Consider the following 52,429-nt stretch of genomic DNA (forward strand, 5'->3'; position numbering starts at 1 on the left):
GAGATCAGATAAGGTATAAAAACCTAAGTCCTGAACATAATGAAGTATGGTTATGTCACTACCCCTATAAGCATGTATAATCAGGTAAGTACTAACATGAAGTGCATAACAAATAACAAAACAAGCATGTAACAGGTATCGGATAGTGACCAACCGATACAAATAAGAAACATAATCATTACTATTTGTTAAAAATATTACTATGCATATCAAATGACAAATCTAAAAAAATAAGTCAAAGTATCCACCTCCAATAAGAGGATCGTATCCAGTCCAAATCCGACGTCGAGATACTTGTCTCGCGTCAAAGTCCTATGTCACCAATATAAACATATTTTATTTAGCTAAATTCATATGAAATAGCTAAATAGAATCTCTAACACTAAATTAGGGCAAACCCCTAATCATACCATTAGATTAATTCCAAACCTAATCCACTTACACATAAACAACTTAAACTTTAAATAAATTTTTATACTATTCATTTCTTATCCTTTCCTTGCTTCAATTAAGTGTACGCTACAACAAGAGAAATGATTTCTCTACACCTTACCTTAATTCACAGCCGCTGTTACTACACCGTTAGGGTTTGTTTTGCTACTGGAAATACCAGGAAACACCACAGCTCTTTCCGGACACCTCTTCATTGCTTGGATCCAAAAGGAAGCACCCAATCAACACAATACCGAGATAAGATACACAAATCACCACTAGTAAGCGTACCTACCTCCAAGATCACCACGACCAGAGAGGAAAAAGAAAGAATCAGTCACCGTGCTAGGGCACAAAGGAGGTCGGGAGATGATGGAGAGAAATCGGCTGGCGACTGGTTCGCGTGAGGGCGGACAGTGCCTGCGATCGGGAGACAGTCGTGGCGTCAGGAGCGGGGCGTCGACTAAAGAGACAGAGAAGAAGGTCGGCGTTGAGCAGAGATCCGACGAAGAAGCACTAGCGACGGCGGAATCGGGAGAAAGGCCGACGGTCGGCGTCGCTAGGGTACGACTCAAGAAAAGTGCGCTAGATGTGTGCCGCCACTAAGGTACACACGCGGATGGTGGATCCGTGGAGTCAGAGGCGCCTGCGGTTAGGGGGTCAGCGTCGGCACAAGAAGAGAAGAAGATGAAGATCCTCGGCTGGATCGGGAGAGAAAAGGGAAAGGGAACAGAGATCGGTAGTGGCGAGGAAGAGGAAGCGAAACAGAGGGGATCTGCGATGACTTTACTTGCGAGGCGTGCGGCGGTTTTGTGGCACCGGTTGGGAGTGGTTAGGGCAAAAGATCAGAGGCTCGGCGCAAAGGAGAAGGCAAGGGGACGGCGTCGGGTGAGGGTCGGGAGGAAACGAAGGAAAGAATAAAAGAAAAAGAAAAAGAAAAAGGAAAGGAATTAAAAAAAATAAGCATTTTCTCGTTAAAACGAAGTAGCCTAAATATACTTTCCCGGGACCTAATTTTATCCCCATAAACTCGTTCATACGGTCTCCGTAAAATTCTTGAAAATTTTCTAAAAATTTAAAAAATTTCCTTATCATTATTCATCATTTTTTTCTGTATTTTACACAGATCCTCCTCATCCCCGAAGGATTCAGACAGCTGATTAAGTGGACTACGGAATTGAGTAAATTTGACATCAAGTATCTAGCCCGAACGGTGATCAAGGCACAAGCCTTGGGCGATTTTGTGACAAAAGTACAGAACGTCAAATCAGAAGCAACTTTAAAAAGATCTATATGGACGAGTCGTCCACTCGGCAAGGTAGCGGCGTGGGCATACTTCTGATATCACCACGTGAAGATCGAATGCAATTGTCTTTTCAGCTAGACTCAAAGCCACGAACAACGAGGCAAAGAGAGAATCATTGATAGTCGGCCTGTAAGCAGCAAAGCATGTGGGAGCTACGTGGGTGTTGATCCACTCCGACTCTCAATTGGGGGTGTAGCAGCTCCCAGGGACTTTTGAAATAAATAATGTTAGGCTATGACTATATGTGGAAGCATTTGAGAAATTGAACGTTGGATTTCAAGAAGTCATTATCCAAAAGATCCCCCGAGCAGAGAACCAATACACGGGTGAACTGGTAATGTTAGCAAGTTCCTTGACTCTGTTGGTGTTAAATAAATCGATCGAGTAGGTGATGTTGATGACCCACATCGATAGGCCAACCATGGGAGTTGCCGACGACTGGAGGGCGCCTCTAATTGAGTACCTCCGATCAAGGAACAAGACGATCGACCGAGAACAGGCTCGACTACTAAAAGAGGGTCGGACAGTTCACATTCATTAGAGATCACCTGTACAAGAGAGTCTACTCAAGACCCCTGCTCAAATGTGTCGGATCATAAGATGTCCAGTACATTCTAAAAGAAGTTCACCAGGGCTCTTGCAGAAGTCACCCGGGTGGACCATCGTTGGCGAGAAAAATTCCTATTAGCAGGGTATTTCTAGCCCATTCTATAAGCCAACACCGTGTTGATAATGGTGACATGTCTGTCTTGTTAAAAGTATCAGAACATCTCACATAGGCCGACCAAGGAGCTAAAGGCATCTGTGGTGTTTTTGCCCGTTCGACCAATGTGGCATGGACATTGTAGGGTTATTTCCAATGGTGACCGGACAAAGGAAACTCCTCCTCATAGCGGTAGACTTTCTCCTTGGGTAAAAGCTGAGCCACTAGCTAAAATAATCGAATAAATGGTTATAAAGTTTCTGTGACAGAATATCATTTGTCGGTTTAGCGTTCCTCACAAACTTGTCTTCCACAATGGGAGGCAATTTCAAGGGCAAAGGCTTAGAGAGTGATGCGCCAGCTATAATATTATGTAGGCCTTCACCTCAGTGGCTTATCCCCAAAGCAATAGACTGATAGAGGTTACTAATAGAGAAATACTTCATGGGCTCAAGACACGACTCAACCACATCAGAGAGAGTTGGGCGGATGAATTATTAAGCGTGCTGTGGGCCTACCATACCACATCCTGAGAAGTGATCGGCATAACCCCGTTCCACCTAGTATATAGAGGGGAAGCTGTAGTGCAGGGCGAGATGAAGGATGAAACAAAGTTATAATAGATGGGTGATGCACCGGTCATTCTAGGTCAGCAATTTCATCTGAAAAAGAGTCAAACCGGTTGGCGACGCCAGCAAATTGGAGGCCCCATAGGAAGGACCCTCCAAGGTGATCCAGAGGCTCGGCTCAGGGTCCTATTATTTACAAAATGAGAATGGAAGGAAGCTCGACCGACCATAAAGCACGAACCATCTGCAACCATGTCGAACTGGGTAGTAAGTTTGTAACTAAAAATTAAGTAACTTGTAAAATGACCATTCTATGAATGCAAGAAGTTTTGAATGAAGATTACTATGTGTCAAAGACTCTCGACCTGAGCGGGAGAGTTATAAGCAAGCGTTGCTCTTGCACATGAAGATAAATAGTTATGGGATCTAGACCAGGTACGTCAAAGACTCTCGACCCGAACGGACGAGTTATATGTGAGCGTGGCCTCGCGCATGGAGATAAATTGTCACGGGATCCAGACCAAGCGCGTTAAAGACTCTCGATCCGAGTGGACGAATTATAAGCAAGTGTTGCTTTTGCACATGAAGATAATTTGCCACAGAATATAGACTGGGCGCGTCAAACACTCTCGACCCGAGCATGCGAATTATAAGAAAGTGTTGCTCTCGCACATGAAGGTAAATTTCCACAGGATCCAAATCGAGCTCATCAAAGACTCTCGACTCGAGCGGGTGAGTTATAAGCAAGTGTTGCTCTCCCGCATGGAGTTAAATTGCCACTGGATTTAGACCGGGCGTGTCAAAGACTTTTGACCCGATCAAGCGAGTTATAATTGAGCAGTGCTCTCACGTTTAAAGATTAATAGTAATGAGGTCCAAACTGAGCGCGTTAAATACTCTCGACCTGATTGGGCGAGTTATAAGCGAGCGATGCTCTCGCGTTTGAAGATTAATAGACACGTGGTCCAGACCAGATGCGTCAAAAACTCTCAACCCGATCGTGCGAGTTATAAGCGAGTGATGCTCTCACGTTTGAAGATTAATAGCCACGAGATCCAGACTGGGCGCGCCAAAAATTCTCGACCCGATCGTGCGAGTTATAAGCGAGCGATGCTCTCACTTTTGAAGATTAATAGCCACGGGGTCCAGACTGAGCGTGTTAAAGATTCTCGACCCGATCAGGCGAGTTATACGCGAGCATTGCTCTCGCACTGGAAGATTAGTAGCCATGGGGTCTAGACGGGGCGTATAACAACCTCTCGACTCGAGTGGGTGACCTATAAGTGAGTGTTTCTCTTGCGATTAAAGACTCTCGACATGAGTGGACGAGATATAGATAAACAGGATGTTCAACCTAAGTTGAGAGGATCAACTAAATGCTTTAGCAAATATTTACTTAGAAGAGCGAGTGTGCAAGAGTTTATACTTAGGAGATTTCTACAAACTATACTTGCGAAGGGTTACGAAATTATTGAACGGAAACTAGATAGCCATAGAGCACCGAGCAGGGACGCAATGAAGAATACTTAGAATTAACATTTAATAAAACCCTATAGCTAAAGTACAAAAGCACCGAATGGGCGCATTCATTAACACTTGGAAATTTTTACAAAGCACAAGAGGGATGTACAAAAAGCTACTTAGAGAATTGAATAGAATGCTATTCGAGGTAGTCGAGGGCATTGTCTGGAAGCGACTCAGTGAGCTTCCCCCTGTTTATAAATTTACTGGTCAGATCTGGAGAGAGATAGTCATCGTCCTTCAACTGCTGAAGGGTTCCATCGATGTCGCAATTAAAGAGACGGAGAGTTCGGTTGGTGAGCTTCTCGTTGAAAGGGTCATAACGGAGATAATTCACCTTGAAAACTTCCAACCGCCTGGGTTCCTTCTCTTGCTACTTATTGAAAGCCATTCAAAATGCCTCCAACTTAGTCTTTAATGAAGACAGCTTGGCATCTTTTGCATCAAGCTGGAGCTTGGTCGCCGCTTGCTCCGAAGCTCAGTAGTCCCGTTTGGCCACCAAAGAAGCTTTTGCCTCCTTGAGATTTTGGGCCAAAATCTGAGTCTATTTGTTTTTGATGTCCAACTCTTCGATAACTCGGAGTTTTTTGGCATTGACAAAGTTTATTTTAGACTTAAAAGAATGAGCTTGTTGGGTAAGCTAGTTGAGCTAGAGGGCTTGCTCATGATTTTTATTCTTCTCGACATCGAGCACTCATTCGGAGCCTAGCAGCTGCTCGAAACTCCGGTCCAAATCTTCTTTTAGTCGAGTCACCTCTACATTTACTTGATCGATAAGGGCATGGGGGGCTTCTTATCGCCCGGTCAGAGCACGTAGTTGTTGCAGCTCATACTCCAAGAATGTCAGTCTTTGGCACATAGCTAGACTTTTAACCCAAAACTACAGTAAGAACATGTTAATAAGCGTCGATTGAGGAATACAAAAGTAGCACTTAATAAAAAATATATATACCCCGGTGGGCTTCTAAGTGAAGTCGTCCGCGAGCTCTCCAGGCCGAATAGTCACCGCGTGGGTCCTTGCATTGGCCCAGACTTAGGTCAGCGGACATTGAATCTTAATTTGGTGCTCAGGGGAGCGCGACTCGGTGTCATTAGGGTGACACCACTTGTCGATCGATGGACGGATGATGGCTATTATGTGCCTACGGCCACTAGGATCTGACGGCTCAAAAGTGGCCGAACCCTTTGACTTGGGCATCGGGGAGGAGCGGATGGGAGACACCTGGACGACTGGAGTGGTATATATGCGACTGGATGTGCGCATATGGTCCCAACCGGCAACGCAAACAACGAGGGTGTCTGATTGAAGGATGGAGGAGTGGGAACAACGACCCCCCGTCTTTAGGGAAGCAGAAAATGAAGTCTCGCCCCATTCGGAAGGAGGGTGAGAGGTTGTAGGTGCATAGGCCTACAAAGCGGAAGTGACAAAGCGGGAAGAGACACCCATTCGATGCCTCTTGCGGTGGATTAATGGCTCACCTGAGGTGGCCAACTTTGAAGGCACCGCGATTGGCGCCATGGATGGTCGCTCAAGGAGGGGAGAGTTTGCCTGTGGCGGCAACATCATCGCTTACCGCCATCCAGCTTCCTTTTGTGTTGCTAGTCGGCACATAACCTCCTCCCACCTCGCCGGTCGGATCGTCGGAATGTTCGACCGGTAGCAAACCACAACTTAATTTCCAGCACGACGGCACCCTTGGCGTTGATTTCCGCATCGACGAGGCTACTTTTGTCGCTCAGTCATGCCCTTACATGATTTGGGCTATAAAAAAGGAAGAGAAATTAGTTAGATTCAAAGATAATGGAAGAAAAAGGGCATACCTAGGGGATAGGCAGTCATGTTCGGATTGAGCTCAGTCCAAATACGTATAAGATACTCCCCAATAGAAGTCGGTGTATGTGATACTTTTGACCGGATAAACTAAAGGTTACTTAGAGGTAGTTTGATTGACTTCAATATCTTCCAAGCGAAAGAGGCTTCATCAATTTGATCTGTCAGCCGATTGAAAAGTTGGACCGGATGGGAAAGCGAACAAAAAAAATGCTCCCTCTAGTGCTTATTAGAAGATGACATTTTATCAAAATAGACAGTGCCTACTCGGGTTTGAAATAAAAAGGTACCCGACTCGGATAACTTAGGGTAATAAAAATAATGAAACACACAAGGTTCTAAAGGAATTATGTACAGACGGAATAACACGACCACCCCATACAACAACCTAAAAGAATTGGGCACTAGCCAGTACAAAGAGATGTGAAAATATCTACACACTTCTAAGAATAAGGGATTAGTGGAAAATCGGAGTTTGGTGTAAAACGGGTCCTTAAAGAAAGTGAGAAAGCTATTGTGTGACAAATGGGGATAGTTGTAAACAGAAGGGATGACGATTGGTAATCAGCAAGGAAATGATAGGTAAGCTTCATCTGGTCGACTTTGTCGCTATTGAATTTAAAGACTGTGGAGGTATACTAGAGCTTGGGGACGGGCAGAGGAGGATGAGGAGACTCAGCCATGAAGAACAGAGGGGGAAGAGGAACAAAAGATTCGAAGAAAGAAAGGGAGAGAAGCTTACTATAAAGGAAATCGTTGGCGAAGAAGGAGGAGACGATGGCGAGCGTGAGGAAGACGGTGAAGGGAATAGATAAAATCGGGGGCTTAAAAATGTGGAGAGCGACCATTCTCAGCTGTTCAATCAAGGGCTTTGGAAAAGGGGAGTTTATCATGACCATTGATTCCAAAAAGGCAACGGTCACATCATTCCCAAACCACCGTCTGTCACATCACCTCTGCAGCAACATACGGGCATGCCACGTGGCATTCTTCTATAGGGAGCATTAATGATTAAGCTGAGAGCATGATTACCGGGCATGCCGAGCGTGCCCAACATTAATGGAAGGAGATTTGAGTGGTTTATGAAAATTTAATATGACATCAGTGGCAATTAAAAATGACTACTGTCGGGTGTAAGAGTTCAGCCGTAAATTAGAAAATTGACTAAGTGTCTTCACTTTAGTAGCCGAATGACAAGTATAAAATTGAATGTCTTCGGTTCAGCAGTAAAACGATGACTATAACACCAAATGTCTTCACTTCAATAATCGAACGATGGCTATAAAACTGAATGGCTTCGCTTCAGCAGTCGAACAACGGCTATAACATCGAATGTCTTCACTTCAGCAGTCGAACAACGACTATAACACCAAATGTCTTCGCTTCAGCAGCCAAACAACGGCTATAACACCGAATGTCTTCAGTTCAGCAACCGAACAACGACTATAAAACTGAATATCTTCGCTTCAACAACAGAATGATGGCTATATAACTGAATGTCTTCGCTTCAGCAGCCGAACGATAGTTATAAAACCAAATGTCTTCGCTTCAGCAACCGAATGATGACTATACAACCGAATGTCTTCGCTTTAGCAACCGAACGACAATTATAAGCCCCAGGACATCGTTTACAAGAGAGAAAATTCTAGGTTGCATCAACTGTTTAGTCAGTCAGACTTATAGCCTTTTTCGACTAGACTTGAATGGGAGACTTGTGATCTGTTAATAATGAGGGGCCCCACCAAAGGTCAGTCAAAGTAAGAAAGATCGATTGACGTGAAAGATAAAGTCAAGTGGAGTATCTAGGTTGGCCCAGCGGACCCGATACGATCAAGCGAATGGTACCAGTTCTTGAAGACAATATGTCGGTCTTATTGGTTGCTACTCGGAATATCGTATCGGTTCCTATGTACAAAAATTTTGTACAAGTTCTGAACCATTCCTAACAACCTATTATGTTCTTTAGAAATTAAATTTGAAATCGCAAACAGAACTTAACATTATTGATTCCAAATTCAACTTATCTGTTCTTAGTGGTTAAGGGGGCGTTTGGTTCTTTCCTAGGAATAGGAATCGGAATCGGAATCATTGTATTGTGGAATGAGAATGGGTATGAGCGTGAATATCACTCTTAAAAGTAATGTTTGGTTAGTTGTATATCTTTTATCGGAATAAATTAAAGTTTCCTTTTTTACCCTTAAAGAAAAATAAGAGAAAAAAATTAGATGTGAGAGAAAGATGAATGTAAGAGAAAAATATGATGAAAGAGAATGATGAGAGAGAAAGTGTGATAAGAAAGAATGATGAGAGAGAAAGTGTGATGAGAGAAAATGAAAAAAGAGAGTGTGATTGGAGAGAGCATGATGAGAGAAAATATGATGTGAGAGAAAGTATGATAGGAGAGGATGAAGAGAGAGAACATATAGTGAGAAAAAATGAGGAGAGAGAGTGTGAGGAGAGAGATAGTATGGTGAGAGAAAAAGAAAACAATGAATACGATGAGAGAGATTGAGGAGAGAGAAATTATGATGAGAGAGAAAGTGTGTTGAGGAAAAAAAAAGTAAGTATGATAAGAGAGATTGAGGAGAGAGAAAGTATGATGAGAGAGAAAGTGTGTTGAGGAAAAAAGGAGGAAGTGTGATAAGAGAGATTGAGGAGAGAGAAAGAATGATGAGAGAGAAAGTGTGATGAAAAAAAGAGTGTGATGGGAGAGATTGAGGAGAGAGAAAGTGTGATGAGAGAGAAAGTGTGATGAGAAACAAAAGAAGGAAGAGAGTGCGATGGAAGAGATTGAGGAGAGAGAAAGTATGATGAGAGAGAAAATATAATGAGAAAAAAAGAGGAAAGATAGTGTGATATGAGAGATTAAGGAGAGAGAAAGTGTGTGATAAAATGATGAGAGAGAAACTATGATGAGAGAGAAAAATATAATGAGAGAGAATAAGGAGAGATAAGTGATATGAAAGAAAAAATAAATAAATAAATTTTGATATTTGATATTAATGGAGAAAATTTTAGTTTTAAGTCAAGGGTATTTTTGGAATAAGGGAATATTTTGATTGATGAAAATAGGGTAATGACTCATTGAAGGGGAGGTACATGGGAATGAGTCATTACCCAATTTCAAGGATTCATTCCCTTATTTGTATTCCTATTCCTATAATCCAAACATTAATAATGGGAATCAATGATTCTCATTCCCATTCCCCACTCCTATTACCCTAAACCAAACGCCCCTTAAGACTTGGATCGCAAATGATGCTTAACATTATTGATCCAAATCCACCCATGTTATAAACTCAATTAAATAATAATTTCAGAGATCAGCTTCCAGATTAAACATGGCAAGACACTAGACCTTCTTGGGTATGGGAGCATCCACCACTTCCTAGACAAAGCCTTTCAACGAAATTCAATATTTAATTTCCTTATAGTAACCCTAGGTTTAACCAAAAGGAACAATTGAATCACAAGTTCGAAAAATAAAAGAAACACAAAATCGAAAACATAAATTCGATAACCTAGATTTATTAGCTTCTTGTGTTTTGTATTTCAAGATCTAAATAAAAAGATGAACTAGTTATGATGCGAAAACTAACAACTAATTATACCTTTTATAGCTTATAGACCTCACGATCTTCTGCTGTATTCCTCTTCTTATCTCGGACGTCGTATGGGCGACGATCTACCGAGATGAGAATCCACCCAAGATTCCTTATTCTTCAAGCAAGTTTCGGCCAATCAACAAACTCCTTGAGACGAAGAACTTTGACCACCAACCAAGCTCCAAGGGATGCAAAGAAACAATGTCTCATATCTCTTCTTCTTCTCCAAACAAAATCCGACCACCAAGATCTCTCTAAGAAGATGATGTCGCTGACCACTTAAGAAGAAGAATAGGGGAAGAGGAAGAAGAGAGGGTCGGTCACCACAAGGAAGAGAGGAATAATAGAAGATAGATTGTTATAAGGTGAGACACCTCTACCCTCTCTTTTATATTCCTTGGTCTTGGCAGATAAGGAAAGTTTTAATTAAAACATCCTTAATTTCCTTGCCAATGAAAAGGAAAATTTAATTAAAAATTCATTTTATTTATTAATGTGGCTGGCCATATCAAATCCTCTAAGGAATGAAAGTTTTAAACACAAAATTAAAACTTCCTAATTTGTTTCCGGACATTTTAAAATAAAAATTTCTCTTTTAAAAATTCTCATCATGGTTGGTTATAAAAGGAAACTTTTATAAATTAAAATCTCTCTATTAAAACATGTGGATGATTACAATAAGAAAAGTTTTCTCTAAAATTAAAATCTTCCTTTCAATTTACAAATAAGGAAAGATATCAAACTTTTCTCTTAATCTTTTGTAGAAACTATAAAAAGAAAGATTTAATTTTAAAACTCTCTTTTAAAATCATCAGGATGGTTACAAAAAGGGAAAGTTTTATCAAAAATTAATATCTTCCTTTTAACTACAAATAAGGAAAGTTATCAAATCTTTCTCTTAATCCTTTGTAGAAAGCTATAATAGGAAATATTTAAATTTTAAACTCTCTTTTAAAATCATGAGAATGGTTACAAAAAATGAAAGTTTTATAAAAAATTAAATTTTTTTAAACTACAAATAAGGAAGGATATCAAATCTTTCTCTTAATCTTTTGTAGAAAGCTATAAAAAGAAAATTTTAAATTTTAAACTCTCTTTTAAAACTATGGCTTCCACATAAGGAAAGATTTAAATTTTAAACTCCCTTTTTATTTTATTTTGGCTGGCTACCTAAGCTTGGGTTCAAGCTAGGGTCGGCCATAACTTGACCCATCATGCCTTTGTTTGGCCGGCCCTAGCATGGGCTCCAAGCTAGGCTTGGCCGACCACCTTAAGGTGGGTAAGAAGTTGGGTATAAGTGGATATAAGATTTTATAAATAAGAGGCTACGACAGGGACCAAGAGGAGGAATTTGTTTTGGTCTCCTGATGAACTTGAGCTTCCCATGTTCGCCCCGAACACCCAACTCGAGTTGATCACTAATATCTCATTCCACTAAAGAGTTATTATTGAAGTATCACACCAATCCCATATTATTATATGAGCTCCTTCTTATCATGAGTGTGTTAGTCTCCCTGTGTTTAAGATATAGAATGTCCACTAATTAAATGAGTTACTGACAACTTACTTAATTAATATCTAGCTCCAAGAGTAGTACCACTCATCTTCATTGTCATGCCAAATTAAGTCCACCTGCAGGGTTTACATGACAATCCTTATGAGCTCCTCAAGTGGGCATCATCAACCTAGATTACTATGACACAGTTTCATTCTATAATCAACAACACACCATATAAATAATATCATTTCCCAACTTATCGGGTCTATTGATTTAACGAACTAAACCGCACCATTTGATAAATTAAATAAATGAATATTGAGTATATGTGTTTGTTATTATATCATGATTAAGAGCACACACCTCCATAATAACAAAGGTTTTGTTCTTTTATACAGTCAGTATAAAAAGAACTTACCTTAAATGGTCCTGCTCAATACACTCAGAGTGTACTAGCGTAATTTTATAGTCAAGATAAACTAATACCAAATTATACTACGACTATTCCAATGATTTATTCCTATCCATCTTAGTCGTGAGTTACTGTTTATAATTTATAAATAACTGATAGCCTGATTTTCTGTGTGTGACACCACACACTATATTATCTATAATATAAATAATTGAACAACTACACTTAGCATATAAATATATATATATTTAACCAATGTGATTCTTTATTTCAAAATAAATGTTTACAAAAAGTTAGACTTTTAGTATACACTCTAACATGTCTCCCCCTGACTGGGAAAATGACCCTTCAATACCAAAGAAAGCTAAGCAGCAGCGAGTTCCACTAACCGAGCTAGGCGTCCGGTCAAAACGTATTAACCGAGAACAGTCATGAAGCAAGGAAAGAGGCGAGCCGACTGGCCCTGATGATATCGTTGAGTGACAGTAGCCCAACTGAGCAAACTCCAACTGGCTGCACATAACCCCATCAAGTATCTTCTCATATCCTTCTGGGAGTTTGTACCACTGATAGCACATATATGAAAAGAGGTGAACTAGAAACTGATTACCTACCTCGAACCTCGAGGCCCCTTTTTATAAGTATCGTCACCGTTCGGTTGATATATCCTCAGGTTCGGTTGACTGAATACGCTCCCTTCCTTCTTCGCTGAGATCTGATCTTCGAGCATTTATGATCTTTAATGTATCGGTTGATCGATAACCTTGTTTGATCGACTGAATGATGCTCTTTCCCTGTTCGTCAAGATCTTTCATTAATGCTCCTTTAATTCGATGATTGTTCGATCGACCGATCCCTTGGTTTGGTCGATCAATCGAGCTAGCTTTCATCTCTGCTTGATCGATTTGATTTGTGCCACATTTGTGTGGTTCGGTCAATTGATCAGTCACTTTACCAAACCCTGCTTTGACTAAACTCTGGCTGGATCAACTTGGTTCGGTCGACCAATAAACTTCAGTTCCTGCAAAACAGAGTTAGAACGTCAGCTCCTACAAAATAAAGTTAGCACAGTAATATATGAATAATAGTAAGATGCATGAGTAGTAATAGACAATAAGACTGTCTTGATCTCAACTTGGATATCTTCCTGATTTTTTTAGTTGGATCAGTGACTTATGGTTTGTTTTTTTTCCGGAACACAACCTCACTATCGCTCCCTTCAGTTGCTTACCTCAACCTACCTGCCAAACATTGGTCCTACAGACCTATTTGGACTTTATCGCTTAACATTGGATCAGCTCACCATGACTTTCCCTCAATCTACAGTCCTCCAGACCTATCGAGCTTCCCTACCAAGTGTCAGGTCCTCTCGACCCACTTGGACTTTCTGCCTGGCTTCCACGATCTGCTAAGACTTTATCCAGGTTGAGTAAACAACTTGCACACTTAGTCAACTTGTTAGATCACAACAAGACTTAACTTGTGTAGGATCGATGACGTGCTAGAGGGGGGAGGGGGGAAATAGCACTCGTGGCTAATTCGTTTGTTTCGAAAAACTCAGAATGATGCAGCAGAATAAAGAAAAGAAACCAACACAATCGCTAATAAGTTTCTTTTACTTGGTTCGGAGTCTGTGACGACTCATACTCCAAGGTCCGCGATCATTGATTGCTTACATTGGACAATCACTATAGATTCGAATAAGGATTACAGATATTAAGTACAATTGCAATATAATAAAGTTACTGACAACAATAGAAATAAAAGTCATTCGTTGATTGTCGGAGTAGCATAGGAGAGAGTAGCAGTTGTTTGTTCTTGATCTTGGAATTATTGTGTTGTCGAAGCAACTGATCAAGCCCTCTTTTTATAGCCAACCTAGACCTATTCCAGATCCACTGATCTCGGGATTAGGTTTGACTCATCACTGATCGGTCGACTGATCCCCTGGTTCGGTCAATCGATCCCCTGGTACGGTCGACCAATCCCCTGGTTCGGTCAACCAATCCCCTGTTTCGGTCGACCAATCCCACTTGGATCAGCCCCGCTTCCCGTCCAGATTTTACCGCTTTGGATAAGCCTTCGTTCGGTCGATCAATCCTGCCGTTGGGTCGACTGATCAACCGATCATCTCTGTCCCGATCAACCCGGCCTGATCCAGTCGTCACTTATCCTTGGTTCGGTCGACTGAACCTGAGGATCGATCGACCATCGCCTGGTCGAACCCGGTCCACTCGTTGGAACTCTAATCTTACTGCTTGGAGGTTCGGTCGACCGATCTCGATAGAATCTAACCTTACACAAAGTGTTAGTCTCCTGCAAAATAGAGTTAGCACATAGCAGATAATATGTAAATAGATAACTTTGATAGCCTTAGGACTGTTTAGTTATGACTTCAGATTTGCTAGGTTAAACCGACGTCTACTGTTTCCTCAACGGGGAATGCATCCTCACCTACTCCTCTTATGAGAGATTACCTATTGCTAGACCGGTCTTTTAGACCGACTGGACTTTCCGCCTAGGGTTACCATCTCCTAGGACCTAGGGTTATCTTCCCCTAGGGTTTTTCCATAACCTAGGGTTACCACCCCCTAGGACCTAGGGTTACCACCCCCTAGGACCTAGGGTTACCACCCCCTAGGACCTAGGGTTACCACCCCCTAAGATCTAGGTTACCTCCCTCTAGGATTTTCCACCTGCCTAGAATTCACTAGGACTTTTGCCTAAGACAACTTAGGACTTTTCTACAAGCTCAATCAATCTTGTTAGATTACAAGATAATTTAACTTTGGACCATTTGACATAATCAAAACTCAGGTTCGATCGTTCGATGCTTCCCACACCAACAACTTGAATCTTTGACAACATCAAAACTCAGGTTTGATTTTGATGCACCTTGCACCAACATTCTCGATGCAGGAGGTTAAGCATTTTTTTTCGAAATCCTCGGAGAGATCAGAGCCGTCAAACAAGCAAGCTGGGCAGTGCGGGGGTGACAATAAGCTGTTCGCCACGAAGCTTCGTTTAGCATGTGGAGGAGCGGTAGCCGGAGGTGGCAGTGATGGGCGACAATAATGGGCAGCGGGCGGTGGCAATGGGTGGTGAGCGGTGCCGGATCAACAACGGGACTGTGTGGAGGTGGCAGCAGGCAGCAGAAGCAGCCCAACATTCCTTCACGCATGTAGATCGCTACGAAGCTTCCTGTGGCGGCCGGAGATGGCAGCAGTGATAGTGGGCGGTGGAGGTAGTGGTAGCGGTGACGACGAGTAGCAGCGGTGGTCAGGCGGTGGATAGTAGTGGCAGCGCGATAGCCGGAGGTGGTAGCAGGGGCAGTCGGCAAGCTGCAATAGGCAACACGGCAAGAGGGCGACAATAGCTGAGGAAGATGACGATCTTTATTTTTTAACTTTGGGCGGTGGGTAGCAGCGACATTGCGACGACTAGAGGTGGCAGTAGGGGTGGTGGTGGGCGGCAAGCTACGACAAGTAGCGATGGCGGCCGCAGTTGAGGAAGATGACGATTTTTTTTTTAATTTAGTTATTTGATTAAAACTTTAGCTAGTTAGGGTTTTTCCATAACCTAGGGTTACCACCCCCTAGGACCTAGGGTTACCACCCCTTAAGATCTAGGTTACCTCCCTCTAGGGTTTTCCACCTGCCTAGAATTCACTAGGACTTTTGCCTAAGATAACTTAGGACTTTTCTGCAAGCTCAATCAATCTTGTTAGATTACAAGACAATTTAACTTTGGACCCTTTGACATAATCAAAACTCAGGTTCGATCGTTCGATGTTTCCCGCACTAACAACTTGAATCTTTGACAACATCAAAACTCAGGTTTGATTTTGATGCACCTTGTACCAACATTCTCGATGCAGGAGGTTAAGCATTTTTTTTCGAAATCCTCGGAGAGATCAGAGCCGTCAAACAAGCAAGCTGGGCAGTGCGGAGGTGACAATAAGCAGATCGCCGCGAAGCTTCGTTTAGCATGTGGAGGAGCAGTAGCCGGAGGTGGCAGCGATGGGCGACAATAATGGGCAGCGGGCGGTGGCAATGGGTGGTGAGCGGTGCCGGATCAACAACGGGACTGTGTGGAGGTGGCAGCAGGCAACAGAAGCAGCCCAACATTCCTTCACGCATGTAGATCGCTACGAAGCTTCCTGTGGCGGCCGGAGATGGCAGCAGTGATAGTGGGCGGTGGAGGTAGTGGTAGCGGCGACGACGAGTAACAGCGGTGGTCAGGCGATGGGTAGCAGTGGCAGCGCGATAGCCGGAGGTGGCAGCAGGGGCAGTCGGCAAGCTGCAATAGGCAGCACGGCAAGAGGGCGACAATAGCTGAGGAAGATGACGATCTTTATTTTTTAACTTTGGGCGGTGGGTAGCAGCGGCAGCGCGACGACTAGAGGTGGCAGTAGGGGTGGTGGTGGGCGGCAAGCTACGGCAGGTAGCGATGGCGACAACAGTTGAGGAAGATAGACGATTTTTTTTTTTATTTAGTTATTTGATTAAAACTTTAGTTAGTTAAATCAATCTAACTTTCAATTATAGTTGAGATAAATTAAATTGACACTAATAAAATTATCTAAAAACATTTAAAATAATAAAAATATATATCCAATTTCATTTATTTATATATATCAATATTAATAATAATATTATCATTATTAAAAAAAAGTAATACTGTAAAATAACATATTAGATTATGTATTAAAATCTCCAAATAAATAACGTTTATTACATTATCTAAGAACCAAATATTTTTTAGTTATATTTATTCCTTATAATTTTAACTATATAATTATCTAATAATCTCATAATTAAAATATATACGATATCTTAACTAAATCTATCCTAAAAATTATGTACGGACTAGTTGGACAACATATCACATAGGTATAAATATTTTTGGCAAAAGTCAAAAGAACATCTTATTTTTTCTTTTTCTTTTTAAAATCATCGTGTCTTTACTGTATTTTTTTAATTAAAAGGACTGCCCTTATTACTGTTTAATCGTGATAAATCCTCTTATCCCAATACTCTTCCTTTTGTTATTTTACATCTAAATCATGAATTAATCGGGTGTATTATAATAATTATAGTTTTATAGTTATTATAATATCATAATAGCAATGAATTAATAATTATTATAATATATATTTAATATATTTAAAAATATTTATATTATAGGAGATATGATTTTATAATTATTATAATATAAATTTAATCAGTAGCTACGATTTAATTAATAACTCTTATAATAAATATAGAATTTAGATGGAAAATAATAATGGAAAGTGAGCTTTGATTAAAAAGTAAAGTGAGCCCCTTTTTATGTTTTGAAGAAAAAAATGTCTTTTTTATTTTTACACATTATTTTTTACCATTTACATTTTTAAAAGAATAGTAAAAATTCTTGGTATTTATTCTAAAAATTAGAGGAGAGGGCAACTTTATACAAATCGACCGCTATCTCCGGAAAGCCTCTCGCTCCCCCCGAACCCTAGCCGAAGTCACCTACATCAGACATGGCCCCGAAGCGCGCCGCCACTGCCAAACCGGAGTCTTCCACTTCTGGTTCCGACGATGAGTCCGCTTCCGGCACCGGTTCTTCCTCCTCTGAGGAAGAAGAACCTCAGCGAAAGGAAGAGGTGCGTCCCCCGTCGCCTTCTCATAAGAAAAATCCAGTTGTGCCCCCTGTTCCATCCAGCGACGAGGAAGAGGAAGATGGAAGTGACGAGGAAGAGGAGGGAGATGGAAGCGAAGAGGAAGAGGAAGACGATTCTGGAGACGAAGATCCCAAGTCCAGTGGTCTTCAGACGACTAAAGGACCGCCGCCCCCTCCACGGGAGACGCTGCCCAAACCCACTTCTGATGAGTCATCGGATGGCTCCGGCTCTGATTCTGAATCATCCGATGAGTCGCCGCCTACTGTCCCGGCCCCTCGTCCTTCTCGTGCCGCTGAACCGTCCATTAAGCCCATAACAACCAAGCCTATGGATGCCCCCTCCAACCCAGTCAATCAGGTTAGCCCTTCTCCGTCACTGGATCAAGGATCCCTCAAAAGGAAGCGCGAATCTGTGGGGAGCCCCCAGTCGGGACAGAAGCGCCAATCTTTTCAAAGACTGTGGGGCTTAGATGATGAATTGATCTTGCTTAATGGTCTGGCAGAGTTCCGCAGTAAGAATGGTTATGCTCCTTCCTCCAACCACGAGATGGAAGTTATCCGTGAGCTCATTAAAGATTCATTCCGGTTGGTGGTAAGTGATAGTCAGCTTAATGACAAGATCAGAAGGCTTAAAAAAAAGTTTCAGACAAATGCCGCCCGTGCCAAGAATGGTGTAGACCCAGTACTTTCCAATGCCCACGAGCAGGAGGCATACGCCATCTCTAAGAAAGTGTGGGGGAGTGAGAAGTTCACCTCTGTGAATGGGAATGATAATGTTAGCGCTAATTCTGAAAGTGAGGGCAATGAAGAAGAAAGGGGGAATGAGATCGGTCAGAAATCAAAGGATGATGCAAATTACGCCGTGAATGGGGGTATTGTGAAGGCTCACTATCCATTCTTATGGGAGACAGCCAACAAAATGGCAGATGAGCTTCCATGTGGGGTGGGCATCAAGATGGCTCTAGAGATGTTGGATAATGCTAAAGCAAAAGCATTGGAGGACAAGTTAGAAAAATTGATAATGAGTAAGACAAGAATGCACATGCGAAGAATTAATCTGAGTAAAGAGACAGTGAAGTTGCTTCTTGATTCTGTAGCCAAATCAGAATGAATTACTTCAAAATTGGGGTGCTGCCCCATGGCTTTAACGTTCAGTAGAGTATATTATTTTCAATACTTTAATTTTATTTTTCATGTGCAACTGTTCGATGGGGAAAACTAGAAACTTTGATAGCTAGCAAAAAATTTAGAATTCAACCCCTTTATGCTGCAAGAAATGTATGCCTGCCTTAGGTTTTTGAAAGTTATTTAACCTACAAACTCATGGTTAACTAGCTTTGGTTGTATTCTATTTTAGCTATTGCATCTCTTTTGAAATGATGATCATTCTTAGCTTTTGTTATATATACTGCATCATTGTTTAGAAAGATCATTCTTTGCTTTTTCTTGTGCAAGTGTTCATGATGGGGCAAACTAGAAACTCTGATAGCTAGCAAAAAGTTTAGAATTTGACCCATTTATGTCACAAGAACTCTTGTATGTCAGCCTCAGGTTTTTTAATGTTATTTAACCTACAAACTCATGTTTAACTAGGTTTTGTTTCGATCTATTTTAGCTATTGCTTCTCTTTAGAAATGATGATCATTCTTTGCTTTTGTTATATATATTGCATCACTGTTTACTCCTGTTCAATTAAACTAATATTTTTATCTTAATACATGTATGAATCTTCATATATTTGCTTGTTGATTTGATTCAATACACGCAATAGTTCTTTGTTGTTTTGTATTGTAATGATTTTTCACCTTTTTATTTATTCCAATAGGATAAATTAAAGGTTATTATTTGTCGTTTAATCCATATGAGTTGCTGGTGTTTGATATTAAATGTCTAAGAATATGCTTCTTGAATTTCCAAATATTTATTAATGGCCATAAAGTAATTTCTTTGTTGCTGTTAAGCTTTCATTACCTTCTTCTTATGAGTTTACTTATTCTTAGTTTATGGAACTCTAACCAATGACTAATGCTATTATCACAAACCCAAAGGCATGCTGCACAGGCTAAGCCTGGCTTGACGAACGAGCTTGTTAGATCAGTTTCTACAAGACTTGTCTTAGACAATTGCCTTGTCTAGTCTAAACCATAACAAAAGGATATAACCTATGGAATCTATGTGCCTTTTTTTTGTCTTTAGATACTTCCATTGCCTAATATTATTTCCCATTCCACTATATTCGAGTACCATAGTGTATATTAATCATGAAGCACTAGCTTATTGAGTGAGTCAAGGTTACTTTATTTTCTCGACCTGCTCAACCTTCTTGCTGTTGTTGATGTGATGAAGTAGTTCGTCGTTCCATCTATTTAACTTGTTCAATCGATTACGTTTGTTTGCTTATCTTGGATCAGTGCGGTGATCCGTTTTGGAGGCGGAATAGTTTCGCTGTTCAAGACTTGTGGTTTGCGATGAATTAGTTCGTCATTCAATCTGTTTGACTCGTCCAATCCACTTGACCTGCCTGTTAATCTATTATATTATGTTTGTCAAGTTTGATTCGACTCAGTTAAAGTAGCTCTCTAACATGGTTTACTCATCTTGGATAGGGCCGAGCAAAAGTTCAATTGAATCGGATTAATCGATAGAAAAGTTTGGTTTGCTAATTCAGAAAATCTGTGATTATTTCGGTTAAATTGGTTTAGTTGTGGTGTTAAAAAAATTGAATTTGGTTAAATCGATTAAATTAAATTTGGTTATGATTGAGCAGGAGGAATAAAGACTTTAAAATTTTTTATTCTGTAATTCGTGATTTTCTTTTGAATTTCAATTTAACCGTTATTTTTATTTTCGATCAACTTTACTTCCATGATCGAGTTTATTTTAACACGATTAAAGTAGCTGGATTAGGTTTAATTGTCTTGGACCATTTCGCTAGTGTCCTTGTCTCTCTCCTTTCGGGCGAACGAGGACGGCACAACAAACTAACGCTGACCTCGGAAGGGTTTCTTTTATATATCTCAGATGTCATGGATCTTTTTGTAAGTTCCCACTGGAGGGAGGTCGGTTCTTCATCCGTTAATGGAAAACTATTTTTAATGATATTCTACATTCGAATCTAAGAATAGCCTTTGGGGTAATGTACAGAAAATGATTTTTGATGTGAAGAGAAGAGTTGTGGTATAATGACTTTGTATTGAAAAAAATATTTATCTTGCAACTTTACATTACATGACTTTTTTACTATTCAATAAAAATTCCTAGATCATACATCATTAATCAGATAAATGAACTTATTCTACATTGATGCATGAATTACAAAATTCATTTTTCACTTTGTTCATGTACATCAAATATTTATAATTTATGTATTCAAATTTAATTCAACTTCTAGTATGGAACATAGCACAAAGTACGATTATCCATCGGCCTAAGCTTCCTAGCAGAGCAACCGTGTTAAAGTCTTAGTTGAGTATTTAAGTGAAGCATGACTCTCATGAGCGGGAAGCGGCTTGTGAAGGTCGACTATCGATGTCTAATAACGTGAATATTCTTCAAATTTATTCTGATGATCGATAAAATTTTTTTTGTAGGATCAGATCGATCACTTCTAAAATTGATCGACTTGAAAAGTCGAATACTTAGATTATCAAATAATAATAATAACAACTATAGTTAATTATGACTATAATATAATGATGACTAGTGTTATTTAGTTAAAATAGGATATTACTTGGGTACATTTTACAAGAATTATGATTCATAACTCCTGCCACGTGTTGACTCGAGTGTGAATTGAAAATTCAGGGCGAACAATTTTGCGATAAAGGATAACGTTTGAAGGTAAAGTGAAAACTATCCTTAAATTTTTTTTTGCGAGGGCTTAACCGTAAAACGCCTTCTCGAGTCATAGCCATGTGGAAAAGCAAGCTAAGGCACTAAGCGAGGAAGGCCGAGCACCAATCCTTCCTCTTTCTCCTTGTTCGATCCCGACGGTTCTTCTCAAGGAGCTGGAATCTTCGCTGAGAGACGCGGAATCGAAGAGGACTGCTCGATAGTTCGTAGGCGCATTCGGATCATTTCGTGGTACTGTGTTGTTCCCGTCAGTGACTCTGATCAGGTGAGCGATTTAGAAGCCTCGTATCATTTCGCGGTACTGTGTTGTTCCCGTCAGTGACTTTGATCAGGTGAGCGATTTAGAAGCCTCGTCGATGATGTGCTTAGCGTTTGGTTTGCATCGTACGGAGCGGAAGGGTTGAGTGCTTGTAGTCGTTGCGGCTGAAGGCATGGCGGCGGCGGCAGATCAGGGGAGGACAGGCAACGCCGAGAGGGTCATCGAGCAGGTAAGGGTTTAGGATAATTTGCGTGGAGCACTGTTCTTTCACTTTGTTCGGTCGCAAAAATTGAATTTGGGGTGAGATGTTACGCTGATTAGTGTATTATTCACTGTAGTTTTTGTTGCCAACGCTGCATTTGCTTCACTGTAAATCAGTAGCATAAGATTGTGGTTGTCACTTGGACTTCACTGTTTTGTTTCAGGTTCGAAAGATTAGTAAGCTTTGTAAGAGCTTATTGAGTGCATTGCCCTTTACTAGAATCTATGTTAAAACCAATGCTCAGATTTTAGTGCTTAATTCAATAACCAAAGTCCTAGCTCCTCAGACCTTCTTGTGATTGTTTGCTTCATTTTGTCTCAGCTAAAATAGGTACTCCTTAACATAGTTCAGTTTAACAAACTAAACCAACATTGTTTCAAGCATTAAACTGAAATCATTCAGTATTGTGTACCAGGAAGTTCTTCAAAAACACTAAATGGGGTTTTTTGTTTATGCTCATTGTATGATGGCATGTTATGAAGTAAAAAAAATTGAGTTAAGCAGAGATGACCTGCAAACTTCATCAGGACACTGCCATGAGCAAGACAAGGCGTGAGTTTGAAATAGAAGGAGCAAATAAATATATAAAATAGGGTTTTGCAAGCCAGTGGCAAGATTTGTTAAGGTAATTATGATGTAATCATGATATGAAACATCCACAGCAACCAAAATCTTATGTGCTTGTTTGCAATATTTTTTGCATAGAAGTTTTTTTAAAAGTTGAAGGTGAATCATAGTAGTAATATCCAAGGCTCTTAGGACATTATGAACTTTGCTGGTTTATTAATTGCACAACATGGTCTAGAGAAGAATAAAATGAATGCTTACTAGAATGGAATACAAATTCAAAGGCCCAAATGATTATTTTAAAGTTTGAACCAAAAGGAACTAGCTGCCTGTAACTGTAGCATTTGTCCCTTCTAATTAGAGTCTTTTGAAGTTATTCTTGTTGGAAAAATAACTAAAAAGTTTGCGAAAGCTTTTGCCTATGATTAGCAATGTCTGCCCACGGTAATTTGTTGTCATTCTACTCTTCTGAACAAAGGAAATACTAATCAATCAAACAAATTAGTTCCTTGATCAAGAGACATCAACCTTCATTGCTAAGTAGCTATCGATCTGATATTCTCATTTTGGATGATTGACTGATTGATGATTGATCAATAGTCAATTACTGTCATTTGGTTAATTCGATGACTGAATTGGATGTCTTGGAGGCTCAATTGATTTGGCTGGATCTTGAAACTAAATTGATATCAATTTGGGGGATTTAGTTGTTGATTCGGGGGATAAATTATCACTGACACAACAGCTCTGAAAGACTATCAAAATTGAATAGCAAATGCATGCTAAACTCACACTGTATCAGTTAGTAAAGTGCTCCATTCTGTTTATCCTGGCACCTGATGAATTTGTCATTTACCGACACATTTCCCTTGGAATGTTCCATATTATCCATTGTGGACTATTACAATTTACAACCAATTTTAATAGTTTTGTCTGGATTTTTGTGCACCATGGCTCTCCAATTTCAAGATGATCAAAGTGTTTATCATTTATGGACACTTCCAATTTCCAACTAATTTTAATGGTTTTGTCTGTTTTTTTGTGCATCAAGGCCTCTCCAATTTCTGGATGATCAAATTGTTTTACTGTTGAAAGGATAGAAGATGAATGACACAGTTCTTACAGGATATAATATTTATTATATAAAATTAGCCCCATGAAATATATATGTATATATGCACTTGGTGCATAGCATCCAAATATTTCTTGCTGATATATCTTTTGAAAAGCGTCTAAACTACTTTTGTTCCTCTTTTCAACTTTAAATGGTCTTTAGATCTGGCTGACTTCCTATTCAGGCATAGGAAGCTATCGGCCTCTACCATACTATTTGCCTATTCTGATTGAACTTTAACTGGCTGACCAGCTAAGGAAGTTGGCCACGGGCCCATTCTACACAACATTAGAATCCTAGATTTCTCTTCCAGCTGACTTGAGTTCTGCTAACTCATAGACATGCCCATCATTTCAGCATTATTTATCACCACTCTTTTGATCAGGTAATGTACATTTACGCATCATGGTGTAATATTGGGAATATTTTTCAAGCTAATGAATTTGTGATGGCTGAATTGTGTGTGCCTACATTTTTCTTATAACCTTTCATAGAAATATATGAGCTTCTTCCTGAGCTATGCCTTTATATGGCTATGGTTTGAGAGTAAATGGACTTGTCTTGCACTAAAAAAATTAGGATTTTCCTCCATTTCTGACAGGCTATAACTGCATTGAAGAAGGGAGCATACTTGCTAAAGTATGGACGCAGAGGAAAGCCAAAATTTTGCCCATTCCGATTGTCCAATGTAAGCTCTATACCCACCTATGCACAACCAATCAGTTTTTGACATTTCCAATATGCTAACATATTGTCTAGTTGCACATTAAGATATCCTTCCTCTCTTTCTGTGCTTCTTGGACAAAAATACTTGTCAAACAGTTGTAGTTTAGCTGTAAAGAATACAAATGATTTATCACTGCCCAATTAATTTTGTTTAAAGTTTGATATAACTTTTTGTCTATCCAGAGTTAGGATAAACAATCAAGGTTTCATGCTGTATAATAATTATTGCTATTATCTTCTTTGTGCAAGCAATTAGACTTGAAATGTCATGTTTCATTCTTGTTTGGTTGTAGTCCAGGATTGAAAGCGTGAGGATGAAATCTGATTCACGGACAATTAAATTGGAGAATGGATCATACGGACTGGTGAATATAGCAACAGACAGAAAATTTAAGCCTTCAGAAATTATGCCTACAAATAGAAAACAAGAAATATGACATACAAAAATGTGAGTATGGAAAATGAGTAAGTTGTCACGATCACAACTAATCATCCAAAAAAATATTGTGAATAAATTGACATGATTTACTCACATTTCTTAGTACTAAAAGAAACTTGAGGATTATAGTTTTGAAAAAGAGTGGTGGAAATTACAAAAGTATCAACATTGTGAAAAATTGATGGAATCATGTGCTCGACTGGGAAAATATTTCAGTTTGTAAGAAATAAACAGATGAAGATAAGTGATCCTGTCAGAGCGTTGAGTCGATAGACGCTGGGGGCATGGCGCTCTCCGCTGTCTCCGACGGGTGATGTGGATCTCCGACGAACCTGCAAAGAAGCCGAACCGGGAAGGGGTTCCCGGCAACGACCTTCCGACGCTCAAGTCAGGTGAAGAAGAAAAGAGGCAGAGTAACTGTGGCTACAGTGATGAGAATTCTGCATACCTCCGTCGAAGTTTGGGGTCCTTATATAGGACCCCGGGGAGGCGCGAGCACGCTTCTCGATGCGTGCTTGTTTCCCCAAACATACCTCCAAATGAGTGTGTCAGAAAAGCACGTCTGACACCCTTCCGCAATCGTTCAAGCATATCCCTGACGTGACAGTGGAAACTTTCACCGTACGATACTCTGTCCGGTCTGGCCGCCGACCATGCTGTTTGTCGGCGGCAGGCGTCTCGAGGATGATGTTTACTAGCTGTCCCTTTCGTCTTTTTGTGTCCCTTGTCTGTTCCGGGGCCAGGCGGTCTTGCCGCTCGGCGCTCCTATCCCTCGAGTACGTGTATGTATTGGACCGAGCGGGAAGATCCTCGGTCCTATGCTCGGCTAGGATCGCACCTCACTGATCCGTGCTTCGACTGAGCGGCCTGTCCGCTCGGCCCATAAGCTCCTTTACCTTAAGCGTCGGAAGCTCGACCTGTGGCCGAGCTATATTCCGATCGGCCTGGAGGACATCCTGCCGACCGGTCAGATGTTCTGTCTGCTCGGTAGGACCTTGGGGCCGCCCCTATTGACTTTTGACCTCCACGTGTCGTTGACCGCTGTCGACGTGGATGCCCCGTCCTTACCACCGGATCAATAAAGATGCTGTACAAACTAATTAACCAACAAATGAAAGTTTTTTGAAGATTAACAATCCACAACTGACAGTCATTCTACTTTTCAGATGGAATGGCCTGCAACTAACTAGATTACCAACATCAGACATGTATATTCAGTATCATTTAGTTGGATAGTTGTTTACTTCACTACTCTCTACCCTCATTAATGTGTTGAAGTGGGGCAAACCCCAATTCATCCCAAAATTATTACTCACTTTGGGAGAGATGCCCCTACTAGAAGCACAACCATAATACACACTTGGTCCTGTGGGATTGTGAGGTGGAACACCCTCTATTTTGGTGGGCATGGACCATGCTCAATTTCGCCTTTTACATCCCATCACGAGAGTTGAGGTTATAGGAATAAGTAGACCTAGGATTTGCCCACATGCGACCATCTTGCTCAGTAATTCTTCGAGGTTCTAAGCACATCAAGGTTGCTCTCATGTAGCCATCAAGCTTAGATATAACAACTGAGGCTTTAATAGCATGTGGAAGTAGGGATGTAACAATCCATGAAACACTTTGGAGGAGACACCTCTTACTATAACTAGGATGTACACACTTAAGCCTTACGACACTATTATTGGGATCACAAGTGTCTCTGATACTATTGGATGAGGTTAGAGATTGCTTTAACACCACTTGCTAGATTTTGATGCCTCAAAGCACAAACTTGTAGATCCAAATCCTGTACTGCTAGAATGTGAAATAAACTCTGCCATAAGTCTACATGATAAAACCATCATAGTACAAACTTGTAGATCCAAATTCTGTACTGCTAGTGCTTACTGCACAGAATCTTCCATGTGGGATTTGCATTTTATATGCTTATATTGTGGAGAGATCCATGTCCCTGGGTCCTAGAAGTATCTTCATTGGAACTCAAGGGCTCACAAGACTGCCTAAAACCCTTCATCTTAAATTGTGAGAGAAAGTAAACCCTTGAGTTTATGTTTGTGAGCTTTTTGTGATAACTTTATTTCACAACCAAGTAGTTTTGGTCTCTCTCTCTTCCCCTCATTCTTTGGCATGGGGCGGAAGTTGCTGCAATGAGGCCGCCGGGTCGAAACTTAGTGGCAACGGGGGAATAAATCCCCTATCCCTGTATCCCACCCGGTCCGTCCCATGTTAGCTCGGGTGCTGCGATTTACCTCCCTCATAATGACCGTGGGTCTGGTCGGTGGGGGCCCTGGGGGCGAGGGTTTCGCCTTTTGCTGCAATGGCTGATATTTTTCCCTCAGTTGGGAGGACACCCTGATGGAAGACTCATACCTTTCTCCCTCACAAAATAATCATATTAATAGCATTTTCAATCATATTTAACATGTATTATTCAATACTATTAAGTTGTCAACTATACTTATCGGGTATTATTCATTATGATTCTCTGCGCAAATCTGTGATTTGTAGGATGAGTCCCTGCTAATATGGTTCTCAGGTAAAGAGGAGAAACACCTCAAACTAAGCCATGTGACGAGAATCATTCCTGGACAACGCACTGTAAGTTTCTTTCTCTGATATGAATAGCATTGAGCAATAGAAAGCTCCATTTAACACCTATAGGCTTTTGCCTCTTTGGAGAGAAAATAGGAAAAATCAAGTGACACCCAGTAAATATAGTAATACTAAAATATAAACTTACTGTAAGTCCGTTGGCATATATATTTAGGATTTTTTTATGTACAACCCTCAGTCAAATACTGAGAAACGGTGCCATAAGATTTTCTCTTGCTGCTTGTTAAAGTCTAAAAACTCTTTTTAAGATTTTAATTACAACTCTTAGTTTCAATTTTTCCAAGGGAGTTCTGATCATTATTAGATAATTGCCGTGCAAACAGTTGAGAACTAACAAGCTTATACTTTGCAGTCCTAGGCCTCTGTCAATTCCTAAAATTGAGATAAAATGAACTAAAAGAGTAAGTGAATATATGCAGTGATATCATGTTAGCTTGATTCCTAAGAAGAAAACGCCCATCTTGCATCGTGGCTTTTTCAATCAATGGGAATGAAACATGTTTAGGCATGTACATTTCAATAATATTCTATGCTAATAGTCTAATTTTCTCATTTATGGTTTCAAGATAACCTTAGGTATCCCCTCTACCTATATACAAGTATTATTACTGACTAGAATATTATAAGTATTCCCCTTACACATTACATATTTACACATGGGCCCATGGCACCTAGTGGGCTTATAGCACTTCCTCAAGTTATTATACATTGTAGAGACCAGCTTGTTACAAATCTATTTAACATCAGCTCTTGACCCTCTTAATCATTCAGTCATCTTCTAGCTAATCGTTAGAAGTAACAAAGATCTAATAATTTCATTAAATTGCAGCTTCACTCTGATGAAGTGACAATCAATCTCTGCATGCTCTTTGTTTTCTTATAAAACACAAAATTTGAGACTACATGAATGAGAAACTTTATGCATCCCACAATACTTCCCAGGAGGAAAAGAAATTTTTTTTCAAGTGCCATCAAACTGTAAAACATTTATATTGTCCACGGTCCACCGTAACCACTAACCTTGTAGAATATTAAAGTGACTCTTAACATATTTCTAAAAATTGACTGAGAAGATAAAGCAGAAACAAATGATTTAGGTGACAACAAGACATAGAATACAAAACAAAAAAGAAGATGTGAGAATCGTGTCATAAATAGGTCATGTCATTTGGATTAAAAAAGAATATAAAAGAAAAAAATATATAATTTTAAAAAATATTATTATAAAGTGTAAGATTGACTAATTTTATAAGGTTCACTTTAAAAGTTAAATTATATGACATGAAAGTTACTGATATTTATAAAATAAACTATTTTTATAACAAGTCACTTCATACCAACCCATTTATATATTTTGGTAATGTCGTATCTGTTAGGACCGAAGGAATTTTAGATATTTCCAAAATGATATAATATTGTCCACTTGAGGTCTAAGCCCTCATGGTTTTGTTGTTGAGCTTTATCCAAAAGGCCTTATATCAATAAAGATATCTTTCGCTTATAAGCCCATAATCTTTCCCATGTGTTTTCAATGTGGGACTTTGTTTGCAACCTTACAACCCCAACAATCCCTCTATCTAGCGAAGGACCACAGGCCCTCAAGTGGAAAACCTATCCGTTCGATGTCCGATCCTTGACCCACCAAGTATTCTTGCCTCTCGGTCCAACTAACCTACTAGGTTTTCCTGCCCCTCTGTCTACCGACTTACTAGGACTTCTTTGCCCCTTAGTCCAACTGACTTACTATGATTTCTTTGCCTATCCATAACTAGGACTTCTCTGTCTGGAGTATGATCCTCTTGATCTAGACAACACCCTCTTCCTTCGTTCTATTAGACCATAGCTCTTGTGCACATCGACGGTTAAACCTTCTAGCAGTCCAGACTCTGATACCAATTGTTAGGACCGAAAGTATTTTAGATATCTCCATAATAGTATAATATTATTGTGTACGGTCTAAGCCCTTATGGTTTTATTTTTGAGCTTTACCAAAAAGGTCTCGTACTAATGGAAATATCTTTCTCTTATAAGCATCTTCCCCTTGTTTTCAAGTGGGACTTTATTTGCAACCTTGCAACCCCAACAATATAACTTTTGACCGTGACACATTATGTGCATTCCTTGGATAATGGTAATAAATGGCTATTCCTTTCACCAACTAAGAATTACTGTAGGTCTTTGGAGGATCAACCCATACCAAATATTGAGAACGAACAACAAAATAATTAGAAAAGCAAGACTAGCACAAAAATTCCATGGCCGCCACAACTGTTTTGAATAGTTTAGTGACATCAATAGTTGAAATGCTACATTTTTATAAAACCATTTGGATCATGTAATTACACCTGAATTCTTGGCTCGCAGGCAATTTTTCAAAGGTATCCACAGCCTGAGAAGGAATGCCAATCATTTTCTCTTATATATAGTGACAGATCACTGGATCTTGTAAGTCAGTCAAGTCTTCTGATCATTTTCTCTTATATCATGGTTTATATATATTTTCTTCTACTCGCGTTTTCTTGTTTGGTTGCATGTTGTTTCATTCAAATAGTAGTCATTTTTTCTTTACAAGATATGCAAGGATAAAGATGAAGCTGATGCCTGGTTTGCTGGTTTAAAAGCATTGATGTCACGTAGTCATCAGCAAAGAAGGAGAACAGAATCTAGAAGTGATGGAATATCATCTGGTGCAACCAGTCCAAGGACATACACTCGAAGAAACTCTCCTTTGAACTCCCCTTTTGGTAGTAGTGATAGCATGGCTAAGGTGCTCTGCCAGTCCAAGGACATTCTTTTTTAATGTTTCTATCACGCAGGAAAATTCTAACTCATGCTTTATTCAGGATGGAAGTGACACTCTCCGATTCCGGAGTCCATATGAAAGCCCAACAAAGAATGGACTAGACAAATCATTATCTGATGTCATTGCTTATGCAGTACCCCCAAAGAATTTCTTGTCTTCTGATTCTGCTACTGGGTCAGTCCACTCTTTATCTTCTGGGTATTCAGGTAGTATAAATGTGCATACGAGGGGCAGTTCCACAGATGCATTCAGGGTTAGTCTCTCAAGTGCGGTCAGCTCATCCAGTCAAGGCTCTGGTCATGATGATGGAGATGCTTTAGGGGATCTATTTATTTGGGGTGAAGGAACTGGAGAAGCAATTTTAGGTGGTGAAAGTCTTAGATCTGATAACTATTCAAGTATGAAAGTGGATTCTCTTGTGCCAAAAGCTTTGGAATCTGCTGTAATATTAGATGTTCAGAATGTTTCCTGTGGTGGGAGGCATGCGGCCCTTGTAACCAAGCAAGGAGAGATATACTCTTGGGGGAAGGAGTCTGGAGGTAGGCTTGGGCATGGAGTAGACGCTGACGTATCCCAACCGAAACTAATTGATGCTCTTGCAACCACAAATATTGAGCTCGTTGCTTGTGGGGAACATCATACTTGTGCTGTTACACTTTCTGGTGATCTTTACACATGGGGGGATGGTAAATCTGCACTTGGGCTACTTGGTCATGGAAATGAGATGACCCACTGGATACCAAAGAGGGTCAGTGGACCATTGGAGGGAATCCATGTTTCATCAGTTTCTTGTGGACCTTGGCATACAGCTGTTGTAACCTCAGCTGGGCAACTGTTTACTTTTGGAGATGGAACTTTTGGTGTATTAGGTCATGGAGATTGCAAAAGTGTATCAATACCTAGGGAAGTAGAATCTCTGAGGGGATTACGAACAGTTCGAGCTGCTTGTGGTGTTTGGCATACAGCTGCAGTAGTGGAAGTAATGTGTGGAAATTCAAATTCTAGCCACTGTTCTTCAGCAAAGCTGTTTACATGGGGTGATGGTGACAAAGGGCGTCTTGGACATGGTGATAAAGAGAATAGACTAGTGCCTACCTGTGTTGCAGCTCTGGTTGAGCCAAGCTTCTGTCAAATTGCTTGTGGGCACAGCCTAACTGTGGCACTTACAACCTCAGGCCATGTTTACACCATGGGCAGTGCAGTTTGTGGTCAACTTGGAAATCCAGAAGCTGATGGAAAGTTCCCTGTGCGTGTTGAAGGGAAGCTCCTTAAAAATTTTGTTGAGGAGATCTCTTGCGGTGCTTATCATGTTGCTGTCTTAACTTCAAGAACTGAAGTGTACTCATGGGGTAAAGGAGCTAATGGTCGATTAGGACATGGCGACACTGATGACCGAAATTCCCCAACACTGGTTGAAGCTTTAAAAGATAAACGAGTCAGAAGTGTAGTTTGTGGCACTAATTTTACTGCAGCAATTTGTATTCACAAATGGGTATCTGGAGTTGATCAGTCTATTTGCTCAGCATGTCGCCTTCCATTCAATTTCAAGAGGAAACGGCATAATTGTTACAATTGTGCACTTGTTTTTTGTCATTCTTGTAGCAGTGACAAATCCCTTAGGGCTTCTATGGCACCAAATCCACATAAAGCATATCGTGTCTGTGACAACTGCTTTATTAAGCTAAACATGCCCTTGGAATCTGATTCATCGTCTCATTCTGCTGCTAACACAAGAGGAAACATCATTCAGGGATTGACTGAAACGGTTGAGGATGATAAGTTGGATTCAAGATCAAACACTCAATTTCCTCTGTTTTCTTCATTGGAGTCCTTTAAACAAATAGATAATAGATCTAAAAAGATCAAGAAGTTTGAATTTATTAGCAGTCGTGTATCACCAATTCCAAATGGAACTCTGCGTTGGGGTGCCCTTAATATTTCAAAAACTTTCAATCCAACATCAGGAACCTCAAAAAAGTTTTTCTCAGCTGCTGTCCCTGGGTCAAGAATTGTTTCCAGAGCAACGTCACCTGTATCGAGAAGGCTCAGCCCTCCTCGTTCTACCACACCAACACCTACACTTGATGGACTTACTTCTCCCAGAATCATTTCTGATAGTTCAAAAAATGGAACTGACAGCCTCAGCCAAGAGCTTACCAGGTTAAGAGCTCAGGTAAATTTTCAATGCAGATCTTCTCTGGAGATATATTCTTGTTGCTTTGAGAGATATCCAGTATCACATGTGTGAAAAAGAAAGTACATGTTTATTTTAATTAATCTCGTGTTAAGAATTAGCTGTTTTCCACTCATTGACTATGGAAATTTTTAAAGGTCAATCTCAATAGCCAAATTCAGCCTTTCTACTCATTCTTGATTTGAATATGGTTCTTATGTCCATAGAATTTCTGGTAAGTGTATTGTGCATGTCATTCGTCTCATGGGGCCTCTTGTAACATTCCAGACAATCATCTTTCTGTCTGTTATCCTAATTTCATGTGTTTTACTACATTTAAATTAAAATTCTATCCTTCCAAGTGCATGCTACTTGCTTGATTCTTGGCTCCAAATATTAAATGTCAGAGTTTGGTTTTTTTAAGCATGCAAGTTATGCAAAACTTCTGCAACAACCGACTACAAGAGTCTGAACTTCATTTGCTACGTGTCCACTCACCTTAGTTATAGATGTTGCAGTGATTGTTTAGAAGGAATATTGAGTTGCTAATATTATTGACTGATAATTTTTGTGCTATGATCGTATATTGAAGCTGTTTATTTCTATCTGCATGATTAGTTGTCTGGCACATATATCACTTGCAAGTCAAGTCAGTTCAGAAGTAGTTATGGTAATCATGATAAGTTAACCTGAGATCATGATGTTCTCATTAGCTCGATTATAGTCAAGCCGCCACATTTTATGTGAACTAAGAATTGCCTGTTGACCATTGTAAGTAAATTTTTGGATTACTTATATTGTGCTTTTATTAGATATACTGATGTAACTTTCTCAAATGCTGGGCAATGGATGATTTCCATTTGTTTATTGTGGTAGTAAATGCAACATTGCATCTTTGTAACAAATGAATAGGTAGCAAACCTTACTCTGAAGGCCCAGCTTCAAGAAGTTGAGTTGGAAAGAACAACTAACCAATTGAAGGAGGCTATTTCAATTGCTGGTGAAGAAACCGCAAAATGTAAAGCGGCTAAAGAAGTAATCAAGTCACTTACTGCTCAGGTAGATATGCACTTTCATTTTGTTAAATGATCACTCTGTCAAAAAGTATTATGCATGCATAAATGGGAATTCAAATCACAAGTGTCAAATTTCATGAGAGCCCATATCTTTGGGTATTTGGGATTTTAAGCACCGGTTAGGCAGTAGAATACAAGAGCAAAACATTTGAAAAAAAAAGTATTCCTGATATTTCTTCCTTGTTTTAATAGTTGGAGGACATGGCTGGAAGACTTCCATCAGAAGCAGCTGCAACTTATAAACTCCCTCAATTGGCATCCTTCAATTCTAGTCCCACCTCGAGTGGTATCTCCATTGCAACTGTGGATCGATTAAGCAGCTCATTAAGTTCTCATGAAGCAGATGTAAATGGTTCTAGTGGTGTGCTAATCCCCAACAGACCAAGCCGGAATAATGTGGGTAACCCCGTAGCAAGAAATGCAAGCAAAGCAGTTGATCCAGGGACCAAGCCGGAATAATGTGGGTAAACCCCGTAGCAAGAAATGCAAGCAAAGCAGTTGATCCAGATCCCAATCATGAGGTTTGCCCAACTTATCTGTCTTTTAATGTATTTTGACCAAACAAGAATAACCAAATAGGCCCTTGCACATATTTTTTTTCTTTCAATATGGTAATATAAAATTATAACAACAAAATTGTAAGTATAGGATTAGGCATACGCGAACACTATTCAAAGTGTAGAAGAGGTTTTCAAGTAAACTTTCATCTTTTATTTTCCCCTCGCATTACACATTGTGTAGTTATGATGTGTGTTTACGATGTTTGATGGTACGTGATTTCCTACAACAAATGTGGCAAGCAACTGTTATTTCAATGTTCCCATGAACTTATGTTTCTGCTTGAACTATCATTTACGGCATCTTATACACCATGCATTTCGTTGTTATGCAGTCGCAAACGGTTCAGCGAGAAGCAAGCGGAACAATGGTGGACCGAAAATCGAGTGAGAGTATATGAGCAGTACGATGTTCGGATGATTGACAAGTCCTCCACAAATACAGCAACTGATGAAAATTCTCATTGAAGTTAGCTTCAATAACATTTGCTTCTTTGGAGCCAAGCTAGGAGGGGATGAAGAACTTCTAACTTAATCAATTAGTCCTTGTAAATGTCAGTAATTTTTTTACACCCTCAGAAAAGATTGGAGGGCCTATTTATAAAGAAGTGGTTGTTAGTCACAATTTTTTTAAAGAAAAAAGAAAACAAAAATCCCTTCAATTTTCTCATGTAAAAGGTCAAGTGTTTTGATCTTGGAGAATGTAAATCCTTTATTAGTTTTGCTCGGGTTGTGTTAAAATAAAATTAGCAATGACTTTTTGGAAGTTATGGAGTGAAATACTAACTTTATAAACATTATATTTTTGACATTAGATTCCTAATGGTCTTCTTCGGAGTCTCACGTTAGGGAGAACTAGGGCTGCAAATGAATTGAGCACATTTGTGAGTTTTTCAAGTTGATACGAATTATATTTGATTCATATTTAAAGTTATTGAATTTAAGCTCAACTAGAATATGTTTTCTATTTTTTTTTTAGAGTCGAATTCGAATTTATAATATTTTGTTCAATTATTTATAAGTCTCGTGAGTTGAATTTGAATCGAACTTTGATTATTTTCATATAATTTATGCTCAAATTAAGATTCGGATAATTCGAATTGAACACGAATTTGAGTCATTTCTATTTTATAGTTCTATTCTACTCGAATTTTTGAAATTTGAGCTAAAATTATTTATATTTTTAAATTTCAAATTTAATATTAATATTGTGGATCGATTTTTTTTAATAATGTTTTTGACGTTAAATATTAATTATAATGTTTTTTTGATTATGTTTCTACGTTGTTTGTGATATTAGAAAACATTTTTAGTGTTTTTAATGTTTGTTATAACTTACTGATATAATATAGGGAATTTATATATTATTATATTTAAAATCATGTTAATGATTCTAAATAATTATATGAATTTTAAATAGTATTTAATAAAATTTTAATTTTGTTTTTAAACATCTTTTTAAAATAATAATAATAACAAAATAATAATAAATGGAATGAGTAGAATATTAAATTTTTTGTATTAATTAAATAAAACTAATCCAATTGTTAAAAACAACAAATTTGAATGTGTGTAAGTCGAATTTAAATTAAATCTGTTAGATATAACAATGATAGTAATAATTAAATTTTTATTTCAATATGTATTGAACTTAATCTCTAATTATATTATTTTTACATTTAAATAAAATTTATTAAATTTGAGAAAAAGATTTATCAGAGTAGATTAATTTTTAAATAGAATAAAACGATTTAATCGGATTTTAAAAAAATTTTAGATTTGTTTAATAGTAATCTCTTTCTCCGCTCTCTGTTTCCCGTGTTTTCTCTCGCCCCGCCGCCGCCTCCTTCCTCGTCCACGCGCCGGCGGGCGTCTCCACCCGACGCCGCTGCTCTTTCTCTTTCTCCCTTCTCCTTTTCTTCCTCTCTGTCTTCCTCTCTTCCAGCATTAGATCTCTTCTGCAGCCCTAACTCCCATTCTGCTTCTCTTCTCAGCAGCAAGCAGCTTTCTTACCCCTTCCCCTTCTTCTTCCAGCTGCAAGCATCCCTTCTCCATCTTCCTCCTTCCTGTTTTCCAGAAACGGGGCCAGCATCAGAGCATCTCCTTCACGGGTGCTGATTTCTTACCAACAACCATAGCAGCTTCCTCTTCTTCCGGCCAATAGCAACAGTTCTTGTTTTTTTTTTACTCCAGCAACAGGTCGGCAACAGGCGTGAGGAAAGTATCATTGGGTGCATCAACCCTCAGGCGAGACACGACACATTGTATTTTTATAGAAAAGGATCTTTGATGAATGTTTTTTTTATGATTATTTTAGCAATTGAAATGATATTCTCTAACGGAAAGTAAGATCAAACTGAAACAGCTTAAAAAGTTTAGGTATCAATTAGAAGCAGTAAGTGAGTTTTTTGGTTAGATTTATTTTTTGTATTTACTAGAACTTTTTTCCTCCCCGTGTAGGGCTTTGAGAACCTTTCTTCTTCCTTTGTCTACTAACATGAAGCTGGTAACATTGATCTCTCTCTCCCCCTCCCTCTCTCTCTACTGTTAGTTGTTGCTTAACCATTGGATTTTCTTGTAGACATGTTTAAGCAAAGGCAGTGGCTTCTACTATCCCCCCATGCACATCCTTCAGCTTGCCGGCTTTCGCTTCCTCCTCGAGTGCCCCATCGACCTTTCCGCCCTCATTGTATTTTCCCCGATCGCCGCCTCTGACTCCTCCCCTGCTTTTGGTCTTTTGCAAGGCCTCCCATGGTATAAAACCGTGCCTAGCCTCCACCTTTGGGATCCATCTCTGATTGATGTTGTCTTAATCTCTTCGCCCTTTGGCATGCTCGGTCTGCCCTTCCTCACCTGCAATGCCAAATTCAATGCTAAGGTATGATTTTTTTTTTATAGATGAGGTAAAAAAGGTGAATTTTTGTGTCATTTGGTTGGGTGATGTTCATTTGGCGTTATAGATTTTTGTGACAGAGGTGGCTGCAAGGATTGGGCAGCTTCTGATGGAAGATCTTGTTTCAATGCACGCTGAATTTGTGCAATGTTATGGTGCAGACGTTAGGCCCCATTTTCCAGAATGGATGAAATGGGAGGAGCTCGGAAAGCTTTCACCATTGCTGAAACAAGTCATTCTAGGTGAAGGAGGAGAGGAACTAGGAGGTTGGATGCCCTTGTACAGGTTCGAATTCTCTTATTTCTTTAGTTTTCGATTGGTGTTTAGATGATTTTAAAACTTGTAAATGTTAAAGGTTACAATCAGGAAACCACCTTTACATAATAACCTTTGCATACTTAAAATACACTTTGTTGACTTAATGTTGTTTTCTTCTGTAAAAAGATGTTTCACTTCTTTGCCATATTAATTTTCTTTCTTACATTATTTCAGTAGAAATTTCGCACATTTTGTTATTGCAAGTGTATAGCTTTAATAAAAGTCAACCAGATTATTATATGGCTCATTCATAAATTGTGTTTAGCTAATGGTGTATAAAATTTATGGTATGTTATCCTGTGGAGATAACTAAAAGAAAATCCCTTAGGAAATTGTAATGTGGTACTAATATTTCACACGTAACCTATTTTTTGCTTGGCAATGGCCATTGGGGTCATTTGATGAAAATCCTCTGTATATTTATTTGGGCAAAAGCTATCTTGCTGATGTTTAGTTTAATACAATTGAGGAAAGGATTGCTATCTAGTTTTTTCAAAGTTATGCTCATTTAAATTGGAGATAAAAATATTGTTAACAAAGTAAAGATGGAAGTGAAGCTCATATATTTACAGTCTTTAAATTTACTAACCTTTAAGCTATTTTGAACATAGCTACTTTAGTGTAGAGTCATTCGTAATGGATAATAAAGATATTCCTTTTGTTCTGAAAAGTTATATTCAACTGTGGCTGTCTTATTCTTCATACTTAATGTGACATCTTTTTCTTGGTTATGGTCTTCACATATTAGTGCAGCAGATATCAAGGAATGCATGCAGAAAATTCAACCTCTCAAGTATGGTGAAGAAACTTTCTTCAATGGATCCATAATGTTGAAAGCATACAGCTCAGGTTTAGACATTGGAAGCTGCAATTGGACAATACATGATCCAAGATGGAGTATTTCTTATCTATCAAGCTCCTTATTCATGTCAGCCTGTTGGAAGGGTTTTGATTACATGTCTCTGCTTGGGAATGATTTAGTGCTGTTCTCAGATCTTTCATCGCTAAGTAGCATTGACATTACTAGTACTGAATCACAAGGAATTAGAGACATAAACATGACAGGAGATAGTGATTTTTCTCCCTCTAATGCTTCAACTTGCAGGTATGTTTTCTTCAGCTATTTTTAACTTATTTTTGAGCCCTGGTCCTTTTTTATGCAGTATCCATGTTTATGCTTTTCAGTAGTTCTTCAGCATGCTAATATATGTTATAGTGCTGATACCAAGGATAAAGGACACCGTCTTTTACTTGAAACTGATGAGAGCTCTGATGAAACTGAGAAGACCAAGTTTATATGCTCTTGCATCATAGATTCTCTGCAAGGAGGAGGTTCAGTTTTGATACCGATGGGGCGTATTGAGATGGCAGTCTTACTGCTGGAGCAGATATGTGAGTCTCTAGAGTCCTTCAATATAAAGGTTCGTATTATCTATGGACAGTCTTTATCTCTCTGGTTGGAGAAATGTTTTGATGTTCCAGCCTTGAGGCATTTCTTGTTCACTTAAGTTGGATTTGATTGGACCAATATATATTTTCTGTTTGCTTTTCGACCATTAACTTGCGTCAAATCTGGACTGATTACTGAATAAATATCATTAGGAATACTTGCATCTTAGCATAGTTTACAGTTTAAAACATATTTAGTGGACCCATGTATCAGTTTGAGCAGGATCCATTACTTCAACCAAAACATGATGCTGGTTTGTTTTGATTTCAGTTTTTTTTATCTATTTTTTGACAAATTCTAAATGGTATAAACCTATATTTGTTCGGCCAGTGTTGGCTCATTAAATAAAAGGAGAAAAAAACAATTCCTAGTGGAAAAGAGATGGCATCAGGACCAGTCGCATGGGTTGGCAATGGCAAGATGCGAAAGGTGTGTTACATCATTCATTTGGAGGTGGATATGTATATTTTTTTAAAAAAGACAGAAACACTTTGCTGCCTTAGTCTGCTAATATTTCAAGATAGATTAAAAAGGAATACAAGCCTAATGTGCTCAGCCTCTCACAACCTGTTGATTGTTATCCACATGAAGGAATAAGGATATGAAACACACACCTTTCCCTTTTTCTCTGCCACACCAATGACTCCTTATTCCTCAAGTTCATCCCCCAACCATGCAAGTTGAATAAGCCTCACATTGTAAATCTGATATTCTACGGGGAAGAGAATCTATATCAACTAATCCCATGTTCAACATGAGTTGGATGATTGATGAAGGCTAGAACATGCTAACTGGAATTCAGAAGAGGAAAAACCAATGGCACAAGAAAGAAGAAATTACCTACAATGAGTGATTGGAAAGAGTTGGCAGCAGCAGGAGTTGCAGGAAATCTAGGGTTTGTGAAGAATTTGGTGCTGCCGTATTGGGTCAGTGAGGCAATAAGGTATGCAAAGGAGTCAGCTGCTTTTTGGAGAATGGGATTTGCTTGTTTCTAGCTATGAGAATTGGAAAAATATTCTGGTTAAGGGGGGATCATTTAATTCTTTTCTGGATTAAACAAAATGAGGAATCAATTTGACCTGACTTGTATGATTCCATTCTCGGGCTGATTCTTGCATACTAAATGTACAACCTTTTAAATGGAATTAGTTAGGCCTATGAAAATGTTCAACATCCTATTTTACAGCACATGAACTTCTTTATCGATAATATACTTCTAGAAAAAATAGTTGCATTATATCCATTTGATTAATGGTATGACTCTGGCTTGAAAATAAAATATTTTTTTTCATCATTTATCTATTACAGGTTCCAATTTTCATGATTTCTTCTACAGCGGAAGAAATGTTGGCATATCTGAATATAGTGCCAGAATGCCTCTCTGAGCATCGCCAACAGAAGGTTGTAAATTCTGTTTGTTTGATTTGATTAACATCATTCAATCCCTGCATTTATGTTTATGTTTCTTTTTATCATTTTGCAGTTATTCTCAGGGGAGGCATTGTTTCACCACATCGAATTTAAGAAAGCTAAGAGGCTGCTTGTTTTCCCCTCGCTTTACACTTCTGACTTCCTGTGAGCCCTCTTGCACACTGTAGAAACCATATACCTGTTACTAATTTCGCAATATGTGATACTTGCATTCTAGAGTTATATGCAATATAGTCTCAACTCTCAACATATGAACTCCAAAATCTTTAACACCACATAGGAATGATGATCACATATAAATATTAGTCAGTTTTGGTGAAATAATATCCAGCCATGAGGACCTGACAGTTGATCCTTGTTATTTTTTTGATATGAATCTATATGGGATTTTGCCCCTGTAGTTTGAACTTGGATGTTCTCGCAGCCCAATTGTTAAATGAGAGTGGTCCTTTTTTGAACCTAAATTTCCAACCCAAGGTTGTTCCTTGCTCTTTCCATGCAAGCCTTGCACTTTTCTAGTGATTGGTAGACATCATCCGGATACGTGTAATCCTAATACAAACCACCATTTACAATCAGTGTTACATAGAACCGAACTTCTGATTTTCGACATTGGTCACTTGCTTCTCCTCTACATAATAGACACCAACAAATAACGAGAGATCTCCTGCCTTTTGGATGATATCTTGCACGATCAGGGTGATGTCAGCAGACGGAGAATCTCACAATATCGCTCCGAACTATGGTTAGGAGCACCTGTAGGGTTAAAAAAAACTGTTCGTCAGATATCATGCAATGGGGGAAAACCAATGTCTCATGGAATTTTCTTTATTGAATTTTGAATATCATGAAAAATTAACATTCCCTGCTGTTAATATTGCATACCGGATCTCTGTTCAAGTTCTGTAGATGCCCATAATTATAAAATCCTGACTAAATTTCTATGAACAATTGCAAATTAGTTTCTGAAAATTTCAATTTCCGTCAAGGTATTTCCATCTTTTCAGACATGGTATCATGGATGAAACTTGTTGACTGTATCTTTCATTCTTTACGAGTTGGCATGCTATATTTTTTTCTTCTTGACGACGATGTCTCATTTGAACCTCCGACCTTTCAGTCAGAAGCCTTTCAGATCTAGCTTACTTACCATTAAACCGAACGACTTTTGATCTATATCGTTATTTTACATCATTTACTTTCCAACTCATGTAATTGATCTCTCACAGAGCTGCATGGCAGGAGCCCTGTGTAGTTTTTTCATCTCATTGGAGTCTTCGGCTCGGTCCAGTTGTCACCCTGCTTCGACGTTGGCATGCTGACCCAAATTCTTTACTCATTTTAGAGGTGCATATCCCACAAACTGTATTGGTTTAAGATATTTAGTTTCGAAAGTACATAGGCTCATGCCCTTCTGTTATGTTCATAAACATGTACTATTTGCAGCGAGGAATTGATATCGAACTGGCCCTCTTGCCTTATACACCACTGGCAATGAAAGTTCTCCAATGCTCCATCCTTTCTGGGATCATGTGAGTACTTGAATCTTTATTCTCTTTATATAATCTCAATCTTAGTCTTAAAGATGCATACAATATCTGTGAATACTTGAGATCGAGTTCCAAGGTGTTCTTTTTTATGTATCGTTATCAACATTAAGCCAACTTTTCACTGTCCACTGTTGGTCTAAATCTTCAGCAAGGTGGTTGTGTTTTTTGGGCAATAATCGAAAGGACATCTCTTTTTATTGGAATCATCAAGGGGCATCTCTTTTTTATCTTCTTTTTAATCAAAAGGGCATCTCACGCCATCAGTCCCCCTTTAAAATGGCACATCTCTCCTTGAGTAGCATTATTATCTCCTGTCACATGCACTAAATGTTGAATCATTCGGCAATTGTATGAATAAGACAAGTCCGCGTTGTAGCAATTACGAAACATGTAGCAGTTTCTGTTTCATTGATGTTACAGTGTATATTTAACTTTTTCAAAAATATTCACATTGTAACAGCTACGGTTTCGTAGTTCTGTTCACCTAATATTCATATTGTAGTAAATATGAAATTATAGTCGGTACAATTCAGATTTATTCTGTTCAACAACATTTACTAGAACCTTGTTTTCAGGCAACACACGTCGATCAGTGCTTTTCAGTTTCAACTGTCATTTGGTTTTCCTTCATGTGGTCTTCATTTGCTTTCCGAATTTGAGTAATCGAGGATTTTCTGGTCGCAGGATGCACAAAGTACAGCCGCTTTTGAAAATCCTCCAACCCAAACTTGTTCTGGTAAACAGCTCCATCTATGCTCTTCGGTTTTCGACTGTCATTTGATTTTCCTTCATGTGTTTTTCCTATGCAGTTCCCTGAAGATCTCCGAACGCAGTTGCAGGCGCAGGTGAATGACTCGCCGCCATCATACTTGTACTACACGGAAAACGTTCCATTGCGAGTTCCGAGTTCTTCAAAGAATTACGACGCCGTGCTGGAAACTGATCTTGTGGTTCAGCTTCGGCCCCGTAAACTGACACAGCAAAACCTGGCCATTGCGAGACTTGGGGGAGGTATTCGGTTGAGGGAAGGAAAATATTTCTTATCCGCATCGAAAGTTCAACTCGGGTCTTCAAATGAGAAGTTGCTTCATTGGGGTTCCGTCGAGCCGGCTCGTTTACTCATCTCATTGCAAGAGAGGGGACTAGTCGGGAATATGCAATGGAACGAGGAGGCTGCGAGTGAAACCGTTTCGATACGAATAAGAGACCCTAACAATGCCATTATCGAGACCAATGCGAGTAGGACCATAATCGGTTGCGAAGATGAAAACGTCGCCAACTTAATTTATGAAACTTTTAGCAGTGTGTGTGATGGAATTTAAGTATTCTTGAGCAACTAGCTCGCTCGATAAGAATTTGTTTATGTTCGGTAGTTTAATTTTAAAAACAAATAAAATATTTTGTTTTTGGTTATTTTGATTAATTTAAGCATTCCATTAAAAGGGGCCCGATCAACGTCAACAAGGCCATTTCGATCTTTCCTCTTTTTTCTTAGCCCCGAAGAAAACTCTTTCCTTTCCGTCTCTCGATCCATCGCGCGGCCTCGCTGCTGCACCGTCATGGATGCCAAGATTCGTGAATTCTTCGACTCCGTCGGCTCCTTCTTCACCGGCGGCGACAACGTTCCCTGGTGCGACCGCGACGTCATCGCCGTAAGTCTTTCCTGCCGATTCCTCGCTCTCTACCTTTGTCTTGTCATCGTATTTCTTATCGATCGGAAGATCTAGGGATTCCTCGGAAGGTTTTGTTGTCTTTCTCAGATTATCATCCTTTTTCTCCATTTGCTTCTCCTGATCGCTGTGCTTCGCCTTCCCAGGGGTTTGAGAGAGACGTTGCGGAGAGTGGCAGCGCAGAGGCCAAGAACGAAGGCCTCATGAGGTTGTCCTGGGCGCTCGTTCATTCCAGGTACCCGGAAGATGTGAATCGCGGAATCGCCATGCTTGAAGGTTCCTTAATCACTTATCGCCTGTGAAAATTCGCATTTTTACCCTTGTAGATTTGAGTTCCTCATGTGGTTAGAAATCTTGTTATCTTTCTTTGATTCATTGTTGGTCTTAGTGAATTGCAACCTTGTTGACACTGGTTTCTTCAGCTTCTTTGGATAGTTCAGCAAGTCCACTGCAAACTAGGGAGAAACTTTATTTGTTGGCTGTTGGGTTTTACAGAACTGCAGACTACTCCAGGAGCCGTCAGCTGCTTGAGCAATGTTTACAGGTATGATGTTATTATGATACAGGCTTATTGACATATATTCGATAAAATGTTTGTTATGGATTGACATATTTTGTGCCTGCTTAGATGTTTAGTTTTTCTTTGTTTGAATGTACTGGCGACACAAATTTTACCTTTTTGTTTATCCTATTTTCTTGTTTAGAAAAAAAATGAAATTGCATTTGCTTGATGCTCTTCAGTTTCTCCTGCATGCACCGATGTGGCTGCACCAGCTATACTTTATCAAACACCAATCTAGTTATGATAGCTCGAGTATAAGCCTCTAATGGTAGAACTTGCTAATCAATGCATAATAGATGTTTTTTTTCAATGATCATGTCCTTTCCTATTTAAACTATATGTCTTGTTAAAATATTGTGAATATGAAGCATGCAACTCTAAAGCCTGCTAAATGGTAGAGGGTAGAAAGATTTTATTTCTTACCAAAAGTATAACCAAATTTGCCTTTTTCGTAGTATTAGAGATGCTATATGGAGTAAGTGTTGGTTGACAGATAGAGAAATGAGCACATACAGCTTCGAGCATGAATAGCCTCTCATGCAAGAAAGCACCGTATGTGCTCACTCTCTTCTGTCACCCTCCATGCATTCCTCACCCAACCATTTATGCTTGTCTGAACCAAAAGGCCATGAAAAGCAAAAGATTACTCTTCAGCTAATGTGGCAACACAAAGCAAGCATCGAAGAGATCGATCTAATCACTGTTTGTTTGGATGGTGTAACACACAGGGGTTACTGGGTTTATATATAGCAGAGATTTGGTACAGATGTTTAGTTTTTCTTTGTTTGAATGTACTGGCGACACAAATTTTACCTTTTTGTTTATCCTATTTTCTTGTTTGGAAAAAAATGAAATTGCATTTGCTTGATGCTCTTCAGTTTCTCCTGCATACACCGATGTGGCTGCACCAGCTATACTTTATCAAACACCAATCTAGTTATGATAGCTCGAGTATAAGCCTCTAATGGTAGAACTTGCTAATCAATGCATAATAGATGTTTTTTTTCAATGATCATGCCCTTTCCTATTTAAACTATATGTCTTGTTAAAATATTGTGAATATAAAGCATGCAACTCTAAAGCCTGCTAAATGGTAGAGGGTTGAAAGATTTTAATTCTTACCAAAAGTATAACCAAATTTGCCTTTTTCATAGTATTAGAGGTACTATGTAGAACATAATGAGAGAGAAATTCACCAATAATGAAACACGTTAGTTTGTTGATGATATCATAATATTATTGTTGGCTTGAGGAAATGAGCTGAAAAGAAAATAAGTAATTATGTTTTGAAACTATTTGTGCATACTGTCTTTTTCCAGAAATAGAGGAAACTGTTGAATGCTACCAAAATTCCTGGTAACTTTAGATTTCAACGTTGGGTTAGTGAATATTTGCTGCCATGCCCTTGGGTCTGAGTGACAATGGATCTTGTAGGAAGCAAGAACACTTTTACACTTTGCTAGTAGACATGTTTGAAAAAGGGACTCTAGACAAAATGCTACTCATTAATACTTTGGACACAAACAAGATCACTGATGGTAGTTTTAGGTGCGTGGGGAACGGCATATACAAGTCATTCTTAACATATCTATGAGGGGTTAATCCGTTAATGTTAATGGCTCATTTGATGGATAATGAAATTTCTTATTTGAAATACAGAATCAGATATAAGCACCCGTTATTTTCATAGTAAAATTTTCACCCTAGCATTCTTGATTACTAGGCTTTTAGCTGTGATTATTACCTCTATGTTTGCAGTAGTAAGATTGTGTTGATTGTGACTTTTAGGGTCTCCTGTGCCAACAGCCTGGATTTAGCAGGACCTAATGCATTAGGGATATATTATCAAACTAAGAAAAAATGTGGCCAAATGATCAGTTTTTGACTTTTTTCTTGTTGCATTTGCTGTTTGAGAAACCTGTGAAATCTCAGTGTCAAATTTGTGTTTGCCTATTTAAATTGCTCTTTCTTGTTTGTTTTGTTTGCAACATCTTCAGGTGATTTTCTACAGAAGTTCTATTTAATTGGTTTAGAACATATTCTTTCTTATTTGCTCATCAAGTTGGGTAGGTTATTTATTTAAGTTTAATTTGATTGTTTCATGTATTGCCTAGCAGCCCTTTTATGCTCCAATATTGATAATTCTGCAAATCATCCAGGGATGTTTACGTTCCAAGTTTGACTTAGTTTTTGAAAGATATGATCATTGAATGGTTAGAATCGTTGAAACTATATCTCAAGACGAGAATCTCATGGCTCAGAATCTGCAACAACTATAAAAAGTTTAAGATTTTTCTTAATTAAGTGGTTTTAGGTTGACTTTCACAAGTTATTGATTACTAAACTAAGGCTTAAAGGCTTGTTCCTAGCTAGCATTCTCCCTTGCCTCGCATTGTGGATGATGGAAAACCACAATGAACTGTAATCACCTGCCTCACAGCATGACCACCCAAATTGCCTTATACGAGGAAGAATTATGTGAAAAATATTGTACCAAGCCTGTGAATCAAAAGAGTAATAAACCTATCCTCCGATCGTCGTCATCATTGTGTCAATGTGGTGTGTCTAAGTGCAATAGTGAACGATAAAATTGAAATTACACTAGGAAATGAGTCCTGGATTTAAGATCTGTGAATCACAATAGCCTGCCGAAGCATCTTGGATGAAGTTTGTTTTTGTTTCTTCTCATTTGTAGATCGCACCAGATTGGCGACAAGCCCAAACTCTGAAAAAAGTAGTGGAAGATCGAATTGCAAAAGGTAATAATAACATCAATTATCACTCAATTCATCATCAAAATCTGAGCTCATGTTCTTGCAACAGATGGTGTGATCGGCATCGGAATCGCGGCGACCGCCGTGGGGCTTCTGGTGGGTGGCATCGCGGCACTCGCAACTAGGAAGAAATAATCTCATAATCTTCCCTTGTGCTCTGATTTCATGCCTTGCTCTGTCGTATTATCGGATTGCTGCCTTATTTTGGTAAATGCTGTATTCGTTTTTTTTTCTGTTTGAGTCAAGATTTTATCCTTTTTAGGCGTTCGTCATATTAAAGAGATGTCATGTATTAAAAGTAAGCGGGACTTATTAAAGTAATTTTATGATGCCCATGCTACTGGAATTCATAGTTCGGAACTTGTATTTCAATGTTTATATTAAATTATATATTTTTTAATATTTTCGAATTTCAAACACATACCCTAATATAGCAAGTGCGTGCCGCTTGCCATCTGAAAATGTCTTTTAGGACCTTGTATTTACATGTCGACATGCATATGTAAAAATATTTGGACATGCATTCATAAAATTGAAAACATTTACAGTGAAATTCAGTTATCATTTTAAAAAATATATTAAGTTTTAATTTACAGAGCTCCATGTAGCTGAAAAATCAAAAACTTGTTCTAGCGAGCACGGATCCTCTAGTCAGTAATGATCTATTTTTTTACACCGTTAATTTGGATGAATTTTATTTATTTAAAAGTGAAATTCATCCAAATCAAAGATTTTCATATAATGGATTATTTCTTGGTTCGTAATTTGCGGACTAGAAGATCGTGTTCTAGCACCGCCAAACGATCTTTAATTATATATTATGTTTTATTTATTTATATTAGTATTCGTTAATATATTTATAGAAAATATATGAAATTCATCTTTAATTAATATTTTAACCCGTCCGAAAAACGTGAATGACTTATAATGACAAAAACAAATGCCCATATAATCATTGTGTTGCTATTAAAATGGTATTCAACATATCATTAAACAATTAAATGATATTAAATTACTAATAATATAGTAACAACTATAGTGACGGTACATATGATCATCATTATTACTGATCCGGTGGTAAGGACGAGGAATCTTCGTTGGCGGAAGGTCAACGACACGTGGAGGTCAAAGGTCAAGAGATTCAACCCTGAGACCCGACCGACCGGACTGAGAAGGCCGACCGGCCGGGAATTTCCCGAGCCGAATGAAAGATAATCCGATTAGGGGTCGAGTTTCCGATTCTCAAAGGTAAAAAGGTTTCATGGCCGAGAGGGCTGTTCGTTCGGCCGGGGCACAAGGCAACAGAGACAGGCAGGAACAATCTCATTCGAGCATACGACCGGGAGTCCTTCCAGTCGGATCGATACCTACGACCGGGGCAGAAGTGATATGTCTGTCGAGCGGCCGAATCGTTCGACCCTGGAACAGACAGGAGGCGCAAGAGGACAAAGGAGACAGGGGATAACATCATCCTCGAGACACCTGCCGCCGACAGGCAGCAGGGTTAGCGGTCGAGCCGTACACAAGATCATATGGTGGAAACTTCCACCGTCACATCCAGGATATGTTCGGACGATTGCGGAATGACGTCAGAGGTATATTTCTGACATGGGCTCGTTAAGGTATGTTTGGGGAAGCGTGCACACATCTTGAAGCGTGCCCGCGCCTCCCCGGGGTCCTTTATAAGGACTCCTAGACGTTGACGAAGGTATGCGCAATCCTCACTGTAGCCACAGTTACGCTGCCTCTCTCATTTCTCGTTGCCTGATTTGAGTATCGAAGGGCCGTCGTCGGAAAACCCCTCCCGACTCGGCTTCTTTGCAGGTCCATCGGAGATATTCATCGCCGGCCAGAGACAACGGAGCGTGCCACGTCACCAGTGGCCGTCGACTCAGCACTCGGACAGGATCAATTACCATTAACGATGATATATAAATCTGCCGTTATTATTAACTATGGTGAGCTATTACTGATGGTATTTTTTCCGGTCGTTAATTTTTTCTCGACCGGGCCTTTTAATAATTTCTTAGGATATTTGATACTGCCATTAAAACTCATATAGAAATTGCTCCTACATAAAATCCGGTCGTTAAAGGAATGTGTTGGCTGTGACAAATACTTATAAATTTTCAATCAATATGAATTGTAAATATCGGAATCGGGGATATATATTATTGGAAGAAAATCCATAAGACTTTTATTTAAGAGAAAATTGAGAAAAAAAGGAATCCGCCGAAATGCTATTCTTTTCTCTCTCTCATAGTCTAACCGCAACAACTTTTGTTTATATGACCTAATTTACTCAAAAATTAAAATAATAAGTTAACCAAATATAAATAAGAAATTATCAAAAAACCAAAACTCAAAACTTAGTTTAATTTTTCAAACACAATTGCATTCACATTTATAGATAAATTACCAATTAAGAACTAAGCAGCAAAGCTTACAAGATTAATGGAAAATTGGTATGTAAGTGTGTAGAGTCATCTAACTATTACATAAAGATTAAAATATTGTTTGAAATAGAACAATAGACAACTTTTAATCATAACATTAAAATATAAACTACTAATTATGTCATCTCATATGTTATCAAGGAGAACTTATATAATAATACACAAGAAAACAATAAATAATAGAAAATCAATGCTTAAGCACAAGGTACAAAATATCAAGTTGGGCTGAAGTTTTAATTTTTTGACTGAAACGATAATATTTCAGTATCTTACCGACGATACTATTTTGGTATTATATCGATGTTTCGATGCATAATATCGGTAATATATTAGAGTTGAAGAAGAAAAGAACTTGCGATGAAATACTCGACTGATCGTGACGAATATGCATGAAACCTCGGCGATCGATCAGATCACGAGCTTGCGACAAATGGAACGATTCTGATAGAAGGTAGGAAATTTAAATTATAGTGAGAGAGAAAGACGTCAGCGGCACTTGGGACGCAAAGAAATATCAAGTCATCAAGTAATATACCGAGTATTCTTCTAGTTTCCTACCCATTTAATACAATTGCCAACATTTACTTATCAACTCTTAGTCTCTTACCGACACTTAATTAATGATAGTTATCCATATGCTTCATATTATTATTCCAATTATCTTTGTAAGTTTAGGGTTTAATTTGACTTTATATTACTAGATATCAACATTCACCTGCTTCTGTTAAATCAAGTGATCTCCAATTTTATTGGTTTATGTTACTATTTGCTCATCTTTAAAAAAAAAAAATTAATTAGGCCAAATAATACCGAATCTAGGATGATTAATCTGGTTTCATAAAAATTTTTCATCGACCAGCTAAATAAATTAAGAAAGTGCACATAAATATCAATCTTGACAGCTAATATTCTCAGATCGTCACTCTCCATCATGTAGCTTCTCAAATCAACAACCTAAGCTAGAAACTTTTTACATTATTATCAATTTGTTCTTGCAAAAAATTTAACGAATAAATTGTCGAGTTCATCTTATCATTTTTTTTCCCGAAAAGGAACTGAAATATCAAATATATGAAATGATAATTCATATATTTGATTATTCTGGAATCGAAAAGTTCAATATCTCAGTTTTGTTAGCTATTTTCTTTTTTAATTTCGCTTACTTATTCAACTTTTTCAACTATCTAATTAATGTATCATTTGTGTTTATTAATGAAAAAAGCTTCACTATTTTGTAGTTTGAGCACCGCTGCCAATGATTAAAATTAGTATGGTGGCTTAACAGTGTGGTTACGGGTTTTCACTAAGTGCGAAAAGAGTAGTGACGAGTAACCTTCATCCATTTGAGAATGTGGAAATTTGTAATATACTTTAATTAATAAAAACTAAATATACTAACCTTCCTCATCTCTGATTTTTTTTTTTTTACTAAGAGAATGATATATAATATAATTATAGTTGGATCGTGATCGTGATCTCATCGTAATTAATTATGATTTTTCTATGAATTTATTTTATCATTGATGTTGTAGTTTGGATTGGGATAGAGAGGTCGCTCCCATTAGGCGGTTGATAGCTCGCTGCTCGGCCACCCGTCCACTGTCAACGGTTTTCGACCGTCTATTCTAACCCAAATTATAACCTGAGTAAGATGAATTCAAAAAAAATTATAATTAATTTTAACCACATCACAACTACTATGCAACCGTAATTGTATTATCTAGTATGAACTATTTTTTTTTGGACCAAAGATCCTCCCTCATCCAAAATTTCTCAAAACAATAAAGAAATACCTTAAAATTATCACCTGAGATCTCGCTTAAAATAATAGGCGGTGAGACTCGGGAGAAATGAGTTACCTTAGCTTTATCCAATTAAGAAAAAGTTTCTTAAAGTTTTCGACAGACAAAATCGGTTTAAAAATTGCTCCGCCTACTTTTAATCCCCGACACCACAACGAAGCCCGAAATCTTTCCATTGATGTGAAAAATTATAGTTATGTGATTTTTTATAAAACAAAAAAAAATGCAAGAAAGGTCAAACATCTTTTTTACTTTTTTTATATTTCAAATATTATAATTATAAATAAATTAGGCGTCACCAATGTAACTAGAGTGGTCAGACATACCAATCCATGACGGACGGGTCGATCTGTGACGAATAATCATTTGGTGAGGTGGAGTGGGCTGACCTGTTAACATGACAGATTGGTAAATTTCTAATCCAACTTAATCCAAGGCATACTGCGAGTTTGGTGGGCCAACCCATGAGTAGGACTGTAAACAAGCCGAGCCGAGCCGAGCCGAACTTTGAGGTGTTCAAGCTTGTTTGATAAGGTAATTAAGCTGAGTCGAGCAGAGTTTAAAATGAACCAAACTTTTGAAATGAGTGTTCAAACTTGACTTAGTTTATTTTTTATGAGCTTGAGCTTGTTTGAAGCTTGACTTAAGCTTGGTTCGTTTAGATGTTATCAAGCTCTCAATTCAAACTTGACTTGAGCTTGCTTCGAGTTTGGTTCGTTTAGATGTTATCAAACTCTTAATTAAAGCTTGTTTAATTGTTTGAAATTTTTAGTTGTTTGATTGGTTATTGAGCTTGATAATTTAAATTTATTTATTTATTTATTTTATTTTATTGTTTATTTAGCATATTGAAAAGAGTTTTTATTAATGAATATGATTCGTGGACATTATTCATGAACGTTGTTCACGAACGTTAATGAGCTGAACACATATGTATTCAAGCTTGTTTATTTAGTTTAACGAACTGTTTAAACTTGTTTGTTTAATTAATCTTATGTATATTGAACAAACATAAACAAACTCTTACCAAGATGAACATCAAATTTATTCATGAACGCTTAGTTTATTTATAGCCCTTACCCTTGGGTCCATCAATTTAAAAAAAAAAATTAAAAAAATATTTCATATCTTCAACGTTTTACTTTGAAAAATTTTCATCAATCAAATGTATCCAAAAATATGTATTTTAAATATAAATAGATACAAATGAGTACTTATGGAAGATGAAAAGTAATATTTTTATTTTAAAATTATAACATAGATAATAAATTGACATAAAACTTAATTTACATGTATTTCTTAACCCGCGGGATAATCCAACCCGTCACAGGCGGAACCACATGAGTCGTGGGCCTAGATAGGACGGTCCATGATGGACTTGATTTGATAAAATTTTAACTCAAGTAACTTAACTTATTTGATGAAGTGGGCCAACCTGATGGCTCAACGTAGATTGACAGCTCTGTTACCGAGTGAAGTGTGATTATTAACGAAAAAGACAATAGCATCAACCTCAAAAGTAGTATAGTGACCTA

The 52,429-nt window shown here is 38.6% G+C and overlaps 5 protein-coding genes across 17 annotated transcripts in view; 4 read left to right on the forward strand and 1 right to left on the reverse strand.

Moving 5' to 3' along the window:
* The window catches only part of LOC122002974 (E2F transcription factor-like E2FE), a 16,969-nt gene extending 15,631 nt beyond the window's left edge, over positions 1 to 1,338 (reverse strand). For 3 of the 4 annotated variants that reach the window (XM_042558384.1, XM_042558386.1, XM_042558383.1), the window contains exons 1-2: positions 728 to 1,338; positions 554 to 649 (exon numbers count right to left, since the gene is read on the reverse strand). The gene's annotated coding sequence lies outside the window, so the exon portion shown is untranslated. Of the gene's footprint in view, positions 1 to 553; positions 650 to 723 lie in introns of all 4 variants that reach the window. The other variant, XM_042558385.1, reaches the window with a different exon arrangement.
* A 15,985-nt stretch (positions 1,339 to 17,323) lies between these two features.
* On the forward strand, positions 17,324 to 18,927 carry LOC122002976 (STOREKEEPER protein-like). The gene has a single exon (XM_042558388.1). The coding sequence runs from the start codon at positions 17,402 to 17,404 to the stop codon at positions 18,650 to 18,652; it is 1,251 nt and encodes a 416-aa protein (XP_042414322.1). The 5' UTR covers positions 17,324 to 17,401; the 3' UTR covers positions 18,653 to 18,927.
* A 2,521-nt stretch (positions 18,928 to 21,448) lies between these two features.
* LOC122002977 (PH, RCC1 and FYVE domains-containing protein 1-like) lies at positions 21,449 to 34,714 on the forward strand. 9 transcript variants are annotated; one of them, XM_042558391.1, is made up of 10 exons: positions 21,449 to 21,658; positions 21,726 to 21,881; positions 24,197 to 24,283; positions 27,275 to 27,364; positions 29,744 to 29,824; positions 29,952 to 30,146; positions 30,223 to 32,355; positions 33,268 to 33,414; positions 33,624 to 33,952; positions 34,324 to 34,714. In XM_042558391.1, the coding sequence occupies exons 2-9, from the start codon at positions 21,825 to 21,827 to the stop codon at positions 33,888 to 33,890; spliced, it is 3,057 nt and encodes a 1,018-aa protein (XP_042414325.1). In that variant the 5' UTR covers positions 21,449 to 21,658; positions 21,726 to 21,824; the 3' UTR covers positions 33,891 to 33,952; positions 34,324 to 34,714. The 9 variants fall into 9 exon arrangements, with proteins under 9 accessions (XP_042414325.1, XP_042414324.1, XP_042414323.1 ...); XM_042558390.1 differs by having other exon boundaries at positions 21,739 to 21,881; XM_042558389.1 differs by having other exon boundaries at positions 21,449 to 21,624; positions 21,713 to 21,881.
* A 1,061-nt stretch (positions 34,715 to 35,775) lies between these two features.
* On the forward strand, positions 35,776 to 43,119 carry LOC122002980 (integrator complex subunit 9). 2 transcript variants are annotated; one of them, XM_042558400.1, is made up of 13 exons: positions 35,776 to 36,099; positions 36,182 to 36,235; positions 36,449 to 36,494; positions 36,570 to 36,866; positions 36,949 to 37,166; positions 37,948 to 38,304; positions 38,416 to 38,620; positions 39,958 to 40,050; positions 40,133 to 40,224; positions 41,310 to 41,427; positions 41,527 to 41,612; positions 42,315 to 42,366; positions 42,440 to 43,119. In XM_042558400.1, the coding sequence occupies exons 3-13, from the start codon at positions 36,486 to 36,488 to the stop codon at positions 42,950 to 42,952; spliced, it is 2,040 nt and encodes a 679-aa protein (XP_042414334.1). In that variant the 5' UTR covers positions 35,776 to 36,099; positions 36,182 to 36,235; positions 36,449 to 36,485; the 3' UTR covers positions 42,953 to 43,119. The 2 variants fall into 2 exon arrangements, with proteins under 2 accessions (XP_042414334.1, XP_042414335.1); XM_042558401.1 differs by lacking the exons at positions 35,776 to 36,099; positions 36,182 to 36,235; positions 36,449 to 36,494 and having other exon boundaries at positions 36,735 to 36,866; positions 36,962 to 37,166.
* A 26-nt stretch (positions 43,120 to 43,145) lies between these two features.
* LOC122002981 (mitochondrial fission 1 protein A-like) lies at positions 43,146 to 46,988 on the forward strand. Its single transcript, XM_042558402.1, has 5 exons — positions 43,146 to 43,282; positions 43,447 to 43,576; positions 43,723 to 43,844; positions 46,558 to 46,621; positions 46,686 to 46,988. The coding sequence occupies exons 1-5, from the start codon at positions 43,190 to 43,192 to the stop codon at positions 46,769 to 46,771; spliced, it is 495 nt and encodes a 164-aa protein (XP_042414336.1). The 5' UTR covers positions 43,146 to 43,189; the 3' UTR covers positions 46,772 to 46,988.
* Positions 46,989 to 52,429: the final 5,441 nt, after the last annotated feature.

Source organism: Zingiber officinale, chromosome 7A, assembly GCF_018446385.1.
Source record: "Zingiber officinale cultivar Zhangliang chromosome 7A, Zo_v1.1, whole genome shotgun sequence".
Lineage (NCBI taxonomy): Eukaryota > Viridiplantae > Streptophyta > Magnoliopsida > Zingiberales > Zingiberaceae > Zingiber > Zingiber officinale.

Coding starts and splice junctions, on each gene's coding strand:
- LOC122002976 (XM_042558388.1), top strand. CDS start 17,402: ATGGCCCCGAAGCGCGCCGCCACTGCCAAACCGGAGTCTTCCACTTCT.
- LOC122002977 (XM_042558391.1), top strand. CDS start 21,825: ATGGCGGCGGCGGCAGATCAGGGGAGGACAGGCAACGCCGAGAGGGTC. Junction 27,365..29,743: donor TCATTCCTGGACAACGCACT/GTAAGTTTCTTT, acceptor CTTGGCTCGCAG/GCAATTTTTCAAAGGTATCC. Junction 33,415..33,623: donor TCAAGTCACTTACTGCTCAG/GTAGATATGCAC, acceptor TTGTTTTAATAG/TTGGAGGACATGGCTGGAAG.
- LOC122002980 (XM_042558400.1), top strand. Junction 38,621..39,957: donor TAGAGTCCTTCAATATAAAG/GTTCGTATTATC, acceptor TATCTATTACAG/GTTCCAATTTTCATGATTTC. Junction 42,367..42,439: donor TCCAACCCAAACTTGTTCTG/GTAAACAGCTCC, acceptor TTTCCTATGCAG/TTCCCTGAAGATCTCCGAAC.
- LOC122002981 (XM_042558402.1), top strand. CDS start 43,190: ATGGATGCCAAGATTCGTGAATTCTTCGACTCCGTCGGCTCCTTCTTC. Junction 43,283..43,446: donor GCGACCGCGACGTCATCGCC/GTAAGTCTTTCC, acceptor TCGCCTTCCCAG/GGGTTTGAGAGAGACGTTGC. Junction 46,622..46,685: donor GGAAGATCGAATTGCAAAAG/GTAATAATAACA, acceptor TTCTTGCAACAG/ATGGTGTGATCGGCATCGGA.